Source organism: Rhinopithecus bieti, unplaced genomic scaffold, assembly GCF_001698545.2.
Source record: "Rhinopithecus bieti isolate Rb0 unplaced genomic scaffold, ASM169854v2 scaffold_12859, whole genome shotgun sequence".
NCBI lineage: Eukaryota > Metazoa > Chordata > Mammalia > Primates > Cercopithecidae > Rhinopithecus > Rhinopithecus bieti.
Window position 1 is genome coordinate 610731 of NW_016807388.1, and position 55499 is coordinate 666229.

Genomic DNA, 55499 nt, shown 5'->3' on the forward strand with positions numbered 1-55499 from the left:
GCATTGGGAGTTATACCTGATATAAATGACGAATTGATGGGTGCTGACGAGTTGTTGGGTGCAGCACACCAACATGGCACAAGTATACATATGTAACAAACCTGCACGTTATGCACATGTACCCTAGAACTTAAAGTATAATAATAAAAAAAAAAAAAAAAAAAAACTTCAAAATTCCAACACCATTCATGATAAAAACAAACAAAACAATTTAACAAACTTGGAATAGAGGGAATTTCCTCAACCTGATGAAGGACATCTGTAAAAACCTACAGCAAACATCATATGTGATGGTGAGGGACTGAATGCTTTCTCCCAAAGATCAGGAGCAAGGAAAGGATGCCCGTTCTTGCCTCTTCCATTCAACAGAGTCCTGGAGATTTTAGCCAGGGCAGTCAGGCAAAAGGAAAACAAAGGCATCCAGTTTGAAAAGGAAAAAGCAAAGCTGTCTTTATTTCAGATGACATGATCCTTTATGTGGAAAATCTTGAGGCATACACACACCCACAAGCCCCTCTTACAAGGAAAAGACAACTATAATACAACGAGGTCAAAGGATACAAGACTGATGTATTTCTATATGTGAGCAATAAATAGTCCAAAAATGAAATGAAGAATAACTTTCCACTTATGGTAGCATCAAAAAGAATACAATATTTCAGAAGAAATTTGATGAAAGAAGTGTAAATCTTTTTTTGAGGGACATTAAGGAAGATGTAAGTAGTGGGAGAGACATTTCATGTTCATGAATTGGAAGACTCAGTATTGCAAAGATGGCAATTTTACCCAGGCTGATCTACAAATTCAATGCAATTCTGATCATAATTTCAGTAGGCTTTTTGGGTAGAAATTGAGAAGCAGATCCTAAAATTTAGGTTGAAATACAAAATATTTATAATAGCTAAAACGATTTTGAAAGGGAAGAGCAAAGTTGGTGGACTTTCACTTCTAAATTTTAAAACTTATTATAGCTACAGTAATAAAGACAAAATGCTATTACCACAAAGATAGATCAATGGAACAGAACTGAGAGTCCAGAAATAAATCCTTACATTTATAGTAATTTTTTTAACAAAGATGCAAGGCAATTGATTGGAGAACCATTCTACATTGTTCAACAACTAGTGGTGGGACAATTAGATACTCACCTCATGCCCCACAGAAAAATCAACAATGGATTGCAGGCTTAATGTAACAGCTAAAACAATAAAATTTTAGAAGAAAACAGAGAAGAAAATTGTTGAGATACTGAGTTAGTCAAATATTTCTTAGATATGTTATCAAAAGCATGGTTCATAAAAGAAAACCATTAATTAGACTTCATCAAAATTCAAAACTTTTGCAGTTTAAAAAACACCATTAAAAACATGAAAAGTTAAGCAACAGGTTGGGAGAAAGTATTTGTAAAACACATATCTGTTCAAGGATTGCACTCAGAATTAACAAAAACTCTTGCAAATCATTTAAAAAATGACAAACACCCCAATCAAAAAGAGGCAAAAGAACCGAACAGACATTTTATCAAATAAAATATACAAATGGCTAAATAGCACATGAAATGTTGCCCTACGTCATTCGTCATTAGCAAAATGCAAATCCAAGTGTGAGATACCATTTCGCATTTACTAGAATGGATATAATAGGATAGACAATAACAAATGTTGGCAAGGATATGGAGAAATGAGAACCCTTGTATATTGTTGGTTGGAATGTAAAATCGTGGAGTCACTTGGAAAAGCAGTTTGGCAGTTTCTCAAAACCTAAACCTAAAACTGTCATATTACTCGGCAATTCCATTCCTAGGTATCTCTCTAAGAGAAATGAAAACATGTCTACACAAAAACTTGCATGACAGTATTCATAGTAGCATTATGTATGATAGCCAAAACTGTAAACAACCTAAATGCCCATCAACTGAGACATGCATGGATAGACAAAACCAAGCATATCTATGCAGTGGAATTCTAATCAGCAATCAAAAGGAAACAAACTGCTGACACATGCTACATCATGAACAGACCTCAAAAATGTGCTAAATGAAAGAAGTGATACACAAGAGACCACCTACCGCATGATTCTATTTATATGAAATGTCCAGGGGAGCTGAACATAATTTATAGAGACAGAAGTAGATTACTAATTGTTTGGGGCTGTGGATGGCAATGGGGATTAAATGTAAATGGGCATCAGGGATCTTATTGCAGGGATGAAAATGTTCTAAAACTAACTGATGTTGATGGTTGCACCATTTGGTAAAGTTACAAAAAATTATTGTACACTTGAAATTGGTGATTTTTTAAATTGCAGTAGAATATGCATAGCATAACTTTGCCATGTTAACAGTTTTGGGTATTCAGTTCAGTGGCATGAAGTACATTTATGTTACTACATGATCCACCTCCAGAACTTTCTCCATCTTTCCAAACAGAATCTCTACCCATTACACAATAACTCTACATCCCCTGCTTCCCCCAGCTCCTGACAACCACCATTCTGCTTTCTCTGAATTTGACTGCCTTAGGTACTTCATTTAAGTGAAATCATGCAATATATGTTATTTTGTGCCTAGCTTATTTCACTTAGTGTAATGTCTTCAAGATTCATCCAAGTTATACCATGTATCAGAATTTCATTCTGTGCGTGTGTGTTTTTGTGGTAAAATATTCACATAAGCTAAAATTTAACATTTTAACCATATTTTAATGTAGTTTTGTGGCATTAAGTACATTCATGTTGTTGTACAACCATCACTACCACCCATCTCCATAATGTTTTCATCTTCCCCAATAGAAATCCTGTACCTATTAAACACTTAACTCCGCGATCCCCTCTTCCCCTAGCCCTTGGCAGCCACCATTCTATTTTCTGTCTCTTATGAATTTTGCTACTCTTAGTGCCTCATATAAATGGAATCATGCAAAATATGTCCTTTTGTATCTGACTTATTTCACTTAGCTTAATATCTTCAAGGTTCTTTCATATTGTAGCATTTGTCAAAATTTCCCTCCTTTGTAAGGCTGAAATATTTCATTGCATATATATATAACACACTTTGTTTACCCATTCATTCCCTGATAGACATTTGAGTTGTTTCCACATTTTAGCTATTGTGAATAATGCTGCTATGAATATTGGTGTATAAATATCTTGATATTGGTGAATTCTATGATATGTAAAGTATACCTCAATATAGTTATTTTAAAATAAAACATCAATTAAAAAAATTAAATTGTCAATAAATGGTAGATGTCTTTATTATTATTAACAACTTCAAGAATGGTAAATTTGATCAATGAAGTAGGTTTTTAAAAATCAAGTTAATTTATTAACTTAAGCTAATTAAATTAAGTTAGCTAAATAATTAGGTTAGTTTTGGGTTAAAATACAGAAAAGTAAAAAAAAAAATACAGAAAAGTACAAAGAAGAAAATAAGCATTTGTAATCCTAGAGATAACCATCAAGATTACTTTACAAAAAATTACTATAATTTTACTTGAAATTAGTAGAAGGATTTAAAATGAAATGAAGTTGGTGAACTTTAGATGTTTATTCACAACAGAGATACTCACTGCTAAGCTCTCTAAGGGCAAAAGAAGTTATGAGGAAACATTGAGGTTGGCTTGGAACACATGGTTTTTCTATTTAGATTCATGTTTCTTGATGGTCAGTTTAATCCCCCAGGTTGACAACTGTTTCATAAAAATCAGAGGACATTTCTGATGTTTAAACAAACACAGCACCCAAATTTTTAGATTGAAAACAAGAAAAAAGTTAAAAAATTTAGCAAACCTTTAGGATAAACTTCTAAGAGAAATTATTAGGGAATGGCTAGCTTATACATTTAACACTACACAGAGGACAAACCACTTGTCAAAAAAGGAGGAGGAAATGATTGTAGTAAGTGTCTAAAATAAATCCAAGAGGTTAGCTATCAATTCTCTGTATTAGTCAGTTTTCTTCTCCCTCTGAATTGGTTCTTGCCTTGGAATATATCTGCTCCAGCCTGAACTGCCTGAATTGTCTTACCCAGAGTTGTACAGTCTACCCATTTATGTTCTGCTGTCTTCATTCACTGTATAAAAGAGTTATTTAAAACATGAACATAGGGCAAAAAGTTGAGTGGCATACTCTTTCAATGTCACACTGGAGAATTATTTAACAAGTCCACCCAAGGATCATTTAATCTAGAAGAATGTATCTGTGTTTGACTTTGCTATTTAGATACTGTGAAGTTACATGTTAATTGTATTTTTCTTTCTGGTAAGAGAGATAACTCCAAAGGTTATGCCTGCAGGACATTAACCAGTTTCATCTGTAACCTAGCAATCTAATTTTAACTGTTTTCATTTTGAAAAGATTTTTTCCTGGTGGATTATATAAAGCCCTTTTCCTTGAGTGCTCTTGCAAGAATCAGCTTTCCCAGCTAATGGCTCCATCGTAAGCTAAGGAGCTGAATACAACCTTTGACACATGTCTATATTTGAACAAGTCATGATTTTGACATTTTATCAATTATACTTTGATATAGCTGATATAGCTCCATTCACGCTTTCTCCTATCTACTGTGCTTACACTTTAGGTGCAGAAGAGCTACCTGGGGGCCTGTTTGAATACAGATTCTTCCCCCTTCCAGCTCCCACAATCAGAGTCTAATTCAGGGAGGCTGCTGTGGGCCTTGGTGGTTGCATTTTAATAAGCTCCTCAGGAGATTCTGAAGCTGATGGTACTGACTAGACACCTTGAGAACATCGCCTGGTAAACTAGGTGCTGGTGATGATCTAAGGCCATATTGATTCACACTGTTCGGAGTGGATGGAGTTAGCTGAAGTTTAACCTTGAGGCCTGGGATGGGCTGGAATCCAACAATCCATTTGTGTAAACTTCAATTTGGATGTGGTAGGTGATTTCAGGTGTTCACCCACTTATTGGCTATATCAGAAAGCAGGTGGGGCTGGGAACCACCAGGAATCTGTATAAACAGGTTGAATCTGATATTTGACTTTCTAATTGACCTTAAAAAATATGAGTTTAATATGCCTTGATGTAATAACTCCTCAGCTGTTTCTAAGTCGAAGCTGATTTGGCAGCTAACTCATCAATATGACAATTGGGACAGAAGATTTCCAATTTTGCGGAAAGTGCTCTGTAATTTTCATCAGACTTAAAGCAAAATTTAATAATCCTCTTCCTAGAAAATGCACCAAATGTAACCTTTTGCATACAATCTCAGGGGATTTATGGACTCCTTAAAGGTCCAAGGACTCTTACAATTTTTTTTTTTTTTTTTTTTTTGAAGGCTGCATTGCCGAAGGCTGCATTCTTTAGAAAGAGTTTTGCTGCCACCTACTGCCACATGGTTCTTGAGCTGGGTTTGCTCTATTCTTGCCTTGTCAATTACCTCCAGTTTGGAGTTTTGTAGGAGCTGTAAGCAGCTATCATCTCACACCAACTGACAAGAGAAGTCCAATTCTAGGCTGAAATTGGCACCAAAAATCTGTTTATTTGTAATTCACTGAATTGAATTATCGCAAATGTAAAAAAAAATTTGTGCATACTATGCATTGTCTAGTCTATGCATACTCTTCAGCTTATAGCTGATTCTAAGAAGGCTTAAAATAAGAGTTGGAATAGAGTAACAGGGCTATCTGGTTTTGAGTCTAAGGGAGCTTATTTTACAACTCTGTCCTGTACATAACTGATAACACTGCAAAATAATTGTTCTAGAAATGCAAATTATGTCTTATCCAGGAGGTTCTCTTGACTTTCTCCCTGCAGCTAGTTTTGGCTCCATTTGCATTTTTATTTCAATATTCCTGGTCCATAAGAGTATATTTTCTTTGGATTCTCCTTTGAATCAGTTATAACATGTGCCTGATTTCCTTAGAGTGAAATAAAATCCTTCACATGAGCTAATTTGGTATCTGTTTTGAGAGTCATTATACTTTTTTGAAAATTATTCTTTAACAAGGGTCAAAAATAGGTATCTTTGATTCCCATCTACGAGAGGTCTTCTGGCCTTTTCTTGAAAGTGCACAGTCTAATTAAGATGTTCAATATTGAAAGTAATTTTTTGAGACGTCCCAAACCCTCTTTTCCCTTTTGCTCCCAAACAGTTAAGACCCTATCTCATTGCCTCAGGGGAGGCAGGGCCAAAACTAACAAAATATAACAAAGGAGTTTGTAAATCTTTCTGGACTTCGTTTTCCTAAAGCTCAAGTTCTTCCAAGAATTGGGAGAGGACCCAAATGTTGGGGGAAAAGACAGGAGATTATGTTTTCCTTCCACAAAACGAGATTACCTCAGACTGAGGGAAGGAGGGAGAGACAGGAGCAACAGGACCAGGCCCTGAGAGGTGAGGCTGCAGGGGCTGGACGGACTGGAGCCCAGACCACATGGAGCAAGACTGCGCTGGGAGGGCCCTGAAAATAGGGTCCTGGGAGGTGACCCCTGTGGACTAAAGATCCTTGACAGTGTTCGTGTGTGTGTGTGTGTCTGTGAACAAATTTGGCCTCTAACCTTCTGGGCAGTCTTGACTCAAGATGCAAGTTGCAGTCTTATAAACTCATTTGTGTCCTGGACTACATTTTAAAAGTGAAAAAAAGGGCAGAAAATATCAGAAAGCACAGAATGTGGTAAAAGCAAGTGTTTCATAAACATTTTGTTTCAGCTGAGTCAGTACTGCATATTATTTTTCTTTCTATGATCAATCTATATAATTTTACTGTGGGTTCTGAGCCAAAGGAAAAAAATTGCAAAAAACTGACCCTAAAGGAATTTTAAAAAGTCAGATTTAACTTTATTAGCTCAGCTGTATTCAGAACACCTGAGCTTTCCTTTTCTTCTTTAACAATGGCTCCAAAGGAATACCACATTAGGGCTGAAATAAATTTTACTTTCAGGTTCCTACCTATTATAAAGGCAATGACTAGCTACTTAATTTTTTTTTTTTCTGTAGAGGTGGGGTCTCGCTATATTGGGATCTCAAACTCCTGGCCTCAAGTGACCCTCATGCCTGGGCCTCCTAACATTTGCTGGGGCTTTGTCTACTTTACCTATTTAGCTTCAGATTAAGTGACCTGGGGGAAAATGAAGCTAGGATCAAGACAGGCCAGACCTCCCTGGACAAGTGTCCCTCACCCCTAATACACTGAAAACAAAAATCAGTCTCTGCCAGATTAGAGCAACAAGTGGGAAAGTGGGAAGGACAGGAACAATTATTTTTCAGAATTTAGGAATCTATTTTTCAGTGTGGTTTTATAATTCAGCTTTCAGGAGTATAAGTTCTGTGACAACCAGACTTGTTTTTCTATGGAAATATGCAAAACCCAACCCAGGCGAAGCAAAAATTTTTGTGCTTATGCATCATTCCCTGAAAAGGTTACAAGCGTCATGGTCAAAGTATTCTTGCCACTGCTGGCCCTGGTAAAACAGTTAATTTTAAAAATGTGACAATAGGGTAACAGACATGTACAGAATAGACTAGAAGATAGAAAAGTGTTGAGAAGTTAACAAAAAATAAGAAGTGGAATTTTTTTTTTTTTTTGAGACGGAGTCTTGCTCTGTTGCCCAGGCTGGAGTGCAGTGGCTGGATCTCAGCTCACTGCAAGCTCCATCTCCCGGGTTTACGCCATTCTCCTGCCTCAGTCTCCCGAGTAGCTGGGACTACAGGCGCCCGCCACCTCGCCCGGCTAGTTTTTTGTATTTTTTTTTTAATAGAGACGGGGTTTCACCGTGTTAGCCAGGATGGTCTCGATCTCCTGACCTCATGATCCGCCCGTCTCGGCCTCCCAAAGTGCTGGGATTACAGGCTTGAGCCACCGCGCCCGGCGAAGTGGAATATTTTTTAAAAATGTATTGCTTACTCTGGAATTAATAACAGTATTTCACTTTTGGAATTTTAATTTACAAATTGAGGTGGCATTTATAAAGTAATTACATGTCTTACCAGCTTTTGTACTCCACTTAGGGAAGTTGAGTCTACTTTAGAAGAGAAAGGGGTTGACCCCATAGAAAGTTTCCTAAAGTGCTTTTAATAGCGCCACAATAGAGGCAGCTTTGCTTAAAAACCCATTCAGGGAGTTTTGTACCTAAGGAGAAGGCAGAGACAGCCACAGCCTTTTCTGCATTTATTGTTTGGGAATAAATTCATGTCATCTGGCTTCACACTTTCAATCTATCTGTTTTTCTCACTGGACCTAAAGGAGTTATGGAAGTTCCTCTCTCTTTAGGCCTAATTTTGTTTCCTAAAATAAAGTCTTAAAGGCCCCAGGGCAGAAACCACAGCCCACACCAAGGAGTAAAATGAATGCTCACTTACCATTTCCTGAAGGAGGAAGAACTAGTTATTTCAAGTGAAAACTAGTGCCTTAAATTGTTCTCTTCCAATATAGTTACACAGTGCCCCAAATAGAACAACTATGAAGCAAAAATCAAAGTATAGTTATTTCATTAAAAACCACCTGGGCCTGGTGTGGTGGCTCACACCTGTAATCCATGCACTTTGGGAGGCTGAGGTGGGTGGATCATGATGCCAGGAGACCGAGACCATCCTGGCTAACACGGTGAAACCCCATCTCTACTAAAAATTAAAAAAAAAAAAAAAAAAATAGCTGGGCATGGTGATGGGCACCTGTAGTCCCAGCTACTCAGGAGGCTGAGGCAGAATGGTGTGAACCCAGGAGGCGGAGCTTGCAGTGAGCCGAGATCGCGCCACTGCACTCCACCTGGGTGACAGTGAGACTCCGTCTCAAAAACACACACACACACACATACACACACACACACACACACACACACACCTGGACTATCCCTTATATTTTATATTTTAATATATAAATTTCATTTTAATGAAGAGTGCTTTCTTGTAAATACCTCAGTGCAGTACACAGGGCTGGTAAGGAAGTAATAAGTGGGCAGGGGGTAAGTATGTCAGTCTGGCATGTTTTCTTCTAAATTAATATTCAAAAAGATGCCATTCAAGAACAGTTTTGGTCATACCTTGCAACCAGTACTGAGACATGACATGAAGTGAAAACTCCAGGTGCCTTTGTGAGATAAATGTGAATCCGCATTCATAACCTGGGTTTAGAAAGATCACACTTATCTACTTACTAAAATGGAGTACTCCTTCAATCTTAAGTCAGCCTGGCAATTCAGTTGTACTGACCTGATGGAGGCCATCTGAGGTTTCACTGCCATTAGGAGCAGGGCTCATTTTATGCGTTCTGTGCATGCTGATGGTGCAGGGAGCGGTGGAAGACGTGCTGCCCCGAATCTGGATAATTCCTTTAATCCCTTCCTTCAATACAACCTGCTCTTAAAACTGAACACTGATTTTCATTCTTTTCATGATTAGTGTTTCCCCACCCTTATCTTTATATTCACTCCCTCTCGTAAAGGACGTATTTTCAGAGTCCAGATGGATTAGGATAATTGCTTACAAATTCCATGGCAACAGCAAGTTCTGAGGAACAGCAGGCTTTTTGATAAGACCATTGGATGTGTTTCAGTTTTCAAAAGTTGGATTTCATTCCACAGCTTGTCATACAGTTTATGGAATTACGAGAAGCTCCCTGGATTCACAGTGCCTTTCTTAAAAGATCCACACATTAATGAATGTTACCCATTATTTAATATCTAAATATCAAATTCTAGTTTCCACTTTACAGGGAAAAGGACATGGAGACAAAACTGGTCCATGGTCAGTGAGGAGAAAATTTGTCTCAGCTGCTAATTTCATCATCTATATGCTAAATTATACCTCTTCATCCCTCTGAGAACATAATTCTGGAAGCTTGTATAAGCAAAACAGGCCCCAAATTACATTCTCACCACAGAAATTAGATAACTTATCAAGTGCAAAATAACACGAGAATATTCTGCACAATTTATCAAGGACCTTCAAATAAATCCATTACAAAAAAAAAAAAAAAAATACCCCTTCAGGAAAAAAAAAAAAAAAAAAACCAAAAAAACAAAAAACCTAAAATTTAGCATAACAAATTTACAAAGTTTAAAATTAGCTTAAAGTGAGGGCTACATTCTAGTTACAAAGCAAATGTCACAAGTCCCCCCAAAGAACTTAAGACAAATTGATTAAAGTTGTTCAATTGTTTTAGAATGTTTTGTTTAGAGAAACCAAACTTGAAGTCTCATTAAAAGTAACATCTATCAAGTGATAAAGCAAATGTAACATAATATTCCTGCAGATTCTAGGTGGTATATGTTCACTATACAAGTCTTTCAACATTTCTGCGAAATTTCTGGGAAATTTCATAAAGTGCTGAAGAAAAAAAGCAAAAAGAGTAACATCTACGCCTTACCATCTAAAATTTACATGACAACTAAGGTACCAGAAATTGGTTGGCTTCAACTGCTGCTTTCAATAAATGTTCCTTATTACATATTTGAGTGTGTGCGATGTGCAGAAGAGGGGATTCAGCAGCAACCAGAACACATCCCCATTCCACAGAGTTTACCTTCTCCTAGGTAAACTCTTGCATAGAAGAGAACTATGGTCACTGCTGCTTGGGCGACTGTCCGAGTGGGACAGCACCTGCCTTCAGAGCTGCAGAAATCAAGAGCAGAGAGAGGCACATGCCCCAACTTCCCCATCTTAAAGGCAGGGCTAGCGTCCTGCTGAGAAAGAACTCAGAGAGGAAAAGTAGCACCACATCTCTCATTTTCTAAAATGTTTTTCACACCTAGAATGATTTTTCAGGATTTTGTAACCCGCATTTCCTGTGGGGAAAAAGCTTTAAAATATTACAGACACAAGTGACATTTAGTGAAACAACCAGGCATCTCCTTGCAAGTGTCTGTTTTTTGACTGAAAAGTGAAGGCTGTAATTGACTGTCACCATCTGCCAAGATCCATCCAATTTGATTTCATCAGATCATCTTTCTGGATACTGGGAATTTGTAAGTGCCAAGTACACTCTACAGGCACAAGGATAGAAATGGAGAAACTAACTTACAGTCCGTCATGTCAATCTGGGAGTTTAGAAAAAGCACACTTCAAAATAAAAATATAAATGACTACTTATTGCTCCTTTTTCATTTCCTTAAGGCATTTTACTGCTTAGGTTCTAAGCAACTAGGCATCACAAACAGAATCTGATGTTTTTGTTGTGTCTTGTGAGACAGTGTCACACTCTGTCACCCAGGCTGGAGTGCAGTGGCGTGATCTTGGCTCACTGCAACTTCTGCTTCCCGGGTTCAAGCGATTCCCGTGCTTCAGCCTCCCAAGTAGCTGGGATAACAGGCATGCATCATGACACCCGGCTAATTTCTGTTTTTACAGAGATGGGACTTCACCATTTTGGCCAGGCTGGTCTTGAACTCCTGGCTTCAAGCAATCCGCCAGCCTCCACCTCCCGAAGTGCTAGGATTACAGGTGTGAGCCACTGTGCCCAGCCTAATGGTATTTTATATAAAATAATGAGTAGACCTTGAAGCAAGCCCAGAAGAGAATAGTGTTAGTACATCCAAGCAATTGCTCCTCTGTAAAAAGAATGTATTCTAATTGTACACATAATTCATAAGCATGCTGTTAGTTTATCTAAGACTTACTGGTATAAAAACAGTAATGGAGAATTATACTGTGACCTGTATAATTTTACAAGGGTCACAAAAATTAATTGCTAGAGATAGTCCAATATCTCTGCATTAGTCTATCATTAGGATAAAAAACACCTGCCTTCATTCTGTTTCACTTTTTTCTACTCTTTATCCCCAAAATAAAAGTTAAATCACATTGTAGTATACCAATAAACAATCTTTGCTGCCAATGGATAGTAACAAACTACTAAACTTCAAATTAACATTCAGACTTGTTTGCCAATAGCAAAATGTATGACATACAGCAAGTTTCATCCAGCATTGGGTTGGATGCTGGGCACGGTGGCTCATGCCTGTAATCCCAGCACTTCAGGAGGCTGAGGCGGGCGGATCATCTGAGGTCAGGAGTTCCAGACCAGCCTGGCCAATATGGTGAAACTCTGTCTCTACTAAAAATACAAAAAGCATTAGCTGGGCGTGATGGCAGGTGCCTGTAATCCCAGCTACTTGGGAGGCTGAGGCAGAAGAATCTCTTGAAGCCGGGAGGCAGAGGTTGCAGTGAGCCGTGGTCGCGCCACTGCACTCCAGCCTGAGTGTCAGAGTGAGACTGTCTCAAAACAAACAAACAAACGAAAAAAGCAAAAAAATCCCTTGGTTAGACATCTCCGGAAAAAGAGGAAACAATTTCTTTTTAATTTAGCAATGTCCCAGAATAATGCCAAAAGATATGTTAAAAGATGGTTAGTAACGTACAACATAAAGCCCAAAGGCTTGTACACCCAACTGAGTGAAACTAGCATGTTTAAGAATAGAGTAGGAGACTGGGAAAATATAAGGAAGAAACCAACTTTCCAGGTTAGGGCTTAATTCTGATTGAAGTCAAAAGTTTTATTTGGAATGACAGCTTGACTCTTTTACTTTGTAGTCATGATGACTGACCAGCATAAAATAACTGGCTGGTTTATGACAAAATGCCAAATGTTGGGGGTTAAAATTGCTCATTTTATTTCAGATGTGACCCAGCCGACAGACACTAAATTAGAGGAAAGTATCAGTGTCAGCAAATAATAAGTTAAAGACATTTTCTACTGGCAAAATACCTTAGAAAGTATTGTCAGTGTTCTGGTGCTTGGAACTTAATTCGAGACAGAATGTTATGGCTGGAGGGGACTGTAGAAACATCTAGTCCAACTCATTTTACAGATGGGAAGCTTGCTGAAAACTGAAATTAGGCAAAACAAAAAAAAATTTTTTTTAAAAGACTTGAGTTAGTAGAAAAAAATAGTATCACTAAGGCAGGAAATGACTCCTCTTTGTACCTAATGCACAGCCAATGCTTTTAATAGAAATCTGACCAGGAAGTTTTTAAATATCATTTCCTTTTTTGAGCTGGGGGCGTGGAGATTGAATGTTTTGTGGCAACATTTAATTCTCTGAGAAAAGTACACATTTATTGTAGAAAATGTAAGAAATATAAGCAAGCACAAAGGAAAATAAGCCAACAAAAAGTTTAGTATATTTCCTCCAGGCTTTTTCTATGCAAATACAAAACTACTACTGTTTACTTTTTAAATGGAATTTGACAATTATTTATTCATTGTAAAACAATCACAGGAACAGCAGCAGTGTGGGTTTCCCTACGTAGAAGGTGGTATGCAGTGATTCTCAGGAGCTGGTTGGAAGGCACAGCTGAGGGACACAAACTGCCAGGAAATAATGTGGTAACTAGCCATGAGCTTGTGGTACTAATGGTGGCACGGGGAACAAAGTCTCTGCTTGACTTTTATTTTCAATCCATAACAAACTCGCCAGATCAGGAGCCTAAGGGTGGGTGGGGAGGGAGAAGAGAGAAAAAAGCAAAGGGAAAGTTCAAAATGACACTCGCTGGGGCTGAAAACCACACTCCCCGGTAGATGAGGGCCTTGGCTTTCTCTTGAAATTAAGGCTGATCTAGAACGCTGGCTGGGGACCCTGATTTGGCCTCTCTGGGGATACAATGTCATCTCTCGTTACCAGACAACTTTAAATGGTGGATGGATCTTTAGATCCTTTATAAGCTTATACTAGTTGTGGGTCTCCCTGAGAACTAGATTCCACAATATTTTATATCTCTATATAGGCCTTTAACAAATACATGGCACACAAAAAAATCATCTTTCCCTATTAGGAAAATTTGGCTACTTCCAGGATTCCACAGGATCCTTCTCAGAACCTGCAGTTGTTAGGCTACAGCAACGTACTCAAGCTAAGTTTTGATACAACCACTATGACTTCTAATCTTAGTTTGGTGACCTCTTAGGTATCTCCAATCATCTCCCAGGTTTTAAAAAATTCTCATTATAGGAAATCAATTTTGTTCTATTTAATTGAACTAAAACAGAGGGTATTCGAAAGAGCTGAAAACTTCCAGCTCACATAGCTTCTGTCACCACCAACGAGATGCCACATGGGCTGACTACTTGAGTCACTTTTAATTTTTATGTTGCTGACTGTGTGTATCTCCTGTCTTGTAAGCATTAAACAACTGAAGATACATGCAGAGCTGTGAAATTCACTCTGCAATGAATAGACAAAAAGGGTTACACAGCATACAATGAGCACTTGGTATCCACATGGTTCTCAGCATTATAAACTCTGGGGAAGATGCTACTTCGTAACCTCAAGGAAATATGTAAGCAAGGCATAGCTAACACTTAAACAAGTATTATTCAACAGACATGTTTACGCTAAATAAGTAAGGTTATATTTAGGGTTTAAACTCATCCCTGAATATCCTTAGTAACAACCTGGAGGAAAAACTGGGGTGAATGAGAACTTAAGTTTTCCAAGGATTATGGTTCAAATCCTCTGAAATCTGTAACAGGTTAAAAAAATGAGAACTCAACTTTCTAGAGCAATAACTCTTCTCGAGGGCACTAGCACGAGGCGGTAGTGATTTTCACGTTTAATATATTACATATAATACTATAAAATAGACTAAGTTTTAAGGAAAGTCCATCATTATTAAAAGTTTAGTACTCTGAGTCTGGGCTTTCTGACAATAAAATACACCGCAGCAAAAGCCCAAGAAAGCACAACAAAGAGGTATACTAACTGACAAAATAGCTGCTGCAACATGCCACAGGCACTTCAGACCTAACTTCTCTGAAAAAGCATGGAACGTGTGGATTCCCAGGAAAAAACTGCCTCAGATCATTTGTAACAGGAAGAAATAGTAAGTGACCTCTCTAACAACACTCACTAGTAGATATTACATTTTTCCTGCGGCTTATTTGCATGTTATTGAGAACAGGGCAAGGAAAGGCACTGTTTTCTCCAGGTAGTTGTTTTTGAACAAGTGAGGGCAAGCTATACCCCTGAATCAGTACTTCGTGGCTGAAAACCCTCCCTCCGAAGGCTACCCATGTCGAAGCGGGTGGAGACCTCACAGCGCACTAATAATGTGTCATCCTTAATGAAAGTTCTTTGTCTTAGGGCTTCCAGATGCATGAAAGTTACATAGCCAAAACCTTTTGGGTTCCGTGGGATTGTGGGTCGCTGGAAAGCAAGCAGGTCTGGTTTGGCATCCATTATCTCTTCATGGTTTTGCCTTACAGGTGCTTCGGACTGATCAAGAATTGTAAGGCGTATTGTACCCTGGAAGGGCCAAGGGAGGTGGCTGTCATACTCTCCTTGCATCGTGTGGACAAAAAGGGATATATAGTTTGCACAGCGCTGAGCAGTCGGTAACTGAAGGTGCAAGCGCATGCACAGTTTGTACCCGGGTTTGCCTGTGTAGAACCCAGGGCTATGAATCACAACAGGTTTCTCCTCTTCTTGACATTTCAAATGCATTCCAAAGTTGCCAATCTTCCAAATGTAAATTCCATTGCACTGCTGTGCTTCAATTTCAGCAACTTTGTCCTCAAGGGTTCGAATGGTTCGTTTGAGCTCACTTACATACGTACTCTGAGTTTCCATTTTAGCAGTCAGCTCCCGGATCTGATGGTCTTGTCTTACAAGGCGACCCTCTAACTGGTGGATAGTTTCCTGGAAATTCCGGACCTCTGAGACATACCCAGAGTCGGGTATAAGGCTCAAACTATGAACAGCCTGGGCCAACATTCTCATGTGTGACTGGGTGTTCTCTTGTAGGTGGCGTGCCAAGTGATTTCTCTGCATCTAAAAATCAAGCACGAGCCTTAGACTGGGAATAGGTACTCTGAGGAGCAGGAAAGGGACCTGGCCAGGTCAAATAAGAGGTTTTCAAGTAGTCACACCACTTCCCTCAATTCTCTACCATTTTCCTTTGCCTTCAACAGATTTTTGATCCAATGAGGCGACTCTACCTCTTAGTTCACTGAAAAACAGACTATCTGATGACTACTCTCCCAGCTTTCACTCATATACATCTCCCACCCACCTACAAAAAATGTATTTATACACATCCTTCTTTTCTGACTGAGATGCCTGTCCTCTCCAAGATTAACATTCTACCTGTGCGCTAAATGTTACCTGACCTGTTGCAACACCCCAGAGATTTTACTCAGTGATTTTTCTTCATCTTCAAACATCACTTCCTCTTTAGAATACAATTATTAAAATCTTTCCCATTAGAAAAGGACAAACCTCTCTGAAGATCTTTTGTCTCTCTCTCCAGTTAATATTAATACCATTTTCTTTTTTTTTTTTTAAAGTCAAGAATATAGTCTATCTATATCGTCTGCAATTCCCAGTATACAAATCTATTGCAAATTGGATTTTTTCCTGGCACCACACTATTCTAAGGTCATTAAGAACATCCTATTATACGAAAAACATTCATAATACAACACTTTTTTCTTATAAAAGGTCAGTCTTTAAAAAACCTAGAAAATATACATGACCAAAAAGAAAGTATGTTACCTACTATCTCACCTAACTTCCATTAACATTTTATTTCTTTCAAGTCTTTTCTCTAAGCACAAAATACAGAATTTTCCACAAACTATAACCATACCATTTTCCTCATTTTATTTTTTAAATTATTAAATGTATGTTTGTTATACATAAGTCAGGAAGAAAAAAAGTATAATGGAAAAGCAAAAGTGTAACTGCACTCTCCAAAAGGAAAGACATAACATAAACAATGATCCATCTCAGACATTTGACACTACTGATCATGAATCTTGAAACTAATTTTGGAGACCATAATAATACTTTCTCTTTGCCTGGTTCATCTGTTTCTTATACTGTTTGTTCATGGCTCTTTCCTTGGTGTACTTCTCTTTCCTGTACATACTCTATCTGATCTCAATCACACCTTCCATTATCACCACAAATCACTTCCCCAAAGCAATACTTGAGTCCTAATTTCTCTCTGGGGCTTAAGACAGCACAGCATGCATGTCAGTCCTCTCCACCTGTTCCCTAGCTGGGTGAAGTCATATCTGTAACTCAATTCATTAAAACAGATTTTTTTTTTTTTTAAACTCCACCTCCCATCAGTTCTTCCTGTGTTCACTCTTTTTTGCTGAATGGCCCTTCCGTCTACCCGGTGACAAAGGCCAGAAACCAAGAGTCATTCTAGATGCCTCCCTCTCCTTTACTCATCACATTTAGTTAGTCACATAGGCAATAGATCTTCTCTCCTAAATATGTACTGTCTCCTAGATCTATCTTCACTGTCATCACCATAATTCAAGCTGTCTTCACTTAGGTATTTCCAACAGCTCAGGTACTAGTACCTCCACCTCCACCTCCACCTCAAATCATCTACATTGCTACTGGGTTGAACTAGCACAACACAAACTAATTGTAGTTCCTCAAATCACCATGCTCACTCTCTCTTACTGGTCTTCTCTCCCTTGTCTTCTTGGAAAACTATTTCACCTGTCAAGATTCAGCCCAAAGCAACATGTTTTTTCAAGTCTGTCTGAATGCTTTAGGCATTGCTAAGTATGCCTTTGCTTCTGCTCACAGCATCCATGAATAACTCTATTATATAACTTATTACACTGCTTTATAAATCATTTACATTCTTCTTGTTATTCTCCACTACATGATGTAACTGAGTATTTTTTTACTTACATTCAAGAACTAAAAGAAAAAAAAAAATCTTACCTTTTCATGGCAACCAAAAGTACTGAATGTGCATGGAATTGGAGCTGTAGGGCAGTCTAGATCATAATGATTAGGCATCTGAAATCCAAAACAAAGGCTGAAAAATCTTCCTTGCATATCACGTTCGATGCGATAACATTTAAACTGTATTGTCAATGGCTGCTTTTGTACCACATTGGCAGTTGAATAGGTGCAGTATAAACCATCACCCACAAGGATTAAAATAACATTTACTTCCAAAAGTTATAGAGAAAGGAAATATCAACATCTCATCATAACCCCTCCAATTATTCAAAAGTCAAGAAAATGAATTTGTTCCTCTTGCTGGGCACTGGCACCCTCTAGTGGCACTTTACAGAAAAAACACCTGACAACATCTACAACTGCAAACTCAATGGACTCCCACTACGGTCTAGGCCATTTAATAGGAACCAGTCAACTGCATGCACTGAAGCCACTGACTACACCCATACTTTCCTCATGACCATCTTTCAAAAATCATCTTAACTTTTGTTAATCTGGGCATATGTTAGTTACAATGGGGAGACTCAGATGTTAGAAGGTACTTTAAACACATTAATAAAAGCTCTAAAGAAAGTCTCAGTCCTCGATTTTGGAATCTAAGACACATTCTCTAAGGTAAGATCCATTATACTCAATCATATTTTTTAAAAGAGGTGCCACACTCCCTTTAGAAATTTAATTTAGCTATAGTTGTAGATATTTCAAACAGAAAGTACCTGAGAGACCATTTATTATAATTCAATCCTTCACTTCTCAAGAGGGAACAGTGTAGAACAGGGGTCAATAAAATTTTTTGTAAAGGATCAGATAGTAAATATGGGCTGTACTGCCTCTGTCCCAAGTATTAAGCTCTACCACTGTCATATAAAAGTAGCCGTACACAAGACATACACACATGGGCATGGCTCTTTCAATAAAACTTTACAAAAACAGGCAGTGAGACAGATCTAGGGGGCAGGCCAGTTTGCTGATCCCAGATCTATTTAGAATGTCAACTTGTTAAAGATGAGAGGGCACAAATAAAACCAGTTAATACAGTTTAAAACTAGGATGAAAACCCAGGTTTTCTGACTCTTAGCGTAGGGTTTTTTCCTATATTTTCTTTTGCTGGGTTTTAATTTGTTGCATGGTTTCCTTTAAATATTAAAAGAGAGCAAAAAGGAAAATGAGTTAGGACTTCATAAGCGAAAGAAGTTTAACACCTTCAAATTAAGGCTTTGTTGGAAAAATTAATAGACTGTCAACAAACCAATGAAAAAGTTTTAAGGTTAACAAACTTGTCCAGTGACAGGTTTTGCTTGCTGCTTCTCAGTAAGGTACGTCAATAATGATCTCTGGGTTTACAGATTTCATGGGTATATAAATATTTAATGGTTAATATTCATGTTTTGTGGGAAAACTCCCCAAATGTCAGAAGACAGCAATCAGATGGAATTTTCCTTTCTCTATTAATAGTCAAAACAGTCTTTGGGCTGGGCTTGGTGGCTTGCACCTATAATTCCAGCACTGCGGGAGGCCAAAGTGGGAAGACTGCTTGAGCTCAGGAGATTGAGATCAGTCTAGGCAATATAACAAGACCCCATTTCTACAAAAAATCTAAAAAAATAAAAAATTAGCCAGGCATGGTGGTGCACACCTGTAGTCCCAGCTCCTTGGGAGGCTGAGGGAGGAGGACAGCCTGAGCCAGGAATTTGAGGCTGCAGTGAGGCATGATTGTGTCACTGCACTCCAGCTTGGGCAACAGCATGAGACTCTATCTCAAAAAACAAAAAAACAAAAAAACCCCACCATATAATTTTCTGTTTTAGTTACTACTTCTAATGATGCCCGATCGGTGGCCCACAGGACAACTGAACAGAAGGGCTACAGGTCCTGAAAATCTGCAAACTTCCCTGTATGCCTCAGGGATTACAGCTTCAATTAATATTCTCCTACTGAACAGAACTACTTTCCTTTATTTCATTGTTCTTTCTTATTCTTTCAGCCAATCTGTGGACACTTGAGAGCCTCATTTCCTGGTGTGTAAATAGATATATATCTTAGTTTTTTCTTTCTTTAAATGGGGACCCTTACTTTTGATTATTTTATCTTAAAATTGGTTTTGTTGGGAATTTTATGAATATACAAAAGCACAGGTATGATGTTAATAACTTAGGAATTCTAAGTACTTAAAAGGGCTGGATGTTTTGTTCTTCTTTAAAGTATTTATTATTTATATTAATTAATATAAAAAATTTTCACACAGCTCTAATACTTCTTCAATCTGTATTTCTTTGCCTTATTGATTTAAATTTTCAATTAAAAATCCTAACTCACTTCTTTAAGCTGTTTTATGAAAATAATAATTTATGAAAATGAGTAATACCTGTTCTCTGATGAGTATAGTATTGCAGTATTCACAGATGACATTTGCCAAAGGACAGTTCTGGTCATGGATCTAAATTTTATTCGAGAAATATAATTAAAGCATGAGAATATCTGAAAAAGTGAAAACAACTAATTTTGATAAAAAGCAATTTTTCACTATAAACAAATAAGGACATCAATTTGTATAAAGCAACAGTGAGTGAAAGTGANGATTTAAATTTTCAATTAAAAGCCTAACTCACTTCTTTAAGCTGTTTTATGAAAATAATAATTTATGAAAATGAGTAATACCTGTTCTCTGATGAGTATAGTATTGCAGTATTCACAGATGACATTTGCCAAAGGACAGTTCTGGTCATGGATCTAAATTTTATTCGAGAAATATAATTAAAGCATGAGAATATCTGAAAAGTGAAAACAACTAATTTTGATAAAAGCAATTTTCACTATAAACAAATAAGGACATCAATTTGTATAAAGCAACAGTGAGTGAAAGTGAGAGTAATATATAAAGGATATTTTCTTTCTCTTTCCCAGTGTAATAATGAGATTCATTCAACCTTCCAGCTCTTTAAAAGAGCAGGGTAGTATATAAAAAATAATTTTTCAAATTCCTTCCTTTTATCCTGAGGTGGTGCATCTGTAACTACTTTGGACATCATCTGCCGAGGCTATAATTCTCCAAAGGCAATCTTTTCCAAAATTTTCAGCAACAGCATGACAATTTAATTAAAATTTCTTGTCAGTAGAGTTAAAGAACAAATCTTTTATTAGGGCATGAGGATTTGGTGCTCAGGTTCTCATATGCCCCACAAGGGTGAGCCTTATTTTCTAGAATATAATAACTTTAGTTGATGTGCTAAGAAATAATTAGCCTTCCAGGTTAAGTCAATCCAATTTACTAAAGTTTAGAAAGAAGTTGTCGGGCTGGGCGCGGTGGCTCACGTCTGTACTCCCAGCATTTTGGGAGGCCAAAGAGGGCAGATCACCTGAGGTCAGGAGTTTGAGACCAGCCTGACTATCATAGGGAAACCCCATCTCTACTAAAAATACATAAATAGCCAGGCGTGATGGTGCAGGCCTGTAATCCCAGCTACGTGAGAGGTTGAGGCAGGAGAATTGCTTGAACCCAGGAGGCAGAGGTTGCGGTGAGCCGAGACTGCGCCATTGCATTCCAGCCTGGGCAACAAGAGTGAAACTCCATCTCAAAAGAACATAAATTATATGTTGTTATTTTATAAAAGTATACATAGGATAGGGATCAAGGGCTTAGATTTCAGTGTTAGCTTTTTTATTGGCAATATTAATACAAGTCTACTTAATCTATCTGTTTCTGAATATAAAAATTGTCCTATAATCATGATGCTGTTAGGCACCATCAAGTTTCTTTTTAAAAGATAAACTTTTGCCTGGTGCAGTGGCTCGTGCCTATAATCCCAGCACTTTGGGAGGCCGAGGCGGGCGGATCACCTGAGGTCAGGAGTTGGAGACCACACTGACCAACATGGAGAAACCCCATCTCTACTAAAAATACAAAAACATTAGCCAGGCATGGTGGTACGCGCCTGTAATCCCAGCTACTCAGGAGGCTGAGGCAGGAGAATCGTTTGAACCCAGGAGGCAGAGGTTGCGGTGAGCTAAGATCACACCATTGCACTCCAGCCTGGGCAACAAGAGCAAAACTCCATCTCAAAAAAAAAAAAAAAAGGATAAACTTTTAAATTTAAATAGAACGTACAAAATGAGAAGTAAATGTAAATACATTAAATACATTTTATATATGCAGCATGATGAAGTATCAAGGGAACATACTTTGTGGGTTTGATTTATTCTTCGTAATAATTATAACCCATTCTCTTTTTCAAAATAATTTTGTATAGATCTTATGCAGTAATTATTCTACTTGTTTGTCTCCAATCCAAAATTGGTCATTAAAACATCACGCGTGAAAGCTGATCGGCATATGCCTTTCCTAGAAGTTTTGTTACTTGCCTATCTACAATAGTGATAACTGGTATAAATGTTTTTTAAGAAAGACACGCAAATACAAATTCTATACTTATAAACTAAAATGGCTTATTGAACCTTTTCTTAAAAATCATTTTTCCCAAAATTGACAATATAGACTCAGAGTTGGAGTCACATCCTTATCTACTGCTAACCCCCTCAAGTACACATTGAAGAACAATGTTTTACGAAGTAGTGAATTTAACAACTCCAAGTTAGTACATGCCTCTTTATCTTCAAATGCCACTGATGCAGCACAGTTGTCACAAGAAACCTGTCTCCTTGGACAATCCTTCAGAATGTGAATATTAATATGGAATTTTTGGAAGGGACGTTGGCACTGCGGACAATCCACAAGAGCAAACTCACAATGTGCTTGATGATCCTATAATAAAAAAATAATGGATTAGTATTAGCCAACTCTGAAGTCTTCTACATATAATCTCTCCTAATAATATACTGTTCTCTTTCAGCAGGCTACTGAACCTACTTTGTCTAGTGCACACCACAGAACCATTCACAATGTGAACGTCTTTAGTGAATTTTTTCAAATGGTCATGGATTGCAAATTTATACAAGGAATGTGAATTCTCAAGTTCATGCATCCAAATAGGGCAGAGAGTTGGAAAGAAGTCAGATTTCCCATTTATCAATTTATTACTGTGTCAAAAAGGTCACTCTCTTTTAAGAGCTAGTAAGTAAAAGGAGCAAGTAGCATAGCCCTCTTAAACATTTACTTTCAAATATAACATTAATAATATTTAATTTCTGGTAAAAATCACCAAGTTAATAATTGATCTATCTAGTTTAAAAGCAAATTATTTTATAATCTGATTGTTTCAGTTAATCTCAAACTATAGGAGTATTCCATTTAGTTCATAATAAAATGCACAATTTAGAAAAACAGAAAAAAGTATAATGAGGATACTGAGATGATTACTTGGGACTTAGCGCTTATTTCAAAATGACAAAAATGAAGTTTTAAGATTAAAATGTGACACTTGTATTTTCTTTTTTGAGACGGAGCCTCACTCTGTTGCCCAGGCTGGAGTGCAGTGGTGCGATCTTGGCTCATTGCAACCTCTGCCTCCTGGTTTCAAGTGATTCTCTTGCTGCCGCTTCTTGAGTAGCTGGGATTACAGGTGCATGCCACCGTGCCCGGCTAATTTTTGTATTTTTAGTAAGAGACGGGGTTTCACTATATTAGTCAGGCTGGTCTCGAACTCCTGACCTCGTGATCCACCCGCCTCAGCCTTCCAAAGTGCTGGGATTACAGGGGTGAGCCACTCTGCCTGGCCAACACTTGTATTTAAAATGCTCCTCAGGTTTACTGCAGATAAAACTCACCAAAAAAGTTTATGAAACAATACTGATTTTTTAAAAAAATTACTGCTAGGCAAAGCCAGAGTAGATAAAACAGTGTATTTCTGGTTTCTACTTATATTTATATTCAATAATTAAAGGACTGGCATTAATTCAGCAAGAATTTATTAACTAATCATCATATGCTAGGTACTGGCAATACACAGATGGACATAGCAAAGTCCCTATTCTGTAGGAACTTCCTTTTATACATGCGCTAACAGCTAGAAAAGAACTTTAATACCTCAAGATGCCTCAGTTCCATCTTATGCAAACAACCTTCATGTGGACACTTCACCATCAGAGAAAGAATCTCACGTTTCGCAAAATTGTCTGGAAATAGTTGATTTTCCAGCAGTATTTCATTGTCAACTGGACATTTGTGACCTGCATCCCTAACAGAAAATACATACAACTAGATTTAAATATTCACTTTAGAAAATCCAAACAACTTTAATTCGCCATATATAAATTCTCCATTTACTGTTTCAGAAGGAAAAAACAATTTAACACATTATATTGCACGTCACCAAAATAAACTGTTCTTTTATGAAATGAGTACAACTAGCAGCATATTGATAGCCTATCAAAAGCGAAGGGATTTTTACACAGCAGGATAGAGTCCAGCTTTTTGAGAAAAATTAGCTGAGTAAGGTATTCTGGTTGGTATAAAATGAAGTGCAAGTTAAGAATGGGAATTTTGGCCGTCTGGCCTCTGTGTTGTCACACCTATACCATACACTAGAAAGATGCTCACAGTACTAATAACATGTCTATAATGCAATTGCTCAGTCATAAGTAAAAATTTAAGCACTTAGCAGTACCTCCATGAAGTCACATTTTAAAGTTTGCTCTGAAAGTGTCACTGTAACACTCCAGCTAATAGGCAACAAAAGTCCTCCTTTATTTGTATGTCTAGGGTCCAATGTGACAGAAAGTTAAAGGACCTCTACGTCCTGCTTCTCAGTGGTTTATTCTTTCTTATGCTGGAAAACACTATCCTCAGAAAAAGACAATGGGGTTGTATTGAGATGCACTTTGATTCCTTGAATGACAAACCCAATGAGAAATTTCAGAGCAGTTCCTTTAAGAACACTGGCGCTACATGTTCATTTTTAAAAAGCTTACGGGGAGACAGAAAAAAAAAAGCCTCAGACTTCTTTTTGTGGGTTGTATTTCCTTCCCAGACCACTGTCCCACTACTTTCATGAATATCTTGCTATTAAAAAGCTGCTAAAAGTTAGCTACCTTCCTGGGCATGGCTGACACCTGGTAAAAAACTACATTTCTACCTACAGGAAAATTAATGATTCATAATATGCTACCATTTTACCTAAATACAACATAAATAAAAATAATTATACACAGAAAAAAAAAGTTGAGGCTGGGCACAGTGCTCATGCCTGTAATCCCAGCACTTTGGGAGACCGAGGTGGGCAGATCACTTGAGGTCAGCAGTTCAAGACTAGACTGGACAACATGATGAAACCCCATCTGTACTAAAAATACAAAAATTCACCAGGCATAGTGGCATGCACGCCTGTAATCTCAGCTATTGGGGAGGCTGAGGCAGGAAAATCACTTGAACTTGGGAGGCAGAAGTTGCAGTGAGCCAAGATTGCACCATTGCACTCCAGCCTAGGTGACACCTCTGCATCAAAAAAAAAAAAGTTGCGGCTTTAATTCTGCTCTCATGTATAGAGCGGTCGCAATTAGGGGCAATTTTGACCCCCAGGGGATATTTTGGGACTTCTAAGAGCAGGAAAGGAGGATACTAATAGCATCCAGTGAGCAGAGGCCAGGGATGCTGCTAAAGATCCTACAACACACAGCACATTCTCCCATGACAAATAATTATCCAGCCCAAAATATCAATAATGTTGGCCGGTGCAATGGCTCATGCCTGTAATCCTAGCACTTTGAGAAGCTGAAGTGGGTGGATCACGAGGTTAGGAGTTCAAGACCAGCCTGGCCAAGATGGTGAAACCCCATCTCTACTAAAAATATAAAAAATTAGCTGGGTGTGGTGGCGGGTGCCTGTAATCCCAGCTACTCAGGAGGCTGACGCAGAGAACTGCTTGAACCCGGGAGGCAGAGGTTGCAGTGAGCTGAGATCGTGCCACTGCACTTCAGCCTGGGACACAGAGCGAGACTCCATTTCAAAAAATAAAAAATAAAATAAAATAATGTCGAGGTTGAGAAAATCTACCCAAAATAGATCTTGTAAAGTCAGCACTGTGTAATACATTTTTCCCCAAAATTGAAACAACAGACATTACCCTTTTGTGATTTAAATTAAGCCAAGTCCCGAGTATGGATGTAGTTACTCTTAAATTCAAATTTTATAGAAAAGTTAATGTAAAAGTTGGCAGATAAAAACTTTTTGGAGACTAACAAATTGCCAGGACAGACTTACAATGAATTCACTAATATAACTAGATGGCTATTTACTGAAGAACATAAAATCTGCCCCCCTTCATCCAATTTTTTGTCCTGTATAGGAATCCTTAGTCACCTAAAAAATTCCTATGTACTTTTGAATTACAGTAAAACGTATCTATTTCCGTGGAAATTGCAAGTACTTTCATTCGGTTAAAGCAACCACGATTTACTGATCATCTACTATGGGTCAGGCACTATTTCCAGAACTTGGGAAAAATCAAGAAATAAAACAGATCTAAAACTTTGCTCTCAAGAAGCTTATAATCCAGTGGGGCAGACAATAAACACATAAATTTTTTGGTGCTTTAGAAGGCAGAAAGTGCTAAGGGAAAAAAGAAAAGTAGAGCCAGGTGGAGAGACTGGGAGTGTTTGGCAAGAAGGGTGGAACCACACTGTGGTATAAACAGGGTGGTGAGGGGACCTATGAGAAGGTGACATTTGAGCCAAAGTGGAAGAGTTAAGGGGTTAGCTGTGGCAAGAGTGTTGCAAACAGAAGAGCTAAAGCCACTCACCAAGGTAGGAGTGTGCGTGACACGTTCAAGGAATAGCAAAGAGGGAATGAATGGGTAGAAGGACAAAGCGCAGCAGAAAAGAGGTCAGGAAATGAATCATGGGCCTATTATACAGGGTCATAAGGAGTTTAGCTTTTACTCTCAGATACCCTGCTACAATGGTCTGAGCAGAGATGACACCATCTTACTTATTTTACTAGGTTCTCTCTGGCTGTTACATTGAGAACAGCCTGGAAGAAGGCAAGAATAGAAAACAGGAGGCCTGTTAGAGAGCTGGTGGTGATTCACAACAGGATGGTGGTAGAGGGAGGAAGTGAGTAGGGACTGGATTTTGGATATATTATGAAGGTAGAGCCTTCAGGTAATACTTTCTTTAAAAATACTGGTAATTTTACAGTTGACCATACACTTTAGGTAATAGGCAAGATTTAACATGCCTAAAATCACAATAACTGATTGCTTACAGTCAGTATTCTTTGTGTGGTTGAGATTATCCTTCTCTAGTAGCATCATAATTTAAGGTACATTTAAAAAATACTATTTTCTTTAAAGCATAGAGTCACTCCCCAGTCTGCATTAGAACTGCTTTAAGTAAAAGTAGCAAATTATTTACTTACTTATCCAAGGGTCAAGAGAGGAGGAGATTCAGGTCACTTTTCACAAAACAGTGGAAACTGGGATAAGAATCTAACTTTCTCAATTTTCTGTCCATTGTTCTTTTTTCCTAAGTAGCTTTTAATGTGTAAGACTACTTTTGGGATGTTCCATGTTCTATGTAATAATGTTCTCTGCATCTGGTTCTGTTATAGGACACCATTCTTTCTTATGCTCACGTACCTTATTGATTTTATGATGCAGGCTTTGCAGAACCTATGGCCGCATGGTGTTTGCACTGCTTCTCGTAGTGCCATCAAGCAGATGGGGCATTCGTACTTGCTTTCTAGGGGTGGGTCAAATTCTACATCATATCCCTGGATCTCCTCCATAAATGAGCTGGAGAGGTTCCCCGTGCTGGCAGTTCCACTCACACTATCATCTTTTGTTGCAGCGCTACAGGAGCTGGCCATGGCCACACAGCAGTCACTTTCAGACTGGCTGGATCCACAGCTGTTTTCACAGTTTAGCAGACTCATAGTAACTTGATTATCACTTGCTCTGTAGAAACAAGAAAAAATGCCTTTATAAGAAACGCACACACTCACACCCCACACATATATACCATAGCTTATCTATACAAGTCACTTTTTAATTCATGTACCTCAGCTGTAATTTACAGAAAACTTTTAAAAGTGTTTTGAGCTTTTTCACGACTATTATAAGTTACCTGATTCTCTCCTTCAATAAATATATATTATTATTTGTGCAAATCACTTGGAGCACACAAAGAAAGCTAGGTCCCTTCAGAAGTTCATGATCTAGTAGAATGACAGCATATAAAGTTAAAAAGGGAGAAGCACCTCAGTTGTAATACTCTTCTATATCACAATTATCTGTTTATATGTCTGTTTCCTGTGATTGAGCTAAATATTTTAATTTCCATTTCCTCAGTACTTAGCACAAGATTTTTCATACAGTAAGTGTTCACTAAGCATTGCTAAAGAACTTATCCATGTTGTTGAAGTTCCTTCAAGTATCCTGAGCTGAAGGGAATAGTATGACTAGCAGCTCGGTGCCAGGAAAAGCAGTACACAAGGAATCAGGTGATCATGTGCCACTGTCAGATGCGTGATTAGAGCAAGTTACTTAAGCATTTAGATCTTGGTTTCTTTTCTAGCTCTAAAATTCTATAGGGACTTCTAAATGCTCAGTGTGGAGATTTCTATTAGGTATTAAAATAGAATTGAAAAGTGTATTTTATGTCCTTTTGCCTTCAATCAGGTCAAGTGACTATGTTTCATTATTAATGACTGGAAAAACAAGTGATGTTTTGTTTGCCTATGGAAAACTATCGGTTTCACGAGCAGAGGAGATACCCTCAAATTCTAAACCATTATGGTATTCACAAGTGAGAAGCTAATATTTAAGAGCAATTCACAGCCCATGTAACCATATCTGTATTTTAAATAATTACTTTAGAAAAAAATTTCTAGTATGTGCCAGATATCATTCTAGAGACAGAATGTAGGCCTCCAGTCACATTCTCCTGCTTGTCTCACTTTTACGTAAAATTCCTTGCTGCCACTGCACCAAATCAAAGATTAAGACAGGAGTACTCAATCCTTTTACCACTACAAATACCTTTTTATTCTTTTCAAAGATTCTCAGTAGCACTTGATGACCACCTACAATGAGGCACTATTCTGGTTGGAAAGGCAGTGCTAATAAGTGGTGATGAGCTCAGGTGCTGGAATTGAATGATACAAATTCAACTCTTTTCTTCCATTTATGAGCTGGGCAAATTATATAACCTTTCTGTGCTTCAATTTTCTCATCTGTAAAATGGTTCTAACAATAAAATCCACCTGAGTTACTCAGAGGATTAAATGTGTTAATATGTGCAAAGCACTTAGAACACTGCCAGGCAGTAAGAATGAGTTACTACAACAACTTCATGTAGTATTTTACTTAAGTTTTGTTATCGCCACTTATCAAAGTGGTAGTTATGGAGCTTAAAAGGTTAAGTAACTTACCCAAGACTACCCAACTAATAAGTAACAGAGTTGGGATCAGAACCCAAGTCTACATGACCTTGGAGCTTTGCACTTTGCACTACACTACTTTTATCCATGTTTTGACCAATTTGTCCATGAAGCTGCATTTATAATTTATTTGCCTTTATTTTATTACACTAAAGAAACTTGGCATGTAGTTTACTTGTTTAGGTTTTTTTTTTTTTTTTTTTTTTCTGGAGACAGAGTCTCACTCTGCTGCTCAGGCTGGAGTGCAATGGTGCAATCTCAACTCACTGCAACCCCTGCCTTCTGGGTTCAAGCAATTCTCCTGCCTCAGCATCCCCAATAGCTGGGATTACAGGCACCTGCCACCACGCCCAGCTAATTTTTGTATTTAGTAGAAACGGGCTTTTGCCATGTTGGCCAGGTTGGTCTGAACTCCTCACCTCAAACAATCCACTTGCCCTGGCCTCCCAAAGTGTTGAGATTACAGGCATGAACCCTCGTGCCTGGCTGTGGTTTATTTAGTTTTGATACAGTATGCCCTAAGTTAAAAATAGCTCCCATAGCCTTGCTATATCCGATGTGGACTCCTAGGGAAGGTTCATACAGATTGAAAGGAAGCAAACAATGACAAGACAGCAGAAAATAGCAGAACTAGTCACTACAGCTGAGTCATAAAATAGGGTACAGGGCCCCCTTTATACCTTCCAAATCTGAGGACAAATGATGCTGTTATGCTACACTAGGGTATATATCCTTTGTTATCTTTATTCCCATATATAGGCATACTCAGACAGTTTGGGTTCAGTTCCAAACCACCGCAATAATCCAAATACCATAATAAAGCAAGTAATACAAATTTTTTGGTTTCTTAGTACATATAAAAAGTCATGTTTATACTATACAGTAGTCTATTAAGTGTGCAATAACATTATGTCTAAACAGGCAATGCATATACCTTAACTGAAAAACACCTTATTGCTAAAAACTGCTAGTGATTATCTGAGCCTTCAGCGAGCTGTAATATTTTTTGCTGGTAGAGAGTCCTGCCTCAATGTTGATGGCTGTTGACTGATCAGGTTGGTGATTGCTGATGGCTGGGGTGGCTGTGAAAACTTCTTAAAATACAACAATGAAGTTTGCTACCAAGAAGTATTTCTCTGTAGCACGTGATGCTGTTTGATAGCATTTTCCCTCAGAACTTCTTTCAAAAATAGTGTTAATCCTCTCAAATTCTGCCACTGCTTTATCAACTAAGTTTGTAGAATATTCTACATCCTTTGTTGTTATTTCAACAATGTTCACAGCATCTTCACCAGGAGTTGACTCCATCTCAAAAAACCAATTTCTTTGCTCATCCATAAGGAGCAACTGTTCATCTGTTCAAGTTTTACCACGAGACTGCAGAAATTCAGTCGTATCTTCAGACTCCACTTCTAATTCTAGTTCTCTTGCTATTTCTACCATGTCTTCAGTGACTTCTAATGAAGTCCTGAACCCCTCAAAGTCATCCATGAGGGCTTCTTTCAAGTTCAACTTCTTTCAAACTCCTGTTAAGGCTGAGATATTGACCTCCTCCCATGAGTCACAAACGTTCTTAATGGCATCGAGAAAGGTGAATCCTTTCCAGAAAGTTTCAATTTACTTTGTCCAGATCCATCAGAGGACTCACTCTCTATGGCAGCTATAGCCTTATGAAATGTATGCTTTAAATAATAAGACTTGGAAGTCTAAATGACTCCTTGATCCATGGGTTACAGAATGAATGTTATATTAGCAGGCATGAAAACAACATTAATCTTGAACATCTCCATCAGAGCTCTTGGGTGATTAGGTGCATTGTTAATGAGCAGTAACATTTTGAAAGGCATCTCTTTTTCCTAAACAGTTCTTTACAGCGGGCTTAAAATATTCAGTAAACTACGCTGTAAACAGATACGCTGTCATCCAGGCTTTGTTGTTACCTTTATAAGGCACAGGCAGAGTAGATTTAGTATAATTATTAAGGGCCCTAGGAGTTTCAAAAGTGTAAATGAGCACTGGTGTCAACTCATAGTCACCAGCTGCATTAGCCCCTAACAAGAGTCATCAGCCTGTCCTTTAAAATTCTGAAGTCAGGAACAGACTTGTCTATAGCTATGAACATTCTAGGTGGCATCTTTTTCCAAATTTGTTGTTTGGTGTAGCCACCTTCATCAATGATCGCAGCTAGATCTTCTGGATAATGTGCTGTAGTTTCACATCAACACTTGCTCTTTCACCTTCCACTTTTATGTTAGTGAGATGGGTTTCTTTCCTTAAACCTCATAAACCAATCTCTGTTAGCTTCCAACTTTTCTTCTGCAGCTTCCTCACCTCCCTCCAACTTTACAGAATTGAAGAGAATTAGGACCTTGCTCTGGATTAGGTTTTGGCTTAAGGAAATGTTGTGGCTGGTTTGATCTTCCATCCAGACCACTACAGCTCTCTCCGTATCAGCAATAAGGCTGTCTCACTTTCTTATTAGTGAGTTCACTGGAGTACCACTTTTAATTTCCTTCAACAACTTTTCCTTTGTATTCACAACTTGGCTAAATGGCCCATTTTGGCTTCTGATGTGCTTTCTTCAGTAAGCATAATTATTTCTAGCTTTTGATTTAAAGTGACAGACCTGTGGCTCTTTGGTTCACTTGAACACTTAGAGGCCATTGCAGGATTATTAACTGGTCTAATTTCAAAACTGTTGTGTCTAATTTCAATATTGCTGTGTCTCAGGGGAGTAGGAAGGCCTGAGGACAGGGACAGTAAGGATACCAGCTGGTCAGTGGAGCAGTCAGAGCTCTCATATTAAGTTCATCATCTTATATGGGTGTGGTTCATGTACCCCAAAACAACAATTACAACAGTAACATCAAAAATCATTGATCACAGATCACTATAACAGATATAATGAAGTTTTAAATATTGCAAGAATTACAAAAATGTGACAGACAAATGCAGAGTGAGCACATGCTGTTGGGAAAACGGCATGGAAAGACTTGTACAATACAGGGTTCACATAAATCTTCAACATGCTGAAGAAAAAAAAAGCAGTATCCGTGAAGTGCAAAAAACCAGTGCTATAAAATGAGGTATACAGTATACCTCATTTTATTTTTGTGTCCAATTACTTCCTTAGGTAAATTTCCTAGAGGAAGAATTGTTGGATCAGAGGGTATGTAACTTTTTAAGCTTTCTGATAGATAATCCTGGTTATCCAATATGTGTCAAAGACATTCTAATTTCCACTCCCACAAGCATGGTATATACGCAGGAGTCCATTTTTCTCTACCCTTGACAATATTAGGTATTGAACCATTTTTTTAAAAGTAAAATCACTTTTGAGAAATTAGTATTTGTTATTTGGTTATAGGACATAGATCCAAGTGCTGGCCAGAAGACAAAGGCAGAAATTATGAAGCTAGGTGTATCTTTTCTTTTCTGCCCAAATGTCCAGTTCAAAATTTTGTTTATTGGACGGTCTATACACTGCCTGCTTCCAATCCAGTTCAAAAGGCTTGAAGGTCTTTAGGTTTGAAGAGACCTTTTATAGCTAATGTGTTCCTAAGAAAATCTGTCTAATCAGTTATAACTCCTTAAAAGGAACTCCACTGTAGGAATGCAGTGTGACATAAAAGTGAGCATGTTCAAAATCTATTTGCCTTCAAGTTTCACATTACTTTCCATGCTTTAAGAAGCAATCCAGAGCTTTCTATTTTCCAAATAAACTTTTTCACATAGTCACCCTTTAAGTCCATAGTATATAGTTCCATATAATTGAACATAAACGGAAAATTAAGCTAAAACAGTTCTTGACTGCCACTTAGCATTTTGTTTCCTCTTTCTTTGGTAAGTTAAAACATTTTGTCCCTTTAGTTTTAAGGATCGCAATGAGTTAAGGAAAAATCACCTTTCTAACTTAATTATAATGATAACTAATACTAAGAGAAGAACAAAAAGTGCTTTGTGTCAGTTACAGAAGGAAATAAAAGATGATCTGGCATGCATGCAGAAAATATTGTGCTCTCTCAGGATTTTTTTTTACTTTTTAACCTCCTACTGTGTCATAGGAGCTGCTACAAAAGCAGGCTGGAGATAGAACTTTGATTTTACATAAGAAAGAATATGTTTTTGTAAAATATATATATATTTTGTCAGGGTCCTGCTCTATTGCCCAGTCTGGAGTGCAATGGCACGATCATGGCTCACTGCAGCCTCCACCTCCTAGGCTGAAGTGATCCTCCCACCTCAGTCTCCCAAGTAGCTAGGACTACAGGTGTGTGCCACCAAGCCTGGTTAATTTTTGTATTTTTTGTAGAGACAAGGTTTTGCCATGTTGCCCAGGCTGGTCTCAAGCTATCCTCCCACCTCAGCCTCCCGAAGTGCTGGGATTACAGGCATGAGCCATTATGCCAGGCCTAAAATAAAAATTTCTTACAGCCTCTATTCTACTTACTTACGTGGCCTTCTACAGGAATTAATAAAGGAATGGAACAAATATAAATCGTTCCTTAACTTGTATGTTAAGAGTGTCCTGATTGTAATTCCCTTTTGCAGTTGTGAAATCTAATAAGTACTACCTTAAATATTGTGGAATGTAACTACTGCTAACTTACTTCAACTGTAAAATGAGTAGTACTGAAAACAGTCTTGTCATAAATCATGATTTAAATTCACAAATTAGTGTCTGGGTGTACATTATCATCAAAGGAGAATACTGTAAAATGTCTTGGGGGAGGCGGAAGTAGGATGATGTACAAAATGTTTGTCCTCCAAGGCAGATGCTAAGGAGATATGAGCCAAGTTAAAAGAAGTCAACGGGTTATGTCTTAAATGAGTCAATTTTAAGTCAACTGAAATTCATACATGAGTAAACATGTAACTTATTAAAGTAAAAACCATGTAAATAGGAGAAATTACCTTTAATTTCCTACTAGCTTTAGAAACAGAAACTGTTTACCAGCTTCTTAAATTTCTAAAGTGTGAAGATGTACAAATACTCCAATGGCCAAGAGATGCTGCAAAATATTCAGCTGTTGTGCCTTAACTTTGAATCCAAATTCAAGGGGCATTCCCCTTCCCGGGCACTATTTATTCTGCTCCAGGAGGCAAGGATTTGAACTTCTCTCCAAATCTAAGTGGCCAAAAGTTTATCGGCATCATATGCCCAAATTTATCACAGAGAAGACCTCATGTTACAATTCTGAAATATGTGGTGCATGCAGGCTGAAACTCTGATGTAATCCTGTACCCACCACATGCCCAACTCCTTCCTAGAGTCATAAAAGAGGCCACATTGTTCTCACCTATACTCTCAGCCTCAAAATCAGAAAAGCCCCTTTCCCTTCCCTAGCAACCAAAAGAGAATGAATGAAATGACAGCGGCCAAGTTCACAAGGCCAACACAGAATTTCTTTACCAGTTTTTCTCGTTTCTATATGGAACCTGTGTAACAAGACATTCAGTAATAGTAATCTGCTCCCAGAGAAAGAAACAATCAAATACCATACAGCGAAGCTGCTAATACTTTAGGTGCTTTCTGTTCACATTCAAGACAGTCCTAACTCTGCTGGAGTTCCCCTAAAGTCAAATACTAGGAACAGCTTTATCAACCCGGCGTCTGGAACAGTCGCTCGAACTACCGAGTGCAGGGGTGGGGGAGGAAACATTCGTGTCATCTGAGCCTTTTTTTTTTTAAACTCGCTGCCTGAGACTTCTATCGAGTTCAACAGAGAATCCAAAAATAGCTTTCCCATGACAGTGACAGACGGAGTCGCCAGGAACGTAAAGGATTTTTTAAAAATTTAAGCAAGTGTTTGTTCCAAGGAGCGGAAAACTGCAGGACGCAATTTCCTTACCTGGGAAGGGGAAAAAGCGGAGTGAGGGGAGCAAGGTTGAGGAAGGCGACGCGGGGTTTTTCAGGGGGTGGAGTGAGCGAGGAAGAGGCGGCCCAGGGAGCAGAGGTCAGGGGACAGGGAACTGCGTCCACGACCTGCGGGAAGCCTGGAATCAGAGACCGCGTCCCGACCAGCGGGAAGCGAGGGGCAGGGAACGGTGTCCTCGACCAGCGTGAAGCGAGAGGACAGGGGCGGCGTCCGCGACCTGTGGGAAGCAAGGGAGCAGGGGCGGCGTCCCTGACCTGTGAAAAGCGAAGGGACAGGGCAGGCGTCCCCGACTGGTGGGGAGCGAGGGGACAGGGACAGCGTCCCCGACCTGCCGAGAGCGAAAGGGTGGGGGGCGGCGTCCCTGACCGCTGGGAAGCGAGGCTGCGGCCGCCAGAAGGAGGCGCCTGAAGGAGACCCACCACTCAAGCGCGCAGGGAGGCCGAACCAGGCGGACAGGGCTCCCCTGCGAGCCGCACGACTCCGCTCAGCCAAGGTGCTGGTAGAGGACGGATACAGACACTGCGCGCCGAGACGTGGCTGCTGGGACGTCAAACTCTGGGTCTAACGGGCTCCGTCGCCATCTCCGCGAGCCGTCCCCAGGCCTAGCCCCAGCTGCGGACGCCACTGCTTCCGCCTTCTCTGCTGGCTGCGGCGAGCGAGGGGCAGGGAGCCCGTGGGGGAGGAGACAGAGCGGCCAACTTCGGCGAGAGTGCCCCCTGGCGGTGATCCTCCAGGCGGGCTGTGGCGCTGGCCCGGCGGGTCCTCCGCCCCGCCGCCTGGCTTTCTTCCAGCTCGCGTGTCCCACCTGGGAATTCGTTGCGCCGCACAGCCAAACCCGAGTATGTCAATGGGTGTGTGTTGGAATGGGGATGGCGACGACAAGATCACTCCCCGAATAACTTAATTTGGTGAGCAGCAATGACAGTAGTAATCCCAAATTGCGCTTTTATAGCACTCCTATCCCAGCAGGAGAAAACCTCAGCTGGGCTAGATCGCTTGACCTTCAGGAATTCTTAAATCCCTCCCCAGCTCCACCTTCCTTGCCCAGGAAGTTTCCGCGATCCATAGAACCCTCTATTATTACCTGCTCTTCCCCTTCATCCGGTCCAAGGGAGTCAGCCCTTGCATTAAATATTTCTTTGAATTTCCTGCCAACAACACCAGCCCTTTGTTTTTCTCTGTCATGGGAAAGCTATTTTAAATCCCTTGTTTAACTGGTCATAAACGTCTAGGGAATGTACCACGCATTTTGCTGGAGAAGCACAAAAGATTTTCATCCACCTCTGCGTATTTGGTTCATCGTCCACCTCTTAGGGGAGGTTTTCCAGGATAGTGGTCATGTGTATGTATCCTGAAGCCAGAATGCTTGGTTCCAGTCCAGTTTTTCCCTTAATAAATGTGTGATTCAGGTAAAATACTTAATCTGTACTTGTTTCAGTTTTCTCATCTCGTATTAACATGGGGATAATAATAGTATCTACCTCATAGTGTTGTTGGATGAGATAAAATATGTAAAGAAATTATTTAAAACTATCTGGCCAGGCAGAGTGGCTCATGCCTATAATCCCAGTACTTTGGGAGGTTGAGGCAGGAGGATCACTTGAGGACAGGAATTTGAGACCAGCCTGGGCAATATAGTGAGACCCCATCTTTACACAAAATTTAAAAATTACCTGGGTGTGGTGGTGCACATCTGTAGTGTGAGCTACTCTGGAGGCTGAGGTGGGAGGATGGCTTGAGCCCTGGCAGTTAAGGCTACAGTAAGCCATGATTGCACCACTGCATTCCAGCCTGGGTGACAGAGTGAGACCTTGTCTCAAGGAACAAACAAACAGACAAACCCAAAACTATGACATAGTATGGGCTCAATAAATGTTACCAATACTGTATGTCCTACTTTCTGGCTGCCAATATTCATTAAAAATGCTTCTTTTTTTAAAGAAGAATTTATCCCTGGTTCTCAGGTTCTATCAACCCCTTTTAAAAGATTGTATTTTGAAATACTTAAGACGTAAAAAGAACACAAACATCTGTGTGCTCACCACCCAGCTTTAAAAAATAAAACATTGCCAGCCTTTGTGTATCCCTCCCTAGAAGCTCCTCTTATAAAATTAAATCTCTTACGGGATGGCAGAAAAGATCATTATATGAAATTGAGAGCTGGAGAAAAGGAAGAGCAAGAGAATCAGAGTTCCCTCCACTTCTTAATGTGAGCTCTGGGGCAGGTTACATAACCTCTGTGAACTGCAATGACCAAAAAACCATAAAAAAGGGGATAATGTCTACCTTACTAGGCTTTTGTCAGGATATAGTAATAAAAGTCTATTGTGAGAGACCCCAGCACCAGGCTTTCAAAAAGTTTAGGTGTTCTATGTATGTTTCTTTACATCGTTTTCATAAGTGCCTTCAAGGGGCCTTTTCCTACGTCTTCAAATCCAATTTATTCAATATAGGAGAGAGTTTTAGTGCTCATCCATGCCTTGGGCACACAGGAAACTTACAAATACCATTTCCCTTTGCAATCAGGCAGGGCCACGTGACTAGTTCTGGCCTGTGAGCTATGAGGAGAAGGATGCATATCATTCCTGGGTCAAAGCGTTTTATTTTCATTGCAAGACTCTTTTCCCTGTGTGCAACCAAGAAGCAAAGGTCAGCTACAAGAGGAAAGAGATGGATCACACAGTTGATGTATAAGGGCAGTTGCCTTGGAAAGTCAACCCACCTGCATTGGACTTAAGCCATTGAGATATTGGGATTGTCTTTTCTGCTGCATAGCTAAGCCTACTTTATGCATAGTTCTTTCTTGAAGTCTTTCCTGATACTAGAAATAAGAAACCCAAAGTTCTACTCCTGCTTCTGCCTCTCACTGGAATTGGGACCTGGTCAGATGTCCTTATCTATAGAGTTGTCATGAAATCTATCCTGTCTTCTTTTCAGAGCTGTTATGAGTTCAAATGAGGTCACATGGAAAGATACCTTGCGAACTAGGAAGTTCTACAGAGATGGAAAGAATTGAATATTCCTATTAGTAAGGTTACCTATATACAGCAACCACAATGATCAAGTTTCCTGAAAAGCTGCTATTAGGTTGGTGCAAAAATAATTGTGGTCTTTGCTTTTACTTTTAATGGAAAAAACACCAATTACTTTTGTATCAACCTAATAATTTAAAATATTTTGTCCAGTTGTCCTTATAAGTAAATCAAATGTGAATAAAAATATAGTCTCCGTATCTTCTATAGTTTCAATGCGTCCCCTAAATTTCATGTGTTGGAAACTCGATCCCCAATGTGGTGGTTTTGGGAGCTGGGACCTAATGAAAGGTATTTGGGTCATGGAAGGACACTCTTCATGAATGGATCAATGGCATTATCATGCGAGTGAATTTGTTATTCTGGGAGTAGTTTCCTTATAGAGGGACAGGTTTGGTCCAGCCCTGTCTTTCTCTCCATCTCTTTCTTTCACTCTTGCCTTCTTTTTGCTCTTCCACCATAGGATGACACAACAAGAAGGCTCTTACAAGATACCAACCCCTTGAGTTTGGACTTCCTAGACTCCAGAACTAAGCCAGTAAATTTCTGTTCATCATAAATTACCCAGTCAGTGTTATGCTGTTATAGCAGCACAAACTGAAGTAAGACAATATCATTCCTGGGTTGCTGTTTCTCACATCCTGTTTGAAAAATGAAATGGGATATACTTTTACACAGCTGAGGGTAGAGTTGGGAAGGTAAAACTTCCCCAAACATTTGGAAATAAGATGACTCCCTACAAGTCGAATTATAAAATTATGGCACAATTCATTAGCTCAAAATACACTTATTGAACAACCATTATAAGTGTGTGTGGCAGCCTGCCTTGAAGATGGTGTTTATGCCCATGTGTAGTTTGCATACATAGGGCTCCTCATGTAACAGTCTGTTCTCACACAACTGATAAAGACATACCTGAGACTGGGTAATTTATAAAGTAAAAGAGGTTTAATGGACTCACAGTTCCACGTGACTGGGGAAGCCTCACAATCATGGTGGAAGGCAAAATGCATGTCTTACATGGCAGCAGACAAGAGAGAGAATGAGATCTAAGTGAAAGGGGTTTCCCTTTATAAAACTATCAGATCTCATGACACTTATTCACTACTACAAGAGCAGTATGGGGGAAATTGTCTCCATGATTCAATTATCTCCCACTGGGTCCCTCCCACCAAATGTGGAAATTAGGGGAGCTACAATTCAAGATGAGATTTGGGTGGAGACACAGCCAAACCATATCAACAGGATATTGTGGAAATGACAGAATGTTCCTCCCTAGACTGGGCTGTAGAAGACATTGCAGCTTCTGTCTTGCTCTCTCTTATTTGCTATGAGGGAAACCCCTGCCCTGTCCTGAGGTTTAGTAGCCCTTTAGAAAGGCTGCTGAGCAACTGAGCCCTCTTGCCAATATCCCAACAATTGTGGAGGCTTTCTGCCAAAGCCTTGTGAGTGAGTCATCCTGGAAGTGGATCTTCCAGCCCCAGTCAAGCCATCAGATGACATCTTGACTGCAATCTCATGAGAGACCCTAAGCTGGAACCTACAAAAACTGTGATATAGTAAATGCTGTCTTAAGCTCTAAATTTTGGGTAATTTGGTACCCAGCAATAGATAATTACTAGAATGGGTTAGGCACTGTTCTTAGCTCAGGAGATACAGCAGTGCAGCAGTCCCCAAACATTTTGGAACCAGGGACTGGATTTATGGAAGACAGTTTTTCTACTGACCAGTGTGGGGCAGGGAGATGGTTTTAGGTTGATTCAAATGCATTACATTTATTGGGCACTTTATTTCTATTATCATTACATTGTACTATATAATGAAATAATCATACAACTCACCATAATGTAGAATCAGTGGGATTTCTGAGCTTGTTTTCCTGCAACTAGACAGTCCCATCTGGGGGTGATGAGAGACAGTGACAGATCATCAGGCATTAAATTCTCATAAGGAGTGTGCAACCTAGATCCCTCACATGTGCAGTTCACAAAAGGGTTTGTGCTGTTATGAGAATCTAATGCCACAGCTGATCTGGCAGGAGGTGGAGCTCAGGCAGTAATGTGAGGATGGGGAGTGGCTGTAAATACAGATGCAGCTTTACTCCCTCACTCACCACTCATCTGTGAAGGAGAGATTTAAACTAAAAACCTGAGTGATGGTTTCTGCATGCAAAGATCTTTAAGCAGAGTGGTCCATGCAAAAGGAACACCTGTTGCAAAGGCCCTAAAGCTAAAATAAACTACATTTATAATATAGGGCCTTAAAGTCAGTGTGGTTGAGGCAGGGAGAAGGAACTAAAGCAGCAGGTTTTAGATCAGAGTGGGCATACTCCTGAGGGGACAAAAAACTTTCCAGAGGGTGTCTGTGCCCGGCTAGTTTTAAGGAGATGACACACAACCTAGAGAGACTGTGTGTTCAGAGAAGAAATGCAACCTGGTACATGCAATCTGGACAAAAACACCTGAGAATCAGAATCTTTCTTGTGCCAGAAGCAAGAATAAGAACTTAGATATACTAACCTTTTATGAAAGTATAGACCAAGAAAGAATGAGTTAATTAAAAGGGGAAAGAGGAATTAGATATGATGGGACCTAGGCAAGGTCAGAGATCCAGCGTGACAGCTGTTTGGAAGAGGAGGTGCACTGCATCAAAATCTCCCCCTGGTTGCCCATTTTCAAAGGCAGACATTTTGGAGATGGCCTGATGTCACAATCTTTGAATTATTAAATGATTTTACAATTGCTAACAGCAGCTCAATGAAGCCAAAGGAGTACATGAAGGGATATTTCTGAATACAGGATTCTGGCCTTAAAATACACTCCAAGTGTCCTAAGTTTCTCGTCAGCCCCCACCATTCCACCCTCTTCTCCATCCTCCCCACTACCCTACTCCATCAACATGAGGGAAAATGCTTAAAGCAGGGGAGGGAGGAGGTGTTAAGAAGTGGAGGGGCAGGGCAGTGGGAGGGGGTGACAAAGAGGGAAGGGAAGGTGTGTGGACATATGGATGTGTGCAGGGAGGCCCCCCGGGAGATTGCACAGAGTAATGGCAGGCTTTGGAGATGCACCTTTGGTTGTCGACTGTCCAGGCTAGAAGCAGAGTCTGAGCCACCAGGAGGCAGAAGTTTAGTTTTAGAAATCACATTGAAACCTACAAAAGTTCTCCAAATTTTCCAAGACAATGAGTTTTCCTTGGTAAAGCCCATCTACTAGCAAGGAGTACAAATATGTGCCCTCCTTCTCCATTGTCTTTCCCAAATCCCAATCAAAACTGTAGGCTTTTTTGTAGCCACACTCATTTTTCCTGCTCTTGGATAAAGGAATAAGTCTATTTATTTCTTAATTCTGAAGAAAGGGGATGTGGGCACATATCCACTGCATTGGAGTCAATTTTGTTCTGAATTTTGCCACTGTTCATCAAGCAGTCGTTGAGATGATAAATTGACCCAATTAACTGCTTTCCTTGGGGGGAAAAATGTACCAGCCAGAGGATGTAAGTATATGATCTACTTGTGAATTATAGTTCTAATGCAAATGAATTGCTTTTGTCTGATTTGCATATATGTTTCTTGTGAGCCGAGTTAGTGCCCAGGCACATGGTGTGGTAAAAATCTGTGTTTTGTTTGTTTGTTTGTTTGTTTTTCTGAGATGGAGTCTCGCTCTGTCACCCAGGCTGGAGTGCAGTGGCACGATCTTGGCTCACTGCAAGCTCCGCTTCCCAGGTTCACGGCATTCTCCTGCCTCAGCCTCCAGAGTAGCTGGGACTACAGGTGCCCACCACCACACCCAGATAATTTTTTGTATTTTTAGTGGAGACGGAGTTTCACCGTGTTAGCCAGGATGGTCTTGATCTCCTGACCTCGTGATTCGCCCGCCTTGGCCTCCCAAAGTGCTGGGATTACAGGTGTGAGCCACCGCACCCAGCCGGTAAAATCAGTTTTTGAACTGAGCTAAAGGTCAGATTAATTCACCAAAGTAAATAATACCTTATGAATTCTCTTTGTACCTTCCCTTCTGGACACATTTTAAAAAATTACTAAAATCACCCAAAACCTGAAATAAAGCAAAAGGATGCCTACATGTCCTTTCAATATCATTGCTTAACATGTTCACCTAATAAGTATTTATCTATGTTGGAGCATGTGCCTTTGTTTGACTTTGCTACTTACTACTGGAATTACAGGTGTGAACCACCGCACCCAGCCCCAAAACATATATTTAAGCTTTTGGTTTAATCTGTATTTTGAAACAGTTGGAGGTTTATTGTTTAGGAAGTGTCTGAATTTAAAAACCTGGTTTGTGTATCTTGCTGATGGCTGCTAGGTGTGGAGACTCTCGCAGCAGCAGCAAAACAGAGAATCTGAGGCAGGACAGGAGGAAGTGTCCCAAACTGAGGTTTGTACTTGGTGAGAAAAACAGGATATTTGTTTCCAGTGTTCCTGATTTGAATTTGTGATATGATTTCCCGAAAAGGACACTAAATCACGAATAGTTTTCTTGAATTGCCCACAAGGTAGTTGAAATAATGTCTTTTATGCAACAGTATTATTTTCAATAATTGCATATTTTCATTGCAAACATATTTTAGATACAATATGAACCAAATTGTCTCTTGTGAGGCTGACTGGAAAACTAATCCCAATTTATAACATTGTTTCTATGAAAGAATGTATATTTTGTTCCAAACAACTAAATGCAAATGTTTTGGGGTGGGGGGAATATATAAATTGTTTAGAGTAGAATCAGCCTACAATGAGGTTTATTAAAATGACAAAATTAGGTAAATTACAAATGGCTTTAGTATAGAAGGAAATGGAAGGTTTGTGTAAGTGTGTGTGTGTGTTTTTGAGTGTGTTTTGTTAATGCTATCATACCTTTTAGTTTTCTATCACATATAGTAGGACACATATTCCAGACTCCTGCAGTCTTTGCCCACGTTTGCCTCTCTCATATGGTGTGCTTGTTAATACCTTGTGATTATTAAGAATAAAATAACTTTCAATTTCAAATTGAACTTGCAGAATGCATCCACCAAAAAGTCACTTTCATCCCAATTCCTGCCAGAACAAAACAGATTTCTTCGTGGATTTGCTAAGTAGAACATTGCTTTAACAAACAACATGAGAGTGTTTGCTTTCTTATAACCAAGTAATGTTCATGTTCGGAATGAGCTAATGCTACTACTTTCCTGAAGGAGAGTCTGTAGGGGATATCAACTATGTTAAATAAATAATGACCTTTGAAGATTTGATATATGCCCGTTAGAAGATTTCTAAAATGGTTATTTGAGGGTGATAATGGTAGTAATTTTTTCTTAAGGCATTTATTAAGGACCATTTACATTTTTTTTGTTGTTTTCTGCATCAGTAAGGTAGGGATATAAAGGGTCAATATTAAAAATCAATGGGCAACAAAGAATTTTAGCCATGACCAGACAGGTGTGTTTTCTGATAGGAAATCCCTCAAAACTAAGGTAGGGAAGTGCCAAAAAATCATATTCCAGAGAGGAAATAAAATATTAGAAATTGGAACACAGTTGGAAACTGAAATTCAACAGCTTTAGTTGCATTACCCTTAAAGTCACTTATATTTATTTCAAATACATCATGCATTTTTATTTGTGATCAAATGTTTCAGGATAATATTAAAGAATATACAGTTTCCTATCTATACAACTGCACTTAAATTAACTATTCCTCTAAGGTTGAACATTAGGTTATTTCTTCTGCCTTTGCATTTATAATGTGCCAATGAACTTTTTTGCATGAATCTTTGTCAGCATTTTAAATTATGACTGTAAGAAGGATTCCTTCAAGGGAAATTGGAAGGCCAAAGGCTGTGAATATTTATGACTCCTGTTACAAATGACTTCTCAGAAAGGTATCAATTTGTGTTCCATCTGGCTCTTGGTATCATCCTGTTTATTCTCTCCAGGATTCTGAGATTGAGTATTGTCTTAAAAACCAAATGAACATAACCCCTCCACGCTCTCCCACCAACCCACACCCACAACTTTAAAAAGAAATTCAAATTCACAGGTAAGAGAAAATAGTCATGTTACAGAAGATTATAAAATAAAAAGTAAAAACGTCCTCCTTACCATTTTGAAACTTGGCTCTACTTTCTGAAATAGCCACTGTGATTGGAATTTAAATTTAAATTGATTACCAATTTTAAAATTTAAAACATAGTCTTGCTGTTTATATAAGAACTACATTGGGAAAGGAAGGAAGAGCTTACCTGCCAGGACTTGAGGACCACTATCCCACAGTTCCTAAATTCATCAACATCACAAGCTTTCTTTTGACAGGAGTGCAATCTAAAGCCACTTCAAAGAATCACCTTGTTTTCTTGCTGACATTGCAGTGGAGAAGATGAGACCCAAGGACATTCAGCCAAGAGGGAAATGTGAGTCATATGTTCACAAACTGGAAAAAGGCTATTTATTATTGTTATTATTATTATTTTTTAGATGAAGTCTTACTCTGTTGCCCAGGCTGGAGTGCAGTGGCATGATCTCGGCTCATTGCAACCTCCGTCTCCTGGGTTCCAGTGATTCTCCTGTCTCAGCCTCGGAACTACAGGCACGTGCCACTAGGCCCAGCTAATTTTTTGTATTTTTGTATTTTTGGAAGAGATGTGGTTTCCCCATGTTGGCCAGGCTGGTCTCAAACTCCTGACCTCAGGTGTTCTACCCACCTCGACCTCCCAAAGTGCTGGGATTACAGGCATGAGGCATGGTGCCTGGCTGAAAAAGGCTATTCAAATGTAGTGATAACATGTATTTGAAAAGGTTACAGTATCTATCCAGTAAAACATATCAGATATATAAAAGGGTTACAAACTTTATCTAAGAAAGTAAAACATTAGTGTTGTAAAAAGGAATTGCTGTGTTTGTCCAGGCCAGTGAGACATTAAAGATTACTTTGTTAGTTGAGATCTTAACTCTTAAAATATGGGACAAAGTTTATCGCTATTGGTTATGGAGGCTGCTTTCCTTTCCTTCTTTCCTCCCACTTCCCTTTCTCCAGTTTATACTTTCTGAATGGTTTGAGAGTAAGGGGCGGCAGGCATTGTTACATGTTATCTTTAAATATTTCATTAAACTAATGATATGGTTTGGCTCTGTGTCCCCACCCAAATCTCATCTTTTTTTTTTTTTTTGGAATTGGAGTTTTTCTCTGTTTGCCCAGGCTAGAGTGCCATGGCATGATCTCGGCTCACTGCAACCTCTGCCTCCCAGGTTCAAGTGATTCCCCTGTCTCAGCCTCCTCAGTAGCTGGGACTACAGGCACATGCCACCACGCCCAGCTAATTTTGCATTTTTGGTAGAGACAGGGTTTCTCCATGTTGGTCAGGCTGGTCTCGAACTCCTGACCTCACATGATCCGTCCTCCTCGGCCTCCCAAAGTGCTGGGATTACAGGCTTGAGCCACTGTGCCTGGCCCAAATCTCATCTTTTAGCTCCCCAAATTTCCCCATGTTGTGGGAGGGACCCGATGAAAGATGATTGAGTCATGAGGGCAAGTCTTTCCTGTACTGTTCTCACAATAGTGAATGAGTCTCACGAGATCTGATGATTTTAGAAACGGGAGTCTCCCTGCCCAAACTCTCTTTTGTTGTCTGCTGCCATGTGAGATGTGTCTTTTGCCTTCCACCATGATTGTGAGGTCTCCCCAGCAATGTGGAACTGAGAGTCCAATAAACCTCCTTCTTTTGTAAATTGCTCAGTCTCGGGTATGCCTTTATTAGCAGGGCTCAGAAGAAAACAGGAAGATGTGGGAAAGTTTGGAACTTCCTAGACACTTGTTCAATGGCTTTGACTGAAATGCTGATAATGATATGGACAATGTAATCCAGTCTGAGTTGGTATTAGATGGAGATGAGGAACTCACTGGGAACTGGAGCAAAGGTGACTCTTGTTATGTTTTAGCAAAAAAAACTGGATACATTTTGCCCCTGCCCTAGAGATTTGTAGAACTTTGAACTTGAGAGTGATGATTTAGGGTATCTGGTGGAAGAAATTTCTAAGCAGCAAATAATTCAAGAGGTGACTTGGGTACTGTTAAAGGCATTCAGTTTTATAAGGGAAGTGGGCCAGGTGCGGTGGCTCATGCCTGTAATCCCAGCACTTTGTGAGGCCAAGGCGGGTGGATCATGAGATCAGGAGTTCAAGACCAGCCTGGCCAAGATGGTGAAACCCCATCTCTACTAAAAATACAAAAAAATTAGCTAGGCATGGTGGCACGTGCCTGTAATCCCAGCTACTCCAGAGGCTGAGGCAGATAATTGCTTAAACCTAGAGGGGCGGAGGTTGCAGTGAGCCGAGATCGCACCACTGCACTACAGCCTGGGTGACAGAGAGAGACTCCATCTCAAAAAAGAAAAAAATAAGGGAAATGGAGCATAAAATCTTGGAAATTTGCTGCCTGACAGTGAAACAGAAAAGAAAATCCCATTTTCTGAGGAGAAATTTAAGCCAGCTGCAGAAATTTGCATAAGCAATGAGGAGCCCAACGGTTAATCCCCAAGACAATGGAGAAAGTGTCTCCAGGGCATGTCAGAGGTCTTCACGGCGGCCCCTCCCATCACAGGCCCAGAGGCCTAGGAGGAAAAAGTGGTTTTGTGGGCCTGGCCCAGGGTTCCTGTGCTGTGTGCTGTCTTGGGACTCGATGCTCTGTGTCCCAGCTGCTCCAGCCATGACTAAAAGGGTCCAAGGTATGGCTCAGGCCATGGCTTCAGAGGGTGCAAGCCCTAAGCCTTGGCAGCTTCCATGTGGTGTTGAGCCTGCAAGTGCACAGAAGTCAGGAACTGAGGTTGGGGAACCTCTGCCTAGATTTCAGAAAGAAGTATGGAAACTCCTGGATACCCCGGCAGAAGTTTGCTGCAGGGGTGGGACCCTCATGGAGAACTTCTGCTAGGGAAGTGTGGAAAGGCAATGTGGGGTCAGAGCCCCCACATAGAGTTCCTACTGGGGCTCTGCCTAGTGGAGCTGTGAGAAGAGGGCCACCATCCTCCAGACCCCAGAATGGTAGCTCTACTGACAGTTTGCACTGTTTGCCTGGAAAAGCTGCAGACATTCAACACCAGCCTGTGAAAGCAACTGGGAGGGAGGCTGTACCCTGCAAAGCCACAGGGGCGGAGCTGCCTAAGACCATGAGTATCCACCTCTTGCATCAGTATAACCTGGATATGAGACATGGAGACAAAGGAGATCATTTTGGAGCTTTAAGATTTAACTGCCCTGCTGGATTTTGGATTTGCATGAGCCCTTTAGCCCTTTTGTTTTGGCCAATTTCTCCCATTTAGAACAAGTGTATTTACTCAATGCCTGTACCCCCATTTTTTTTTTTTTGAGATGGAATCTTGCTCTGTTGCCAGGGCTGGAGTGCAGTGGCCGGATCTCAGCTCACTGCAAGCTCCGCCTCCTGGGTTTATGCCATTCTCCTGCCTCAGCCTCCCAAGTAGCTGGGACTACAGGTGCCCACCACCTCGCCCGGCTAGTTTTTTGTATTTTTTAGTAGAGACGGGGTTTCACCATGTTAGCCAGGATGGTCTCGATCTCCTGACCTCGTGATCCGCCCGTCTCGGCCTCCCAAAGTGCTGGGATTACAGGCTTGAGCCACTGCGCCTGGCCGCCTGTACCCCCATTGTACCTAGGAAGTAACTAACTTGTTTTTGATTTTATAGGCTCATAGGTAAAGGGACTTGCCTTGTCTCTGATGAGACTTTGGACTGTGAACTTTTGAGTTAATGCTGAAATGAGCTGAGACTTAGGGGGACTGTTGGGAAGGCATGATTGGTTTTGAAATGTGAAGATATGAGATTTGGGAGGGGCTGGGGTGCAGTGATATGATTTGGCTCTGTGTCCTTATCCAAACCTCATCTTGTAGCTCTCATAATTCCCAAGTGTTGTGGGAGGGACCTGGTGGGAGATGATTGAATCATGGGGGTGGGTCTTTCTTGTGCTGTTCTTATAATAGTGAATGGGTCTCTTAAGATCTGATGGTTTTAAAAATAGGAGTTCCGCTACACAAGCTCTCTCTTTGCCTACTGCCATCCACATAAGATGTGACTTGCTCCTCCTTGCTTTCCAGCATGATTGTGAGGCCTCCCCAGCCATGTGGAACTGTAAGTCCAATAAACCTCTTTCTTTCATAAATTGCCCAGTCTTGTGTATGTCTTTATTAGCAGTGTGAAATGGACTAATACAACTAAGAACAAGGAGAGTTTTCTATGTAACTATAATATAATTATCACACTTGAAAACTTAACTTATATAATAAACATTATCCAATACACACCCATATTTACATTTCTGCAAATGTACTTCAAATATCCTTTAGAGATGGATGTTTGGCTTGGGCTTCCATCCAGGATCCAGTCTAAGTTCACAATTGCATTTGCTGGCCATTGCATAGTATTTTTTTTTTAAATACACTTTCCATTTTGAGATCATTGTAAATTTACATGCAATTGTAAGATGTAAGAGAGAAATTCCATTTATCCTTTACTCAGTTTCTACCAACGGTAACACCCTGCAAAACTGTAGGCTAATATGACAATATCTTGACATTTGTACAGTCAAGTTATAGAATATTTCTGCTATCACCGGGGTCCATCTATCACGTTGCCCTTTTCTACCACACACACTCTCTCCTCCTCTATCCACCTTTAAACTCCTCAAACTACTAATCTGTTCTCTATTTCTATAATTTTATCATTTCAAGAATTTTATATGAATGGAATAATATAGTGTGTAGATTTTTGGATTGGGGTTGGCTATGAACATTCCTGTGACAGGTTTTGTGTGAACATAAATTTTCATTTTTCTGGGCTAAATCCAGGAGTGTAATTACTGAGTCATGGTACTTGCATTTTAGCTTTGGGGGAGAGGGGAGGGATAGCATTAGGAGATATAATTAATGTAAATGATGAGTTAATAGGTGCAGCACACCAACATGGCACATATATACATATGTAACAAATCTGCACCTTGTGCACATGTACCCTAGAACTTAAAGTATAATTACAAGAAAAAAAAAGAAATGGCAAAATAGGTATTTAGAGTGTCTCTACCATGATACATTCCCACTAGCAATGTATGAGTGATTTAGCTTTTATTTTAGGCATCCTGATAAATGTGTAGTTATATCTCAATGTGGAGTGTGCTGTTTTTTTTTTGGCAAGATCTCACTCTCTTGCCCAGGCTGGAATGCAATGATGCAATCAGTGCTCACTGCAGCCTCCACCTTCCCTGGCTCAGGTGATCCTCCCACCTAAGCCTCCCAAGTAGCTGGGAATACACGCACACACCACAACACCTGGCTATTTTTTGCAATTTTTGTAGAGACAGGGGTCCCACTATGTTGCCAGAGTTGGCCTCAAACTCCTGGGTTCAAGCGATCCACCCACCTTAGCCTTCCAAAGTGCTGAGGATTACAGGCATGACCCACCACACCTGGCCTCAGTGTAGTTTTAATTTGCATTTTCCTAATGGCAAAAACATGTAACATATTTTCACGTACTTCTTTGCCATCTGTGTATTCTGTTTGGCAAAAAGGTCTTTTCGTATCATTTGCCCATTTTCTAATTGGATTGTTAGTCTTTTTTACTGGGATTCATTTTGAGTTTTTATATATAAGAGATGAGACTTATGTCAAGTATTATTCTTCCTTCCTTATTTCTTTCTTTTCTTCCTTCCTTCCCTCTCTTTCCTTCCTTGTTCTTTTTTCCCTTTCTTTCCTTTCTCCCTACATCCCTTCCCTTCTTCCTGTCTCTTTTTTCCTTCTTTTCTTTGTGATATTCAATTGCTCTAGTACCATTTGTTTAAAAGGCAATTTTTTCTCTAGTTAATTGTTTTTGCACCATTGTCAAAAAAAAAAAAAAAAAAAAATGGGTGTACTTATGTGGATCTATTTCTGGTTTCTCATTTTTTTCATTGATTTTTATGTCTATCCCTCCAGCAATGCTGCAAAGTTGTGATTACTGTAGCTATATAATAAGTCTCAAAGTCAAGTAGACAAATTCTTCCTACTTTAGATTTTTAAAATTCCCTAAGCTCTTTTAGTTCGTTTACCTTCCATATAAATTTTAGAATAATATTGTAAATCTTAAAAATTTCTTACTAGTATTTTGATAAAATTGTGTTAGACTTGTATATTAATTTGGGGGAGAATTGATACTTTTACTATGTTGAATATTTCAGCCAATGAACATGGTATGTCTCAATTTATTTAGATCTTCTATGACTTCTTTCATCATCATTTTGTTGTTTTCAGAATGCAAGTCCTTTACATGTTTTGTACATGTTTTGTTAGATTTATAGCTAAGCTTTGTTTGAGCAATTTAAATGATATTACAAAAATAAATAAATCATTTTCCAGTGTGCACATTTTCGTTGCTAGTATATTGAAATACAATTTATATTTTTAGCGGTTATCTTATGTTGCTTTGCTAAACTCACATTTTTAATTCTAGGAGGGTTTTTTTTTTGGTGAATTCTATGAGATAGATGGTCTACATAGACAATCATGTCATCTGCAAATAGAAGCGGTTTCATTTCTTTGTGTTTTGTACCCTTTTCATTTCCTTTTCTTGCCTATTGTACTGGCTAGAACTTCTAGAACTATGTTATATAAGAACACTGTAATTGTGATTTTCTTTTCAGAATTGTTAGAATGGTCAATTACATTGACTGGATTTTGAATATTGAGCTAGTCTTGCATCCTTGAGATAAATGTTGTAAAATTCTTTTCATATATTATTGAATTCTATTTGTAAGTATTTTGTTAAGAATTTTTTTTTTAAGTTCTGGGGTACATGTGCACAACGTGCAAGTTTGTTACATAGGTATACATGTGTCATGTTGGTTTGCTGCACCCATCAACTCATCAATTACATTAGGTATTTCTCCTAATGCTATCCCTCCCTGCTCCCCGCAACCCCTGACAGGCCCCAGTGTGGGATGTTTCCCTTCCTGTGTCCATGTGCTCTCATTGTCCAACTGTCACTTATGAGTGAGAATATGTGGTGTTTGGTTTTCTGTCCTTGTGATAGTTTGCTGAGAATGATAGTTTCCAGCTTCATGAGGACATGAACTCATGCTTTTTTATGGCTGCATAGTATTCCATGGTGTATATGTGCCACATATTCTTTATCCAGTCTATCATCGATAGACATTTGAGTTGGTTTCAAGTCTTTGCTATTGTGAATAGTGCCGCAACAAACCTATGTGTGCATGTGTCTTTATAGTATCATGATTTATAATCTTTGGGTATATACCTAGTAATGGGATTGCTAGGTCAAATGGTGTTTCTAGTTCTAGATCCTTGAGGAATTGCCACACTGTCTTCCACAATGGTTGAACTAATTTACAGTCCCACCAACAGTGTAAAAGCATTCCTATTTCTCCACATCCTCTCCAGCATCTGTTGTTTCTTGACTTTTTAATGATTCCCATTCTAACTGGCGTGAGATGGTATCTCATTGTGGTTTTGATTTGCACTTCTCTGTGATGATGAGCATTTTTTCATACGTCTGTTGGTTGCATAAATATCTTCTTTTGCGAAGTGTCTGTTCATATACTTTGCTCACTTTTTGATGGGGTTGTCTTTTTTTTTCTTGTAAATTTGTTTAAGTTCTTTGTAGATTCCGGATATTAGCCCTTTGTCAGATGGATAGATTGAAAACATTTTCTCCCATTCTGGAGGTTGCCTATTCACTCTGCTGATAGTTTCTTTTGGTGTGCAGAAACTCTTTAGTTTAATTAGATCCCATTTGCTAATTTTGGCTTTTGTTACCATTGCTTTTTGTGTTTTGGTCGTGAAGTCTTTGCCCATGCCTATATCCTGAGTGACATTGCCTAGGTTTTCTTCTAGGATTTTTATGGTTTTAGGGCTTATATTTAAATCTTTAATCCATCTTGAGTTAATTTTTGTATAAGGTGTAAGGAAAGGATCCAGTTTCAGTTTTCTGCATATGGGTAGCCAGTTTTTCCAGCACCATTTATTAAATAGGGAATCCTTTCTCCATTTCTTGTTTTTTGTCAGGTTTGTCAAAGATCAGATGATTGTAGATATGCAGTGTTATTTCTGAGGCCTCTGTTCTGTTCCATTAGTCTATATATATGTTTTGGTAACAGTACCAAGCTGTTTTGGTTACTGTAGCCTTGTAGTATAGTTTGAAGTCAGGTAGCATGATGACTCCAGCTTTGTTCTTTTTGTTGAGGATTGCATTGGCTATGTGGGCTCTTTTTTGGTTCCATATGAAATTTAAGGTAGTTTTTTCCAATTCTGTGAAGAAAGTCAGTGGTAGCTTGGTGGGGTTAGCATTGAATCTATAAATTTCTTTGGGCTGTATGGCCATTTTCATGATATTGATTCTTCCTGTCCATGAGCATGGAATGTTTTTCCATTTGTTTGTGTCTTCTCTTATTTCGTTGAGCAGTGGTTTGTTGTTTTCCTTGAAAAGGTCCTTCACATGCTTTGTAAGTTGTATTCCTAGGTATTTTATTCTCTTTGAAGCAATTGTGAATGGGAATTCACTCAAGATTTGTCTCTCTGTTTGTCTGTTGTTAGTGTATAGCATGCTTGTAATTTTTGCGCATTGATTTTCTATCCTGAGACTTCGCTGAAGTTGCTTATCAGCTTAAGGAGATTTTGGGCTGAGACAATGGGGTTTTCTAAATATACAATCATGTCATCTACAAAGAGACTTAGATTCCCACACAATAATAGTGGGAGACTTTAACACCCTACTGTCAGTATTAGACAGATGAATGAGACAGAAAATTAACAACGATATTCAGGACTTGAACTCAGCTCTGGACCAAGTGGACCTCATAGACATCTACAGAACTCTCCACCTCAAATCAACAGAATATACGTTCTTCTCAGCACCACATCACACTTATTCTAAAATTGACCACATTATTGGAAGTAAAACACTGCTCAGCAAATGTAAAAGAAATCATAAAAAAACTGTCTCTCAGACCACAGTGCAATCAAGTTAGAACTCAGGACTAAGAAACTCACTCAAAACCCCACAACTACATGGAAACTGAACAACCTGCTCCTGAATGATTCCTGGGTAAATAACTAAATGAAGGCGGACATAAAGATGTTCTTTGAAACCAATGAGAATAAAGACACAACATACCAGAATCTCTGGGACGCATTTAAAGAAGCGTGTAGAGGGAAATGTACAGCACTAAGTGGCCACTAGAGAAAGCAGGAATGATCTAAAGTTGACACCCTAACATCACAATTAAAAGAACTAGAGAAACAAAAGCAAACCAATTCAAAAGCTAGCAGAAGACAAGAAATAACTAAGATCAGAGCAGAACTCCAAGAAGATAGAGACACAAAAAATCCTTCAAAAAAATCAATGAATCCAGGAGCTGTTTTTTAAAAGGATCAACAAAATAGCCCACTAGCAGGACTAAAAATGAAGAAAAGAGAGAAGAATCAAATAGACACAATAAAAAATGAAAAGGGGATATCACCATTGATCCACAGAAATACAAACTACTGTCAGAGAATATTATAACCACCTCTATGCAATTGAACTAGAAAATCTAGAAGAAATGGATAAATTCCTGGACACATACACCCTCCCAAGACTAAACTAGGAAGAAGTCAAATCTCTGTATAGACCAATAACAGGTTCTGAAATTGAGGCAATAATTAATATCCTATCAACCAAAAAAAGTCCAGGACTGGACGGATTCACAGCAGAATTCTACCAGAGGTACATAGAGAAGCTGGTACCATTCCTTCTGAAACTATTCCAATCAATAGAAAAAGAGGGAATCCTCCCTAACTCATTTTATGAGGCCAGCGTCATCCTGATACAAAAACCTGGNAGTGGGTTTTTGCCTACTGAATAGGCAAAAACTGGAAGCATTCCCTTTGAAAACCGGCACAAGACAGGGATGCCCTCTCTCACTACTCCTATTCAACATAGTATTGGAAGTTCTGGCCATGGCAATCAGGCAAGATAAAGAAATAAAAGGCGTTCAATTGAGAAAAGAGGAAGTCAAATTGTCTCTGCAGATGACATGATTGTATATTTAAGAATTTTTTATCTGTATTCAGGAAGGATATTGATCTAGAATTTTCTTTATGTAATATCTTTATTTCATTTTGGTATAAGGTTAATATTGGCTTTACAGAATAAATTGGGAAGTTTTTTTTTCTCTCATTTTCCAGAAAAGATTGTGTACGATTGATGTCAATTCCTAATTGACTATTTGGTTGAATTCTTCAGTGAAACCATTAGTTCTGGAGATTACCTTTCTCAAAAGTTTTTAAAATTGCAATTTCAGTTTCCTTCATAACTATACAACTACTTAAGTTATTTATTTCATTTTGGGTTAACTGTGGCTGTTTATGTTTTTTGAGGAATTAGTCCATTTCATCTTAATTGTTAAATTTATATGTGTAGAGTTGTTTGTTATTATTCCCTTATTTTGCTTTTTAAATCTGCAGTCTAGGCTGCTATCCCTGTTTCATTCCTGATGTTGGTAACTTATTACTTCTGTTTTTCCTTTGTTCATCTTGCAAGATGTTTTGCAAATTGTGTCCATTTTATTGACATTTTCAAATAATGAGTCTTTGTTTTATTGATTTTCTATGTAGGTATGCCTTTTCAATTTCATTGATTTCTGCTTCTCTTTTTATTACTTCTTTCCTTCTGCTTGCTTTGACTTTTTCTCTTCTTGCTGTAGGTTCTTGAAGAGCTTAAATTTTGATTTGAGACTTTTCTCTCTTCTATGAATTGCTTAAATATTCATTAGAATTCTATTTTGATTTTAATATAGTGGTATGTCTTTTGTATAGATTTTAACGTTTTGCTCTAGACATTACATTATATATACGTATACATATGATTTATATTAACAGTCTATACAGTCTACTGGTATCATTTTACTAATTTGAGTGTAATGTAGAAAACATACCTCCTTTACATTTCACCATCAAACATAATTTTGGTGATGCTTTCGCTATCAAACATAATTTAGAAAATGCAAGAGGAGAAGGGAAGTCTATTGTATTTACTGATATTTTAGTTGCCATGTTTTTTTACTGATGGTCCAAGATACTTAGTCATTTTCTTTCTGTTTAAAGAACTTCCTGTAGCCATTCAATAACCTTTTTTCTTATCAAATGACATGAACCAGAAACTTTCAAAATATTATATACTTTATTGCAATGCAAATGAAAGTCTTGCTTCTTCTTTCTGACTTTAATGGAATGCTTGTAATGTTTTTTTCCATTTAGTGTGATGTTGAGTTTTAGATTGAGGAATGCTTATATATTTTATCCACAAAATACCTTTTCATTTTCTTAATTCTCCATTTATCTCTCAGGAAAATAATGTGATTTCTAGGGCAGTTATATACAATTCTTTTAAGATTATTTCTTGATATTTAATGTTTTATTGCATTTATTAATGAGATATATTCCCCAAATACATCTCCTTTTGAATTTCCTTTAAATATATTATTTTGAATAGAAAATCACTAGAAATATTGGGAAAAAATGGAAAGGTATGGAGAAAAAACTGAAAGCTATTTTTAATATTCTAAACTAGA

At 38.9% G+C, this 55499-nt stretch overlaps 1 protein-coding gene across 3 annotated transcripts; it reads right to left on the minus strand.

Moving 5' to 3' along the window:
• Positions 1-8820: 8820 nt before the first annotated feature.
• TRAF6 (TNF receptor associated factor 6) lies at positions 8821-36225 on the minus strand. 3 transcript variants are annotated; one of them, XM_017881631.1, is made up of 8 exons: positions 35292-36225; positions 27192-27509; positions 23645-23795; positions 22265-22423; positions 20323-20394; positions 17641-17718; positions 15069-15720; positions 13284-13380 (listed from the first exon to the last, which is right to left on the minus strand). In XM_017881631.1, the coding sequence occupies exons 2-8, from the start codon at positions 27485-27487 to the stop codon at positions 13373-13375; spliced, it is 1416 nt and encodes a 471-aa protein (XP_017737120.1). In that variant the 5' UTR covers positions 27488-27509; positions 35292-36225; the 3' UTR covers positions 13284-13372. The 3 variants fall into 3 exon arrangements, with proteins under 3 accessions (XP_017737118.1, XP_017737119.1, XP_017737120.1); XM_017881629.1 differs by having other exon boundaries at positions 8821-15720; positions 35292-36224; XM_017881630.1 differs by lacking the exon at positions 35292-36225 and adding an exon at positions 34846-35285 and having other exon boundaries at positions 8821-15720.
• Positions 36226-55499: the final 19274 nt, after the last annotated feature.

Coding starts and splice junctions, on each gene's coding strand:
- TRAF6 (XM_017881629.1), bottom strand. CDS start 27,487: ATGAGTCTGCTAAACTGTGAAAACAGCTGTGGATCCAGCCAGTCTGAA. Junction 22,424..23,644: donor TGGAACTGAGGCATCTTGAG/GTATTAAAGTTC, acceptor TTTTTATTATAG/GATCATCAAGCACATTGTGA. Junction 17,719..20,322: donor CTATACTCATCAGAGAACAG/GTATTACTCATT, acceptor TTTGGATTTCAG/ATGCCTAATCATTATGATCT.